The 62,635-nt window shown below is 35.6% G+C and overlaps 2 protein-coding genes across 5 annotated transcripts; one reads left to right on the top strand and one right to left on the bottom strand.

The window, feature by feature from the left end:
• The first annotated feature begins 13,461 nt into the window (after positions 1-13,461).
• On the top strand, positions 13,462-19,199 carry LOC149957510 (tubulin beta chain-like). The gene is made up of 8 exons (XM_090165579.1): positions 13,462-13,621; positions 16,007-16,115; positions 17,009-17,119; positions 17,441-17,685; positions 17,751-18,104; positions 18,216-18,355; positions 18,449-18,591; positions 18,946-19,199. Exons 1-8 carry the CDS (start codon positions 13,565-13,567, stop codon positions 19,128-19,130), a joined length of 1,344 nt encoding a protein of 447 aa, XP_090021705.1. The 5' UTR covers positions 13,462-13,564; the 3' UTR covers positions 19,131-19,199.
• Positions 19,200-20,745: 1,546 nt separating this feature from the next.
• On the bottom strand, positions 20,746-44,532 carry LOC149957509 (uncharacterized). Of its 4 annotated transcripts, none has more exons than XM_090164826.1 (3): positions 31,626-31,713; positions 28,630-28,683; positions 20,746-23,023 (listed from the first exon to the last, which is right to left on the bottom strand). In XM_090164826.1, exons 1-3 carry the CDS (start codon positions 31,675-31,677, stop codon positions 21,426-21,428), a joined length of 1,704 nt encoding a protein of 567 aa, XP_090020952.1. In that variant the 5' UTR covers positions 31,678-31,713; the 3' UTR covers positions 20,746-21,425. The 4 variants fall into 4 exon arrangements, with proteins under 4 accessions (XP_090020952.1, XP_090020953.1, XP_090020954.1 ...); XM_090164827.1 differs by having other exon boundaries at positions 31,655-31,678; XM_090164828.1 differs by lacking the exons at positions 28,630-28,683; positions 31,626-31,713 and adding an exon at positions 44,470-44,532.
• Between the last annotated feature and the right edge of the window lie 18,103 nt (positions 44,533-62,635).

The following is a 62,635-nucleotide window of genomic DNA, read 5'->3' as shown; positions in this document are numbered from 1 at the left end:
CACAGGGAGAAAATTACTCAACCAAAAAACAAAAAAACAAACGCGCTTAAAGAGAAACACATCAGATTGTACGACGGGTTTTAGAAAGAGAGACGCCTCTACTATTCATGTCCGAAACGAGTCTAGGTGGCGTAACGGCGCCAGCTTATCCAATGTAGCTAGTGTCGGTTACAGACAAATTAAATAATCATAAGAACGTTTTTTGTTAAATAAACTTAACAAAATATAAGCAATAGATGCAAAAATTATATTACAACGCAAGTATCATTATTTATTAAGTCGATTTTACGAATAACGGTGAGGAAAAACTAATAGCGTCTGCTTTAGCCCCTACCTATCTAAGTTACAATGGCGAACCAAAGGGGGCGTAGCGATAGTTTTCGGTCACGAATACTCTCTGCTTTAATGCTGATAACTCACGCTTATTTGAATCCGAACATCAAATTGACTATTAAAAACATTCCCTTCGTAACTGGAGATTCTTATTTGGAAATTTAGGATTAAAATTCATTTGTATTTATCACCATCAACGCAACCTGGTAGTCATTCTGCTAATGAAGAAGATAAACTACTAGGCTGCTTTCAGTAGCTGAAGGCCTATAAATTTTAGGCCATAAAATTTGCCGACATCTACACTATTTGCTCGCTATTAATGAATAACGATCAATATAGTTAATTATCTAAATCATATTATTGCATCGATATATATAGCGAGGGGCTGATTACTCCGTGTAATCGGTGTACAGAGCCGTACCTTTGACTGTACTAATGGGATTACACGTAGTCTTTGAAGTCCCTGCCTTTGGCAGTGCTAATCGAAGCGTAATCCGGTGTACAGACTTTCTAAGAGTGGTTAGCCCCTCGATATATAGTTAACTATTGAAATTATATTATTGCATTGATCTGTATAGTTATCTATTGAAATTATATTGCATCGATCGATATAGTTATCTATTGAAATTTTATTGCATCGATCGATATAGTTATCTACTGAAATTATATTGCATCGATCGATATCATTATCTATTGAAATTATATTGCGTCGATTGATATAGTTATCTATTGAAATTATATTGCGTCGATTGATATAGTTATCTATTGAAATTATATTGCGTCGATTGATATAGTTATCTATTGAAATTATATTGCATCGATAGATATACTCTTAAACGCGCCTTCCCAATCGACCGCCATTACCTTAGAGTCTACGGGGAGGGTGATGAAAAAAAACCGGTTTGGGGGGCATGAAATTTCTGCGGTGGAGGGCTTGCTCGTTGGTTGTCTGTACGATAATGGCGGCGCCCAGGAAACGTTTCTAAAAAGAGTGCATAGTTAACTATTGAAATTATATTACATCGATCGTTATAGTTATCTATTTAAATTATATTTCATCGATCGATATAGTTATCTATTTAAATTATATTACATCGATCGATATAGTTATCTATTGAAAATATATTTCATCGATCGATATAGTTATCTATTGAAAATATATTTCATCCATCGATATAGTTATCTATTGAAAATATATTTCATCGATCGACATAGTTAACTATAGAAATTATATTACATCGATCGATATAGCTATCTTTAGAAATTATATTGCATCGATCGATATAGGTAACTATTGAAATTATATTGCGTCGATCGATATAGTTAACTATTGAAATTATGTTGCATCGATAGATATTGCTAACTATTGAAATTATGTTATTGCATCGATCGATATAGTTATCTATTGAAATGATATTGCATCGATCGATATAGTTATCTATTGAAATTATCGTATTGCATCGATTGATATAGTTATCTATTGAAATTATCGTATTGCATCGATTGATATAGTTATCTATTGAAATTATCGTATTGCATCGATTGATATAGTTATCTATTAAAATTATATCATTACATCGTTTAAACATACCTTTCAACAAGATAGTATAATCTACGTGAGAAGTAAATGTTTCGAAGGGGTGAAAGACCTTTAATGATGCCGACTCGTAACGCGCGTTATCGATTTCTCTGCTGTTTCAAAACTCATTTGTAGCTCCGTCAAATATTGACTAGTGTATTTCTTTTGCAGTACGCTTTGAGTGGGAAACCGGAAATTCGCCCGTTTGAGCCGCAGTTGACAGGAAATCAAAAATATCCCATAACGGAATATCAGCCTGTCTACTTCTTGGCGGAAAGCTTCGCTGACGCCCAACAGAAAATGATGTACCTACGGTGCTGCCAAAATTCGATGATAATTTGTATAGATTGAAGATTGTCATCGTCGTCGCAACTTGTCGACCCATACGATAATTATCGTTTTGTACGATAATTTGAACCTTGGTACCGCTGAGGGGTAGTCACTGTCGGATGACCTGTATACCGAGTTCGCGTACTTAGTACTGTTAAAGGTACGGATTCTAAAGAGTTCACGAACACTTAGTAGGGCTTTTCCCTTATTTTCGGCGCTCCGCTGCCGATAGTTGATTTTTTCGGCACGCCACGCCGCCGCCGACGTTTCTTCGGCGCGACGCCGTACTATTTTCCTATTTTCTAAAAAAATCCAAGGGCTCTTACTCTAGTCATTATAAATATTGTACAATGAATGATTTCTAGCAGAAATTCTGTATTTCTTTTCAAATATAGAAATATATTTTAGTTTCTGGTCTCTCTTGGTGTATTTACCGTATTATATTTTTTTACATTGTTTGTGGGCCTTTTTAATGATTTCGCTGCAGTGGTTGATACAGAAAAACTCAAAGGGGCTCTAAATGACATTTTGAGATATGAGTGTAATAACATAAAATCAAATCACATGCAAATCTTATACGTCAATTATCTATTTATTATTATTATTTAAAACATTTTGTAATAGAAAAGTGTAAGTTAATTAGCTATTAGCTGTCTGCAGTATCTGGAAGGAATAATTTTTTTCTTTAACGTTGCACTTCCAACTATGAACTATTTCAAATTTTGCGCGAAAAAAACCAAATTTAACGAATGGCTGACCATCGGAACCAAATTTTCATCTATTATTTTAAGGGAATATAACCTTAACGTCGGGAGGCGAACAATTTCAGGGATTGCCTAAACTAAACAGTGCTGAAAATATCAAAAGGCATAGAGGGAGCCACGAACCTTTTGAAGAAAACAGATATACTAGAGGTTAACGGTAATAGTTAGTGTAGGGAGCTGTTGGCTCGATCTCGTGGCATGCAGGGCTTGCCACCACCCTCCTACGCATTGTAACCTGAATTAATGGCTTCAAAAGTCGCTTGATGACTTAGGCCTAAGGTGGTGCCTTGGGTATTATCGTAGCTGATTATTATTAAGTCATATTCCCTTTAAAATAGTATTAGTAAAATTAGTTTAAATTATAATCATACGTTATAATTAATTTACTTTAGCACCTAAACTCTATTAAGCACTAAAGAAAAATGTATACTCTACATGATGCGACCAGAGACAAAGGTCATGGTACCCTTTCCCCTTAATGACATTTTGAACCTGGCGACACATAGGACGCCTTATTGAATTGACCATTCCGTCTTCTAGTCTAGACAATGCGGCGTAAAATAGCAGCCATTTTATTTGGGAATGACATGAAAGCGTTAACAACGCTTTGTTAACGATCGATAACATTAATCCATAATTGCATTGCGCCAGGTTTTATTTAGGACGCTACAATGTAGAAGCAGCGGCGTCCACTGCCACTACATTTTATGAAACTTTCCATGAATCACGAACTAAAACTTGGAAACATTTTTTCGCCATAAAAATAATCTATAATTATATATGGAAACTGGGAAATATTTTTCTTTCCATAAAAATCTATAGATTAAATTGGAAATATTTTTCTTGCCATAAAAAATTTATAGATAAAATTAGAAATAATTTACTTTCTTTAAAATCTATAGATAAAATTGGAAATAATTTTCTTTCTATAAAAAATCTATAGATAAAATTGGAAATATCTTTCTTGCCATAAAAGACTATAGATAAAATTAGAAATAATTTTCTTTCTTTAAAATCTATAGATAAAATTTGAAATATTTTTCTTTCTTTAAAAAATCTATAGATAAAATTGGAAATATCTTTCTTGCCATAAAAGACTATAGATAAAATAAGAAATAATTTTCTTTCTTTAAAATCTATAGATAAAATTTGAAATATTTTTCTTTCTTTAAAAAATCTATAGATAAAATTGGAAATATTTTTCTTGCCATAAAAGACTATAGATAAAATTAGAAATAATTTTCTTTCTTTAAAATCTATAGATAAAATTTGAAATATTTTTCTTTCTTTAAAAAATCTATAGATAAAATTGGAAATATTTTTCTTTCTATAAAAAATCTATAGATAAAATTGGAAATATCTTTCTTGCCATAAAAGACTATAGATAAAATTAGAAATAATTTTCTTTCTTTAAAATCTATAGATAAAATTTGAAATATTTTTCTTTCTTTAAAAAATCTATAGATAAAATTGGAAATATTTTTATTCCAATAAAAATCTATAGGTAAAATTGGAAATATTTTTATTCCAATAAAAATTTATAGGTAAAATTGGAAATATTTTTATTCCAATACAAATCTATAGATAAAATTGGAAATATTATTATTCCAATACCAGCGGCGGCGATCGGAAAATATTTCTGTGGGGGCACGGGCCATAATTTTTCATCCAAAAATTCATATACTTAAAACTTAAGGACGACAATGTACAGCTCTAAATTTTTATTACTATACATATTTTTTTAAAGCGTTTTTTTAATATCTAATCCATCAATGAATACATTGATAATATCGAAATTAATTTCACGGTTATATCTTAACGCTACTCGCATCTGCAATCTCAAAATAGCTTCTGTAAAAAGACTGAATTCGGACCCAAATAAAGGCAGTGAGATAATAAATATTTCCCTGGTTGCTATTTTTCCTCAATTTTATTTCTGTGGGGGCTCAGCCCTCGTTGGTTTTTCCCTGTGGGGGCTCGAGCCCCAGAGCCCCCACGGGATCGCCGTCACTGTCCAATACAAATCTATAGATAAAATTGGAATTTTTTTTATTCCAATAAAAATCTATAGATAAAATTTGAAATATTTTTCTTTCTTTAAAAAATCTATAGATAAAATTTGAAATATTTTTCTTTCTTTAAAAAATCTATAGATAAAATTTGAAATATTTTTCTTTCTTTAAAAAATCTATAGATAAAATTTGAAATATTTTTCTTTCATTAAAAAATCTATAGATAAAATTTGAAATATTTTTCTTTCTTTAAAAAATCTATAGATAAAATTTGAAATATTTTTCTTTCTTTAAAAAATCTATAGATAAAATTGGAAAAAAACTAAAACAATGTATATAATTTTTTCAGAGAATATACTCTGAAAATTCCGAGACAATTTACCGTTCTTTACACATCCTACCATCATGCAATATTCGACCATTTTGTAACACAAAATTGCCAATTTAGAATTCAATAGGTGAAATGTAACTTAATTGTCTTGGATGTGCTCTGCAAAGTTCTTTAAAGATTCAAGATTTTTGTTAGTTTTTTTTTCTTGCACAATTTATAATTACGAATTACATCTCGAATTTGATTTGTTCCGTATATTGTACCAACGTTTTTTAACTTCTAAACCTTTTCATAAATATACTTAAATAAAAAGTAAAAATTTAAGCGAGAGATTCCAACAGTAGACCGGTTTCGCCGTTTGGGGCTCATCAGTGCTGTGTAGGAAGTCTTGCAGATTTACGAGAAAGGCCAGAGTTCCTCCATAGTACTGATGAACCCCAAACGGCGAAACCGGTCTACTCTGCCTAAAATTTTGACTTTTGATATAACTATCTTAACGTTGGATCAAGGAAGATCTAGGAGATCTTCCTTGGTTGGATACGAGGGGCAGGTCACTTCCATTTTGGGTGCGTCTTAATCATAGTAAAATGATGAAATCAGGGAAATCGTGATTAAATCAGGGTAAGCAAGATTAAAAAATCTAATCACCATTTAATCAATCTAATCGCGATTTAAACGAGATTTAATCATTTCAATCACGATTTTATCAATATAATCGGTTGAATCGAGATTTTATATTTAAAATCAAAACTAAGGTACGATAATTTAATATTAATCTGATATTAATTATTAATATTGATGGATCTATCGCAATTGTGTTTAATTGAAATGATTAGAAATAACTTGTCACATTTTATTTAAAACATCCGAAAAACTCTACAGCTTTGTAACACGAGTTATCACAGCAGTAATTAAGGTAACATTACTAATAGGTACTACTTTTTTTTTATATAAAATTATTCTAATCCGCTCGTTCTAATCACGCACAATTATAATCACTCTAATCACCAATATAATCATTCTGATTCTCGTTCTAATTTCTAATCGCGATTTAATCATACTAATCACGATTTAATCGTTTCAATCAGGATTTAATCATTTAATCTTTAATAAATCAGATTTGAACATTGTAATCATGATTAAACGTGATTTAATCACCATAATCGTGATTAAATTGAATTTAATCAAAATAATCACGAGTAAATCGGATTTAATCTTTCGAGGGGTGCGTCGTTAATCAAGAAAGTGACCTGCCCTCGGTTGGATATCAACGGAAGCCCGTCTGCTGTATAGTGACCGCCATGCAATAATTGGTGACGAATTACACTGTAAATTGCAATGGACTGCTCACATATAGGGCACCCTGATTGTATTAATGTACTTAAACTGGTATTCTTTTTATTTTTAACATTATGAACGTTGCTATCATTAAGAAAGTTAATTTTAATTTGTAGAGTTTGATTTTAATAAAGTTATTTTCTCCATAACATTTCTTGAACTAAATAACTATGTTGGTAAAATATACCAGAGATTTCAATTTCCTATACTGGAAATTTTAATCATAGCAGACAAAAATTGGAAATTACAATAAGCTCCCTCTCCAGTTTGCTTGCTGAAGCACTATTTAGCAGACGACATTTTCTAGAATACCGAGAGCTTTGCCAATGAAACATTTGCCTCGCGCTAGTCGCCATTACAGGATGTCCCTTTATACGATAAAGAATAACCATAAATCTATAATAAGCCTATTCCTATAGTCAGTGGGATAAAATTTGTTTCCCTATCTTGTGAAGACTCACTTCCCCTAGTCATTCCTCGCGCTTTTCTGGTTTTGAAAATCCATATTTTAGCTCGTGACTCGAGATCAACAGATTTTGTTTCCATGGTAACCTTTTCAATAGCACAAGGAATATCAGAATTTAACATTAACGGTTTTCTCGGTGGGAAAACAAGGTCTCATTGAATTGTTTTCTATTGAAATGTTATACAGAGGCATACCATAAGTAACATAATTACAATAAGTATGACATTTCCAATTTTGATAATGCTAATTTTTTTTTCGGTACAGACACTTTCGCCCAGCTTCGACTCGAATCAGCAACCGACCCGAGTAGAATGTTATCGCCCTTGGTAGTAGCATATTTCGGCTTGGGCATATTAAGACACTGGGGGACTCTGTGCTTAATTAAATCATGATTGCTCCATAACCCTAAAAATCAGTTAGGTACTAAATTTTTCTAATTGTCATACTAACAAGGAGACTACGGTTGCCTATGGAGACATTTCCCTTCGGGGTTTTTCAAGTTACATGAAGGTCTACCAAACCCCCGAGTTTGATCAAAATCGGTGTGTTACACCTCGGGTAGTCTCCTGTAAGTGTTATTATGTTACTTATGGGCATTCTTATGAGTAATTATGTTACATATGATATAAACTTATAGAATAAACGCCTTGAAAATAAGTTCCTTGAATGGGCAAAATTATTAACTCCATTGTCAAGTTCAGTCGCCGCTCAAGCGATACTTCCGCCTTTCGTTGGGTTTGCATCATTGCACAAATGAAGCAGATCGTAGTAGCGCCAAGTGGGGGAAATCGCTTAAATACACGTATTTGAGGCTAGAAGAACTCTGTGATTATAAACAAGTTGTGTTCATACTTGGAAGTAATTGAACGGAAACACCATTTAGCGTTGACAGCTCGAGTTTTCCCGTCGAATATGAAGCCAACCTTCTAAACCTATCTGGTAAAGCACTTTTTTTTTAATATTTCATGCGGTTAAATTGAAAGTTTGAGAGTAAGTCGAACCACAGGCCACGAAAAACGGCATTTTTTTCCCTGTAATAGGTTCTGCTAGAAATAAAATTCCAAAGTTTAATAACCCGTCAAGTGGCCCAGAACTCGCCCTGTTTGAAAACCATTTTCGAATTCTTGGTACAAAAACGTACTCTTAAAAGCGAGAGAACCAAATTTAAGGTTTGACACATTGCATTTAAATAATGTTTGTTTATTTATTTATTGGCAAATGTACAGACTACTAAGGTTAGCAAAACTTTTATGTAATCATAAAGGTCACAAAAGAGTATCACACGTATGAGAAAATATTGCTAAAAATTATTTTTTTCAGTAGATGAGGTGCACTAGATTGGAAGGGGAAAATGATTAGAACCAATAGATGTAAATTATTATAAAACGTAGTTAGAATAATATTATTTACATATTCACGTGTATATCCAATATTTTTTGCACGTAAAAATGTCACAACCCAAAAATTACATCTTTATAAGATTAAAGAATAATGCTATGTATAAACGTTTTCTATTGGTTTGCGCACGAAACTACTCGCAACAAATCGAACAAAATCCTGTTCTCAATTATCATAAGTAACATCAGAAATTTATAGTAATCCCCTTTCAGGGAAGTGGTTATAATAAATTTCAAAGAATCCAATTTTTAATTAGTTTAAAATTTAGTTTAAGTTCTATCAAGAATGTATTTATTTATACTCAGGGAGAATGGATATGTCGAGACCATCGACGGACACGTTGAGGCCCTAACCCCGTCCCGCTAGGGGGGGGGGGGAGGAGGCGGTCTTATTTTTTGCGTCCTCGCAGCAGCGTTAATCGCGTCGAAAAACGTAATTTTTAAGAATCAATGAGATTGCAGTATTCTTTGATTTTATTAAAGCGGAGGAGCATACTGGGGGCCCCAACGGTTGGAATTGAAAAAACGCTAAAAATAATCCGGACATATTCATTCTCCCTGAGTATAAATAAATACATTCTTGATAGAACTTAAACTCAATTTTAAATTAATTAAAAATTGGATTCTTTGAAATTTATTATAACCCCTTCTCTGAAAGGGAATTACTATAAATTTCTGATGTTACTTATGAGAATTGAGAACAGGATTTGGTTCGATTTGTACGGTAAATCACCGAATTCAGATTTCTGCCGACAGGTTTTAACAGAAGGTAGCGCTAATGGACGCTTCAATAAAAGATACTCGGTTTTTACTCCCCTCTCTAAATTCATCTGGGAAGGAACTATTTCCGGTCGGTTGGTTAAACGGTTAAAATGGTTAGCCAAAAAGTAATATTTAAGCCAATTGGAGACGCGTTTTTGCCCTCATGAGAATGCGTCGGCTCACATACGAATGTTAATTTTCGATAATATATTTTAAGGTAAAATATATAATGTTACTAAAACTAAGTATAAGAAGATAATATTATTATTATCATCCTCGTATGGTATAAATAATTAAAATTATACGGAATATTTTTATATTACCGGGCAATTTTAAGGCTTCTCATGGAGCAAAGATAATTTAAACTCGTACCCTAGATTCGAAATCACTCTCTCGCGCATTGCCGATAGTGTTTACCCACTTCCCGCCGGAACTCAGAAAAAAATCGCTCCATGGTTTGCGCCTTACCGCAACCGATGGAGCCTGATTTTTCTGAGGTCACGTGCCGGAAAAGGGTAAACACTTCGTTACAAAACCGTCAATTGGAAAGCTCTCGGTATTCGAATCTAGGGTACGAGTTTAAATTATCTTTGCATGGAGCCAGAGTTAATTCATTTCGTATATAATTATCTTTCGGAAAAAGATGAAAACTAATTCCTTTAGAACTAAACGTATTACTTTTGCAGTAAGGTATGCAACAAGTGTTTCCTTTTAACCAGGTAACTTTTTTGGCATGTTAAGGCTTAGAAAAAAACCGATGTTATGTTCGAGATAAGTTTCCAGCTTTCTAATATTTCAACAAGCACTATATAAATAGTAACTTATGAGTAGTGGCTGTCGGAAATATTACTTCTTGGCAATTTCTGGGAAGATGTTTTATTTAAGCGCCTATTACGTTAAAACAAAAAGTCTCGTCTTTTTAGGAAAATATTTTTCGGTATAATTTCTATTTCTTTTAATCGTTTAAAAATAGTGAACGTGATTATGGTACTTATGATAAATATATAAATCCATAGAAATTAAATTGTGTTACTGTAACCAGTACATTATCCGTTTAATTCTAGAATAATTCTTCAATATTTCATTCTAATTTATGAGCCTTCACGCGAGAACAGAAGATACACGTGGGCGTTTTGCGAGTTTCGCCCTAATTTTTCCGCCTCTTCAATTCTTTTCACTTTTGATTTTAATATTTGGAGAGCGCTTCGAGGGCTTCGTGACGTCACCTTTTCATTCCCTTTTAAATACCTCTCTGGCAATGCCCACACTCTGAGCGAGACGATCTTTAAACGCCAAATAAGGATTTTCACGGAGGAGGCAAACGTACTTTCCTTAAAAGCGGAGGTCGACTGATCTCTCTTTGTGACGTACTACTATTTTATTGTCAAAAGCCACCAAGTAGAACGAGACGGTACTATCTCCATCTGGCCTTGTCTCGCATCGTACGCCCTGCGCCTACGACTCTTGTTCGAAATATAAAAGTTGAACCACGAAACGAAGATCGCGTGAACCAGAATTTTACGCGCTTAAAAGGAAACATTATAATTTTAACAAACAATGGTATAAGTGCCCCAATTCCAAGGACGGCGTGTTGGAGCATCATAATTATTTCACACACGCTTTCATATTCCGACGCTCTAATAAAATAAGAACCGTAATTTTCAACAATTAAATTTTTTAAGAAAGCTAATTTTGGTAATTGCTAAACTAGCTCATTTTGTAGCTTCATAAGTTAGTATTTATTTTGTAAATTGAAATCCTTTTTTTTTTCAAAAGCGCCAAAGCTTTACTTTTTCTAAAAGTGTATTTCCTTCAAAATTAAATTAGGTTCATTTCGAAAGTCAGTGGTTGAATATTTCTTCCCCTCTGAACCCTCTCTGATGAATGTTCATTTTCTCTACGTCATCTTTCCCACTTTAGAAATTTTCAAGCGCTATTTCCGAAATGCAAACGATTCTGTGGCCATTTAAGATAAAACAACGTAGGGGAAGAACGTCTTCGCAAGACAGTAGAAGTCCGACGCCGCCGCCGTTCACCCCGCCACGACGGCTTTTTTCCTCATTTTCGGCGTGCCACGCTGCCGCCGCCGCGGTTTCTTCAGCGCGACGCCGTGCTATTTCCAAAAAACATCAAAGCCAGACAATGTCACAATTATAGTATTCCAAAGCTTATCTCAGGTTACATTTATTTCTAGTATGGTTTTTGTTCCTACTTTCAATTTTTTATATTCTTTGATGCCGCTGAACAGAAATAACCGTACGCCGCTACCGAAACTAGTTGGTCGCCGCTGAACGCTCTGAAAATGAGTAACGCCGCTGCCGACAATTTTACATCGGCGTCGGGCTCTACAAGATAGGACAGCGAGGGGCTAGCCACTTCCTTAAATTCTGTACACCGATTACAGCGAGTACAGCCTTTGGTAGTGCTAAATCTACAATCAATTACGTAATCACTTTAGTAGAGTCAAAGCTACAGGCTTGTACACCGATTACGGATTGTGATCAGCCCCTCGTAGGACAGGGACATTTTCACCCACTGATTTTGTGGAATGAGCGTAGTTAAAACGTCGACCAAGAATCTCTTATAAGAAGACCCACTGCTCTTGCATGTGTTAATGCTGGTTGGAACCATGTGAAATATTTTTTATAATTTTTAATACTATTAATCGATGGATATACTTTGTTTGGTGGAATTAGGAAGCGTAAGGTTACCAATGCCAAATATAGCAATATAAAAAAATGCCCAGTCAATAAAAATATCCTTCCCAGCAAATACGGTAAAATCCACTTATTATTTTTTATATAAAGATTTCTTTTGCATATTGTTTAGGGTTATGTCCGAGCAGAGTATACAAGTTATCCCCTAAAAACATGCCTAAAAATTACCCAGCGTTAATAACTCTAGTTTTTTTACAATAATTTTAAATTTTCAGTTCGCAAGAGGTCTTTGGACAATAAAAGTTTCAATGACCTTGAACCATATGTTCGAGGTCATTCAAAATTTATCTTGTAAACCGTTCCAGAAAAAAAATTAAAAGTCTCCTCTGTGCAAGGTGGAGGCTGACAGTGCCCCTGCGGAGTGTGGTGCCCTATGGCTGTAACCGTAAAAACAGTGGTGGATTAACCAATGCTGAAAGGGGCTCCAAAGTTCGGTGGCAAAAGAAAAGAAAATTGAGCATGCTTTTTCCTTCCCCCAACCCCTCACTCGGCCTTGGCAGAGGCGGGCTGAGTTAACCGTAAATTTCGCACTTTACTGACTTTACACACATTTGGCCACCGAACTTTGGAGCCCCTTTAACATTATCTAAAAGGTATGGGCCTAGCTCGAATGTCAAAGGGGCCATAATAAAGCTCAACCCTGGGGTCCCGGGTTGTTGTTAACCGGCCACTGCGTATCAGCCTTAAGGATTAAGGAGGCCCTGCCACAAGCCTCGAAAACCCAATTACGTGGTGTCCCCCACCCATATTTTAATTCAATTCTACGTTGCTAGGTCATGCAGAGATGCAAAGTAGTCCAGTCAGTCCCCTAAGATTCTTTCAGGCTCGTTTTGAAAATACGTAAATCAACTCCGTAATGCTGCATTTTTTAGTTTTTACAAGATTTTAATAAGGAAAATGCACCCCATATTTCTGGGATATTTATGTAAAGGTGATTCATTTACTTCTGCTGAAGTCCTAGAACAATTTTCAAAGCTCGAGCGAACGTTGGAACTTGATAGAAACTCGAGCTAGCCTATTACGTATTATACCTTTGACGTTGAAACCAATGCAGAAAATAAGTAAAATTTTACATGCTATTAAAATTAGTATGGGGGTGAACCAATCGCAGTATCTCAGTGTTCCCACACGGCCAAACACAATCAAAACGGCGGAACCAGCAGAACCCTTTCCTTGCCCACCATATTTAATCCACTGTCAATGGCAAGTGCGTTTAGTTCCCACGCGATAACAAAATAAGTTTAGTTTTTATTTAATTTTTATTTTTTTCCTACGAAAATACCCTTGAAATGGAAGTTCTGCACAGAATAGTCCTAAAAACCCTTACATCAGACTGTCCCACTTACCCCATGACGTCATAAAGTTCGTTGCGGCAAATTTTCGCGCCTGCGCAGATAAAAGCGAAGAGTGAAGGACCGCGCCCGATCTCATTTGAAAATCATTGACGGTTGAAGTTTGGTAACGACAAGTTCGTTTTCTCGTTGCGTGCTAGATATATCTGTGTTATTTTAAATACACAAAACTTTTAAGTTAAAATGAGGGAAATTGTGCACATTCAAGCCGGACAATGCGGAAATCAAATTGGTGCCAAAGTAAGAATTAATTTTTGACATCTTTCAGTTTTAGTAAATTTAATTTCCTTTACATAATGTAAATTTGGGAATCAAGAATTAACACTGATTTTAAAACTAGGAGGTACCGATTACCGAGTGATAGCTCTTCTGTATAATATTATTTATCAATACTCGTTTGTCTGGAGTTACCCTAAATGAATAAAAGAATAATAGATTGTATATGCAGTAAACCATTTCTTAGTGTTTTTAAACTTTACTGTTATGATTTAAATTCGCTTGTGTTAAGTTTTTACTATGGTTTATTAGCTCTAAAGAATGCTTGAAACCCTTTTAATTTATTTCTGATTTAAACGCATTTTTATCATTGCGCAATACGAACTGCACAAAAATCTGAATAAAATAACCAACACAAATTAACTATGAGTGCAATAATCTGACTCAGTTATTTAAAATGGTATGACACCTCTTCATACTTAACCCAAGGCCAAAAAAAAAATAAAGTAGACCCAGATTCATACAATGTTTTTGTTCAATCTGTTGTTACTGGGGTGTGGCCCAAAGGGCTTTTGTAATTTGGGACGGATTTTGAAACGTAATTTCCTATTGGAATTACTAAAATAGTAGTATTGGCCAATCTAGTTATTTTCGTTTAACCCAGGGTTATTCTGTGACAAAATTTCACGTCAAGGAACCAGTCACCCGTATTAAGAAGCTATTGACTTGATTAATGTTTTAAGGGTTGCACAAGGGAACTATAGTTTTGCTAATCCATGAAAATTCATTTAAATGTATTTTTTTCTAATACACTGGCTTAAACATCAGTTAGAAAAATCCTGGTGGTTTTAAAAGTTTTTGGGAAGTAAGAGCCGCTTGCCATGAATAACTGATTTATTTTATTTTCTATTTATATTTTGTACGGGTTCATATCATTATGTACCGATGCTTAAACATAAGCCGTGTTAGGGCTTTTTGAGCAGCTCTCTTGCAAGAAATAAATAAAATTGCACTGTGACATTGCCAGGATGTCACCCATACTTTAGATAAAGTTTACGCCCTAAATGGCGGCCATGGCTAAAGCTATGGAATGGAACTACTCTATAGTTATCAAATGATTACTTAGATTAAAATGATTGTATGGTATATTATCTGATTTCCACCTTCTCTCCCCCTTGGGTGTTTCTAACTATTTTCATGCATACCTTAATTGACAGACCACCTAACTTACTGCCATGGCGGCCATTGGCAGTAATGTTTCCTGTTGAAAAAGGGATTGTTTTAATCTGGCAATTGTTGGTTTCCTGTTTTTAAAATAGAGGGATACACAATAATTAGAGTGAGGTGCTAGAGGAGGTGGGTTCGATCCCAGCTTGTGGCACTGGGTTAAAACTGAAAAACACTTTCTGCGTAATTTTACTGGTTAAAGGAGTTTTCCCCGAGTTCTACGGTTTATCCTTTCTTTTAAAACTTGTTGAGGTTAAAGATAATAAGAGTGATTATTTCTAAGCAATTTTACGCCGTCCACCTGAATTAAAGGCATTAAAAGTCGATAGAAGACTTGGTTTTCGTAGCTTGCTTGTAGCGTCGTAGGCATACGTTGTAGCTTAGCCCCGCCTTGAAACGGCCGCCATGACAAATTTCAAGTCACAGATCACGACGCGAAACACCACATGATCCCGCGAAATAATCACGTAACCGCCATGGGCGCCCTATTGTCATGGCTGACCTATACGCGTTACCATGGCAGCGAACACAGGCCACACCCACGAGCAAGCTACGAATTAGCCTAGCCGATATTATTCCTTAAGGTGCTAATGGGGTTATTAGATCTTTGTTGGCGTAAATTTTAAAGAAAAAATAAGGAAATTGGAAACTAGGACTTATATTTTTCTGTAACATCCTAATTAAGGAAATTTATCACCTTTACTCTGCTAAAAGCATATTGATACTTTAGTATTTCATATTATTAACTGACCAAAAGTCTTATGTAGTCTTAAATGTTATCTAAATAGGAATATTATTAAATATTTAAGTTTTAGCATGCTCTTTAATTTGTGTAAATAAAATTAAATTTAAGCCATGTTTAATTTTTTAGAACATCTTATGTATTTGTAGAGACATCTAAATACTTACTTTTTAAATAAAAGTGAAATTCATTAAGCATAATTTTTTTGAACCCTGTTCATGAGCCGCTTTGTTTATAATGAGTGGCCAATAAAAACTTTTAAAACCTTCATATTCCCTTTAAGTCCAGCAAAAGTCAGATCCATCACATCGAGACGGCTAAAACAAGTTCTTTCCCCAAATTAATAATTTATAAATTATATAATAACAAAAACCTGAATACACACAAAACAGTTGTGATATACTGATATAAAAATATTAATCCTTTTCTTTTTGCTGTAGTTCTGGGAAGTAATCTCTGATGAACACGGAATTGACCCAACCGGTTCTTATCATGGTGATTCAGATTTGCAACTAGAGAGGATAAATGTATACTACAATGAAGCTTCTGGTATGTAAGCATTCGAATAGCCAATAGTAATATTTATGTAAATGGCATTAAGATAAATTAAACAGTTTGCCGAAAAAATAGCACAGAAAATAATTGTCCATGAATTATTGATGCTGATTTAAATTAGAAAACTTAAAAGACGCTGTTTTTTTTCCCAGTACATATAATATTGATTTATGGATTGAGCTCCTCTGCCCTTTAGATTTTCTGTTTAAATCAATGAATAAAGAGCCACTAGCAGAATATCTTCTGAAAACCTGTCCTATTAAATTTCCCTACCACAAAAATGTTACAAGACTGAGAAGTGGTTGGTTAAATAGAATATAATTTAATTGTAATACAGTAATAATAATAAAAATAAAAAATTGAGGTCAATTTACGTATTCAAGAACTTCAACAGTATGGTAAATTTAGTTGCACGAAATTGATACAATTAATTTGAAGTTATATTTGAAACAAACAAACTTGAAGACGCTTTCTGTAAAGTAAAATGGTTTCATATTTTTGAGATCTTAGTACTTTTAAGTAACTGATTATTCTCCTATAAACATTTATGAAGACTAATATCTAAAATACGATTTCTGGTTATAGGAGATTTTGGATGTGATTTTTTTTTAATTTATTTTATGAAAAAGTTAACGTTTTATCTGTTGCTTAAATTAATGGGTTAAAATCATTTAAAATTTTTTCGTCTGTTTGGTTTAAAGGAAAAGACAGGTGCCCTTTTTTATGATAAGTTAGTTAATGTAAATTAGTATCCGATTTTATACATTAAAAGGTATTCAATTAAAATTTTCACCTTCTGCCATTGAAGGTACTAGTTAAATTTTTTTAACCATGGAAATTATCTGCATAATATAATATTCAGTGTTTATAAGCAAATTCCATTTTAGGTGGAAAATACGTTCCTCGTGCCATTCTTGTGGACCTTGAACCTGGTACCATGGATTCAGTGCGATCTGGGCCATTTGGGCAGCTCTTCAGGCCAGACAATTTTATTTTTGGTAAGAAAGTTACTTTGTTAGTTCTTAAAATTCTAAGCTTCAGTTGATATAAATATATCAAAACTTACCTAATTTGTGGTTTTAATGTAGTTTTTCCACTCAGCTTAGCTAGGCTAATCAGGCGCAAGTCATAGAGCGACTTTAGTGACATTCACTTTTTGATTGTCACTTCTGTTGGAATGTGATGGTAGTGATAGGCAAAAGTTTTTAACTTACTTGCACTGGATTTCATGCATTAGAAAATTGGCCATATTTTTGGACATATAATTTTTTTCCATACTTTCCTAAATTGCACGCCTACAATTGACTTTGACTTTTCAGGTCAAAGTGGTGCTGGCAATAATTGGGCTAAAGGCCATTATACTGAAGGAGCAGAATTGGTAGACAGTGTTATGGATGTTATTCGAAAGGAGTCAGAGAGCTGTGACTGTTTACAAGGATTCCAACTCACACATTCATTGGGTGGAGGAACTGGTTCGGGAATGGGAACACTTCTGATCTCAAAAATTAGAGAAGAGTACCCAGATCGTATCATGACCACTTTCTCTGTTGTTCCATCGCCAAAGGTGTGTATTTCCCAACTCTTTATTGTAATACTAATAATTTAATGGGATCTTATCTTTCATTTTAGGTATCTGATACTGTCGTAGAGCCCTACAACGCGACATTATCAGTTCATCAATTAGTTGAAAACACAGACGAAACATTCTGCATTGACAATGAAGCCCTATACGATATTTGTTTCCGTACCCTGAAACTCACAAGTCCATCATATGGTGACTTAAACCACTTGGTTTCAGCTACAATGTCTGGAGTTACAACATGTTTGAGATTCCCTGGTCAATTGAACGCTGATCTTAGAAAACTAGCTGTAAATATGGTTCCATTCCCACGTCTGCATTTCTTCATGCCTGGATTTGCCCCATTAACATCAAGAGGCAGCCAACAATATAGAGCACTTTCTGTTCCAGAATTAACTCAACAGGTAACAAATATATCATTTATTTTGTATTTTATGACTTGCAAATGCATGACTAACTGTTTTTACTATGAATATTTGTTTATTAATGCTATTGCAACAATTGTGACTTTTCAGATGTTTGATGCTAAAAACATGATGACAGCTTGTGATCCCAGGCATGGAAGATATCTCACTGTAGCAGCTATGTTCAGAGGACGCATGAGTATGAGAGAAGTTGATGAACAAATGCTCAATGTACAGAACAAAAATAGCAGGTATGTTTTGAACTTTCCTTTCATTAGCTATTTGTTTTAGAACTGGCAAGGTTTTAATAGTGGTGATACTAAACTGAATGACTTTTAATATAGTTACTTTGTGGAATGGATTCCAAACAATGTCAAGGTAGCCGTTTGTGATATTGCGCCAAAAGGACTTAAAATGTCTGCAACCTTCGTTGGTAACTCTACAGCCATCCAAGAAATTTTCAAACGAATCTCAGAGCAGTTCACTGGTATGAACTTATTTTATATTTGTTATTTTTAACCTCATTTAGGTGTTTAAAAAAATCTTTAATAAAAATTACTTATGGGGCTTGTCCCCAGTATTGAAAATTCTGGCTATATGCACAAATGTTTTATACCTTTTTTAGTTTGTTATGTACCCCCACCCCAAGTAAAAGCTATGCCACTGTAATAAACAAGACATTAGATATTAAGCCCAGAAATGAGTATAGAGAATGTGTAGCTTGTGCACAATAAAGTTATCTCCTCTCTTACAGATTATCCCTGCTTGTTTGTTAATCGTGGCATAGTGGTTCCATTTGATAATTTTTTTATAAACATGAAGTTTCCATGTTCCCTTTCAGCTATGTTCCGCAGAAAGGCTTTCTTGCATTGGTATACTGGTGAGGGTATGGATGAAATGGAGTTTACTGAGGCCGAATCCAACATGAATGATCTCATTTCTGAATACCAACAATATCAAGAAGCCACAGCTGATGAGGATGGCGAATTTGATAATGAGGAAGAGGCAGATCAAGAAGGAATTTAAATTCTGTCAGATAAATGACTTGTAAAGTCTTACCTTGAAATATTAAAGGACCAACATTGTTTCAGATTATCTTGTTGTGGTTATTTTCAACATGGGCAATCCTACAAATCTAGGTTGCGGGTGAAATGCGTTACGACCTTTACCTTCAGTTTCAAGTTTAAGTGCCACATGTTTATTGTGGTATAGTAAAAACTAATTTTCACGTAGAGAGTAAAAATAGTGCTTAAATAGGTTTTGACAATTTTAAACCCTTAGTAAGGCAACTTCCCTATTAGCTAAATAAGCTAAATTTAATAAATATAATCAGTAGGGATGCACTGATATGGGTACAGCCGATACATCAGCTATTTATTGCTGATACTAACAAAGTTATAATAATCAGTTAGGCTAATACCAAAGGCACCACCTTAGGCTACAAGCAACTTGGCTGGGTTACAGTAGTGTATATGATAAAATCATTGTAAAAGATGGTTCAGTAGACTGTCATACCATTTTATTCTAATTTTTCATGAAAAACGTTTGCAAGAGCATATTCCAATTTTTTTTTATTTTACGTGATACATATTTTCTATCACAAATCGAATATCATTGTTCTTCTATTTGTTTACACTCAAAACCAAGTATGATCTAGCTTCTGAAGTTTGGCGTATGTGGTATGGCTGATCAAATGAAATATAAATTAATCGAGAATTTTCTTATTGTTAAATGTTCTGAAAATCCATAGCAACTTTAATTGCGGTTAATTGAGGTGGCTGGATTACAATGCTGCGTAGGAGGGTGGTAGCTAACCCTTTATGCCACACAAGCCAATAGTTCCCTATACTTACTATTACCGCTAACCTCTACAAGTTTTGCATAAAACTAGTCTTGACGAATGACAGTGCCACACTCAGGATAAGTAGACTGGTAGACTGTAGTCTACATAAAAATTCTAGGAAGAGGGCGGTAAAGAGATTGGCAAAAATTAACTGTAGGCATCAATTTGCATTTTAGTTGGATCACCAATATAAGCAATACTTTTTTCCTCATATAAATGCTACTTTTTCTCGTTTAAAGATATATTTTATTAAATTAATTAATATAACTTGCTAAGTGTTATTTTGTTAATTGGTTTTCAGCCATTCATGAGGGAAAGACCCATTTTAATTCACCTACAATGAAAAATATTCTGGCGCTACAACTGGTCTTAACACCGACATCATTATTTAATAAAAGATTTAACCTGTTTATGTTAAATGTGTAATTTTTCAATAATACTTTTCATCATAGATGAAAATTGTAGAAATGCTACATCTTCAATAGGTTTTCACAAAAGGAGGGGATGATAATTTACACATTTTTCTGATGTTTGATGTTAAATTGCTTTTTGCAGTATCTTTTCCACTTTTTTATCATGCAAATTGTGTAAATGGTTTATTTGGTATTTTGTGTTCAAAATTGAAATTGAATAAAAGCTATGGGTTTAATGGCTCGAGTAGTGTGGTGCTAAAGGACAATAACCAACAAGATTATTTAAGAACTATCTTAAACATTATGGTTGGCTGTTAAAGAATCTTATCCGGTTTACTTGAAAATTAGAAAGAAAATGATGATTGCATTCTTAATATCAGTTAAATTCAAATTTTAATTAAAGCTCAGAAAAACAAACCTTGGCAATTTAAGTGAATTTCAACAATATTTTTGTTTGCTAACAAACTGATGCATTAAGTCCCATTTTCTTCATACATTTTATAAGGGGCTTGATGGTAACTTGCTGACATACGAAAATGGGGATCAAATCCTGGTAACTATAAAAAACATTTTCAATACTTATTTTTTTTTTGTAAAACTTGTTTCTTTGTGTTATAAAATTTGTATAGTTATGTAACACTTTTTAAAAGAGATGCGATTTTCTCGCTACTCATAAAGAGGAGGGAGGCCAGAGGTGGATGTTGATGTGGATGGGTCCATCAGTTTTACTTAGTTTTTTTCCTCTACCTCCAGTTCATTTTGTGTAGGTTACTAAATAAATACTTTCATTTACTTTGCTTGTGAGGGTGACAAATCAGTTTGTCATTATATTGTCAAAGTTCTGGTAGCATACTTGCCCAAGGGGGAAACAGTTGAGATAATTTTTTGGAAAGAAGTATTTAGCAGCTTAAAATCTGAAGATTCAAACAAATCGAATTTATTTGCACTAATACCTTTCTAAAGATGTTTACATGGAGAAGCAACAACAATTTTTAAAAGGGAATTTTTTATAAAAGTTAGCATTATACGCCTGACATTCTTTTCTGACTTTAATTTGTAAAAGTCCTAGTTACACTGTTCTTTCTTTAATGGACAGTTTATTTCTTTTTTAGGTTCAGTTTTTAATGAATTGAGATATTTTTCAATTTTGCGTGCATTTTTTAAAATTAAAGTATCTCCAAGCTGTTTCTCAGGGCCTACAGGATTTAGAATGGACGTGTAAAAGGCAGCTAAATAGTTATATTGAATCTTTTGATTTCCTGTTTTCTTGTTCATTTTAATTCTGATATCCTTTATGTTTCTGTTGAAACACTTATCTTTCTTGTGGTTTTTCAATTTAATATAGTATAAGCTTAGTTTATTCTTCAGTTGCCAATTGGTTTTACTAATACAACGATTTCTTAATGATGCAAGATATTTTTCCATTTTATGTGCATTTTTGGAAATTAGAGATTCTTCAAAGTTTTCTTTACTTCCTGTAAGAATTTGAATTGAATCTTTTTCCCAGTTTGTTTCCTTGTTAATTTGGTTTTGCGCATCTCCTTTATTTTCTTCCTCAAATTTGTTGTAATTTTTAATTTTGTCAAGTTGATCTTCTTTGTGATTTTGCATATTGTTAAAAAGGATTTCCAAAGCTTCATGTTTATCATTCGAATAATTTTTATCTGTCTTTAGTATTTCATTTTCCTTAAGATTTGAATGAATTATTTTCATTTCTTTATGTACATCTTTCTCAGATTTAAGTATTATAATTTCTTCATCTTTGCCATTAGGTTTATTCTTATTTATTTCCAATTTTTCCTTTTTCATAGAGGTTAACTTAATCATGTTCATTGTTTTGCCTTTTTCAGATTTTCCTTTCTCAGGTTTTTCCTTTCTCATATGAGCAGATTTAATTATTGATACTTTTTCATGTTTGTTGATATAACTTTTATTTTCCCCCATATTCTTATTCTGATCTTTCTGAGGTTTTTTCCCATTTTTTCTAGAAATAAGCTTAGTCATTTTCATTAGTTTGACTTTTTCTTCATGTTTACTCTTATTTTTCCTCGGTTTTTCCTTTTTTATTAGATTGCCTTTAGATTTACTTTTTTTGGATATTTCCTCTTTCACATGAATAGTTTTAATCTCCTTCGACATTAGTTTTAAATTATTCTTTTTCTTCTTAATAAGTTTTCCTTTTCTTTTACGACCAGAATTAACTATCGCAAATTCTTCACCTTTGTATTTTGTTTTAGGTTTCATTTTCTCGAGTTTAACCTTTTTCATAGTGTTTACCTTCATAATTTTCATTACTTTGCCCTTTGATTTAACTCTCTTCGATTTTCCCATTATCTCCTGACCTGAATTTATGTTTGTAACTAATTTATAATTGGATTTACTATCATATTTTTCTGGTTTTCCCCTGTTATAGAGATGCTTTGAGGTTTTCATAGTTTTATAATTATAATCATCTTCATAAATAGGTTGATTTTCATAAAACGTTTTACCCTTTGTGTATATTGCAGGTTCGAAATATTCATAGTAAATAGGTTTCAGTCTTTTTATATATTTTCTTCTTTTCTTATAAATATAATTTGGGGCAGGATAATCTTCATATTCATAAAAATATTCATTCTCATAATCCTTGTCATCAGATGTTTTCGCTTGCCTTTTCATTATTCCTAGCACCAATAAATATTTCAATTATTACTTGTTAACACAAGTTGTGTTATGATTCCAAATTTGTCTAATCTGCTTTTAAGTTTGGGAAAAATGAAAATGGTCTTAAAAATTAAGATAACTAAATACTGTGTGACCAAGTGACCACCTATACTTCATAATTTTTGTGCTATTTTTAATGTTGTCTTATAATTAGACTAGTACTATTCCTGTTTTTTTTAACTTTTTGATATTCCTCCCTTTGCACGTTATTAAAAGAATTTAAAATCATATTACAAAGTTGGAAAATATAATAATGGTATGTGCAAACCCATTTTTTTTTAAATTTCCTGTAAAACTGAATTACATCAGTTTTAACTTCATAAATATGAAAGCCTATATTTGCTTAAAATTTCTAGAGCAATTAACCCATATTTTTTAATAAAATTGCTTTTGAAATCCTGTAAATCAATTGTAAATCGGTGGTGTAGCTAGAGCTTATTTTGCTGCCCCTCTCTCTCCAAACTATTTCCAGGGAAGATCTCTATGAATGAAAATAGTGATGGAAACTTGGAAGGTATTTAAATCTGATAAATATAATAAAACTAGGTGGATTTTCCACTGAATGATACACAACTAAACAATAGATAGGAAAAATTTCGAATTTACAACTTGAGTACTTTTTGAGAAAGAGGCTTATGCACAAGTTCTTTCACTTTCTAAAATTTTGCGGACAGAGTTTTGGTAATATTTGTGATAATTAGGGGTACGACCTTTCTACAAATTAAATCAGCAATTTCATTCGGGTGATTATTATTCAAATCACATTGGATGTAAGGGCATAGAGCAATTTTTGGCCACAAGTGGATTTCAATGTTTTTTAAAATTGCAGGTGAATCCCAAAGATAGGGTACAGCTCTCTCTAGAATGTTGTTACTATATCCAATATTAGCCATTAACATGATAAAGCTTTGCTGGGGATACCTAAGGTTTCCTCTGTCGGATAATTTAAATGGTGAGTCAGAATTAGGCACAATTCGCAAAAATGTTTTTCTTCTAGGATTTGCTAGCCGTCCAAAGCATCAGTAACTTCAGATGGTAATGTAACTTCATTGCCGTTAAAAATAGTGGAAAATTCATCGAGTCTAGTATCAATCATGGCTGATAGATCTGTGAAGCTGTCTTGGGGAACGTTAGATGTTTTAGGTTTTTGACTAAATTATTTTTCCCATAGTTTCATTACCGATTGGAATGCTTTGCCATCAAATATTGTGACACAATCTAATTATCACAAATTCCGCTATTTATTATCTGAACATTTATCTGCCTGGTCATGATCTCGTAATTATTTTTTACTCGTTTGTTCATTGTTTTCTTAATGTTGGCTTTGCTTTTTGCTTTTAATTATTTGTATATATCTCATTATTATTACTATTATTATTTTTTTTGCTTACTTTTATACAATTTTTTATATTCTGTTCATTTTTAATCCTGCGATTCTGTAAGTCTACACATAAGTTGGCCTATGCGGCTTTGTAGATAACCTCTAAATAAATAAATAATGATATAGTGCATCTCTTAAGGATGGATTCTTGTCAAGACAAACTGGAAACCAGATTTAAGGAGGTATGACACGCAAGATATTGTAGACAATGAAGTTATTCTAATAGATTCATATGTTTCCTTTGTCAATATTTTCTTCTCGCAGTCGGTTTGAACTTTTTCTAGATATTGAGGAAAATAATTTTCTAGCAAAGAATGGACACTTGTTCTGATTTTAAAACTAAAGTTTGAGAAATGTGAACTTAATTTAAAGAATAATAAAGCTATTTATTAAATAATATGAATAATATTTTGGTTATTTATTTAAAATTCTGATAAAATAAATGTGAATACTGGTTTGAAAACTTAAAAACTTGAAACCTGTGAAAAACAAAATAAACTTTGGTTAGGCTTAGCAATTAACTAATATAACTCAATATAAGCATATTACTTTAATTAAATAAATGTTTTAAATGAAAACTTATTAGATAAAGATCAAATCATAAGTTGTATATCCCAAACTTTCCAGAAGTTTTTGAAAAACAATGCAAAAATGATTAACTAGTTGAATTTACCGCCATAGAAAACTATTAAATATCCCGCTGATTTTTTACATTTAAGGGGGGGGCTCGGACAGCGCTCCTAGTGTTAAAAAAAGGTATTCGCGGAAATACATAGGAGAGGAAATCTTTGCCTGGGCCGCTATGAGCGCGAAGCAGATCTCGAGACGGCCGTGGGTGGGCAGAGTCAACCGTAAATTTCGCACTTTACTGACTTTACACACATTTTGCCACCGAACTTTGGAGCCCCTTTAATATCAACTAAAAACCATCAAATTTTTTGGTAAGGGATTGCAACTAAATGGAGTAGTATGTTATCATTTTTGGGAGTGGTATATTTTGCATTGGGCATTTAGGCACTAGGGGGATCTGTGCAAAAGTGGGCATTTTTGAATTGAATAATAAATTTTAAAAAAATAATATTTTACCATTATTTTATCCATAGTTTGCCTGGTTACGCTTAGCAAAAAATAAGTTGGATTTCAGTTTATATTTAGTTTTTATACACATTATTAGTTGATATTAACTTGGTATTAAGTAGGCTCAAGTTGTCAGCATATTTCAAGTTACTAGTTGAAGGGTTAATAAGTTGTTATTCAGTTGGTAGGAAAATACTTATTTTTCTAAGTTTGTAATTAGTTGGTTTTAAGTAGTCAGGAAGTTACATATTATTTTTAAGTTGCTTTTAAGTAGTTAAATGTAAATGTTGATTCTGGTTTAGTTGGAAATAAGTTGACTAATAAAGACGATTTAAGTTATTTTTTAGTAGGCATTTGTCCCAAATACAAACTGAAAACCAAGTTGAAATACAAGTTGTCGTAAGTGGTTTTTAGCCAACTTATATTTTGGTAAGGGATAATTACAATCCAAAGTTGCACGAGTTGTGTATTTAACATGGAATGACTGAGTTGTACCAATTCCAAAAAGAAACTTCACCATCTCTATGCAGGGTACCCGTGTAACACAACGTAGTAATTTAAATGTCAAATTGTGGTCCAAAAGTTGGTTTGACGTCCACAACCAAAAGCCTACTCAAAGAACCCAGGCCCGTAGCCAGGGGGGGGGGGGGCAGTACGAGCGCCGCCCGTACTGGGATATTTTTCGCCCGACCTGGCGTTCCTCAAACTAAATCTATAAAGACAGAACTGAATACTACTCGCCCTTCTTAAATTATGGTTCGCCCGGTCTACATCTATAGCCTGGCTACGGCCCTGAAAGAACCTAAAATACATTCAAGTTGTCGCGGCTATTTTGAGTCAGAATGCTAACCCTTGACTTTGAATAGTGTTTTTTAGATTACTGATCTGAAGCCGATTTAAAAGTCATAAAATGTTTAAACATTTTATGACTTTTAAATCGGCTTCAGATCAGTAATCTAAAAAACACTATTCAAAGTCAAGGGTTAGCATTCTGACTCAAAATAGCCGCGACAACTTGAATGTATTTTAGGTTCTTTCATAAGGTCTGCGTCCATACTTAAAATAGTCGGAATAACATAATTATGTTATTCCGACTATTTTAAGTATGGACGCAGACCTTATATTACCTTGAACGTTTCTCACTTGAAAAATTAATTTATAATTTTCAATCAGACCAAATGTTATGTGTCAAGGAATTCTCATGAAGTTTGAAATTTTGTATGTTTTCCTGAGATAACTGTTTGTTACAGCGGCGCAATAACAATTTTAAGTCTCGTAGTGGGTAATTTCGACTTCCATTCAGATCCAAGCGTCTTAATCAAGATTTACAGGCAAGATATCTCCATTATCATAATTATTTATTCATTTGAACTGGAGAGGTCCCCCCCCCCCCCAAAAAAAAAATTGAGTTAACCAACCCTTATCCACCTCAAAGTGTGGTTTCAACACTACACTAGCATATCTGTGTAAAGGATGAACTTAAAGGGGCTCCAAAGTTCAATGGCAAAAAAAAAGGAAAATTGAGCATGCTTTTCTCCCCCCCCCCCCCACCCCTCACTCGGCCTTGGTAGAGGCAGGCAGAGTCAACCGTAAATTTCGCACTTTACTCACTTTACACACATTTTACCACCGAACTTTGGAGCCCCTTTAACAGCTAGCACCAGGAAGGTTGGGGTATATGGTTATTCCTCTTCCTAAAACTGTTCATAGGCATGAGGCTCTGTATCTCAGCATTTGAGAGAGAGGCACACTTAGGTTTTTAAACAGATGCGATTGAATTACCAGCATGAAAAGGCTTACCACTAAAAGACTATAGGGCCGTACAATGGGCCTCTGGTCAAAGTGCTAGGTTGGGCTGGACCCAACCCCTACTAATAATAATAATAGCACTAACTCTAGTAATGTAAATAATTACAATTTGATAATAGTAGTACATATGGTATTCCAGCTTGTCCTCCAGAAATCGTGAACTTAGATTGGTATTTCATAGGTAGGGTATTATGTGTCCTGTATTGTGAAGAATAATCTGCTTACTCTAGCTATTTTTTATTTCTATTAATTTAATAATGTGGGATTTTGCAATAATTTTTCAAAAATGTGGGATTTGCTATTTATTTATTTTCCATTCTCCAACTGGAGGTTTAAGCTGCCAATTAACTTTCTACGTACTCCCGTATATTTGCTCCATTAGTACAACAAAAATTAGTGGTTGCCCTTACCAAAAAATAAGTTGGTTTTTAGTTGGTATTTAGTTGGTTTTCACATTTAAGTTGGTTTTTAGTTGGTATTTAGTAGGTTTTCACATTTAAGATGGTTTAAGTTGGTTTTAAGTAGGTTCAAGTTGCCAGCATATTTTAATAAACTATTTAAAGAGGTAATAAGTTGTTTTTAAGTTGGCTGGAAAATACTCATTTTTTGAAGTTGGTTTTAAGTTGGTTTTTAGTGGTCAGATAATTACTTATAATTTTTAAGTAGGTTATAAGTTGGCTTTAAGTGGTCTTTATTAAGAGGTCTTTTTAAGTAAGTTTTAAGTTGGTTTTAAGTGGTCTTTATTAAGAAAGCTTTTAGTTGGTTTTAAGTTGGTGTAAAGTGGTTTTTAAGTAGGTTTTTAGTTGGTATTTAGTTGGCATTTGTTCCAAATACCAACTTAAAACCAACTTAAAAAGTTACAAGACCACTTATTTTTTGGTAAGGGTGCCCTGCAGTCAATTTTGCCGACCTGTCTACAATATCCCCTTACCAAAAAATAAGTAGGATTTTAGTTGGTATTTAGTTGGTAGACACATTTTAGTTGACATTAAGTTGGTTTTAAGTAGGCTCAAGTGGTCAGAATATTTCAATACACTAGTTGTTATTAAGTTGATGGGAAAATACTTTTTTCTTTAAGTTGGTTTTTAGTGGTCAGAAAATTACATATTATTTGTAAGTTGGTTTTAAGTAGGTTTTGAGTTGGTAATTAGTTGGTTTTGAGTTGGTAATTAGTTGGTTTTAAGTTGGTATTTGTTCCAAATACCAACTTAAAGTATTTCCTAGACCACTAATTTTTTGGTAAGGGTATCAGCTTATATTGTAGTTTATCAACCATCACTATGGCAATAAAATACATACCAACATTATGAATAGATTGAATTTTGTTCGAACCTATCTGTTGAGGCAGAAATCCTATAAAAGTTTAAAATATCATACAGTTTATAATCAAATATTTTATGGATACACTTTTATAATTTTATTTTAATTTATTACATTACAAGCATTTTGATGACCTGACTAACGTAGTCATTAAAGAGCAACACAACTTGACTGTCGGTAATGATGCACCATGAGTTGTTTATCTACTCCCTTCCCTCTTTAATACACAGAAAGCAGTTGCAATAATTGCATCTGCATATTCTCAGTTAATTCTTAGTGAAATATATCAGATTCTACCTTTCTATAAGTGGCACAATGAACCTCGAGTCAAAGTGCTCCCTTACCAAAAAATAAGTTGGCTAAAAACCACTTACGACAACTTGTATTTCAACTTGGTTTTCAGTTTGTATTTGGGACAAATGCCTACTAAAAAATAACTTAAATCGTCTTTATTAATCAACTTATTTCCAACTAAACCAGAATCAACTTTTACATTTAACTACTTAAAAGCAACTTAAAAATAATATGTAACTTCCTGACTACTAAAAACCAACTAATTACAAACTTAGCAAAAGAAGTATTTTCCTACCAACTGATTAACAACTTATTACCCTTACCAAAAAATAAGTTGGTTTTTAGTTGGTTTTCACATTTAAGTTGGTTTTAAGTTGGTTTTTAGTTGGTATTTAGTAGGTTTTCACATTTAAGTTGGTTTTAAGTAGGTTCAAGTTGCCAGCATATTTTAATAAACTATTTAAAGAGGTAATAAGTTGTTTTTAAGTTGTTTTTAAGTTGGCTGGAAAATACTCATTTTTTGAAGTTGGTTTTAAGTTGGTTTTTAGTAGTCAGATAATTGCTTATAATTTTTAAGTAGGTTATAAGTTGGCTTTAAGTGGTCTTTATTAAGAGGTCTTTTTAAGTAAGTTTTAAGTTGGTTTTAAGTGTTCTTTATTAAGAAAGCTTTTAGTTGGTTTTAAGTTGGTGTAAAGTGGTTTTTAAGTAGGTTTTTAGTTGGTATTTAGTTTACATTTGTTCCAAATACCAACTTAAAACCAACTTAAAAAGTTACAAGACCACTTATTTTTTGGTAAGGGTAGCCCTTCAACTAGTAACTTGAAATATGCTGACAACTTGAGCTTATTTAATACCAAGTTAATATCAACTAATAATGTGTATACAAACTAAATACAAACTGAAATCCAACTTATTTTTTGGTAAGGGCTTCGTCAGCCCTTCCTAAAACTATTTCAGATAAGAAACTATGATTTATGAATAAGTAAATATCTCTGAACAATGTAATTTTTACATTTTGCATTGGTAGAATAATGAATACATACAATACATTTTGAGCCATTATACAGTGAAATAATAACGCTTTTTAATATTATTAATTATTATTGTATGCTTCTGCGATGAAATGAAATCTTATTTTAATTAAATTACTATTTAATAACTTAGTTTTAATTTCTCAGATTTGGAATAGACTATAATAAATCGGGATGGAATTTTTAACTGTCGCTATCTAGGGAGGGTTGGTATTTAAGCATACGGAGCGACAATTTTTTGTCCATTGCCGAGACACAAATATCTATGAGAATGTGGCGCTATCTAAGCAAAAATAAAGACTGACAAAATGCTTGTTTCACTATAAATTTGGCTTTTAACAGTGAACTCATTGAATTAACCCTTACCAAAAAATAAGTTGGTTTTTAGTTGGCTTTTAGTTGGTTTACACATTTTAGTTGATATTAAGTTGGTTTTAAGTAGGCTCAAGTTGCCAGCATATTTCAAGAAACTAGTTAAAGGGGTAATAAGTTGGTTTTAAGTAGGCTGGAAAATTCTTATTTTTTCTAAGTTGGTAATTAGTTGGTTTTAAGTGGTCGGAAAATTTCATATTATTTTTAAGTTGGTTTTAAGTTGGCTTTAAGTTTGTGCTTGTATCGCGAGAAGGTTTAAAATGTTTTGACGAATATTTTTGTACTAAATAACTACGCTCGTCCAAATATGCAAAGAACGTATTTATATTTCTAAGAACCTACGAGGGTACTTTGTAACGATCCGTCCAAGGGTCACTCTTTAACAGAATATTTCGGGCACATTTCATGCTTGTGACTAGTGTTGTTCCAGCAGAGGCGTAGCGAGAGAAAATGGCGCCCGGGGTATTTAGCCGCTTTTGCGCCCCCCTTAATATATAGTTTTAAAGGGAGTATGTATATGTATATTTTAGTAGTTGTTAAGTGGTTTAAAGGCCTAGGTTTGCTTCTGTCAGTCCGCCTTTATATTGACTTGCCTGCAGTGCAAATACCCTGGTGGTAGGCCACCCACTAAACATGTTGTTGTCTTTACTAAGTAAGTTTCAAGTTGGCTTTAAGTTGTCTTTATTAAGTAAGTTTTAAGTAGTCTTTATTAAGCAAGTTTCAAGTTGGTTTTAAGTTGGTTTTAAGTTGCCTCCATTAAGCAAAATCAGAGTTGGTTTTAAGTCTACTTCTAGTTGGTTTTAAGTAGGTTTTAAGTTGGTATGTCTCAAATACCAACTTAAAACCTACTTAAAACCAAGTTTAAATATTTTTTAGCCAACTTATTTTTTGGTAAGGGAAAACAAAAATTATAAATTGAATGTACCATAATAGACGTAAAAAACTGTATTACTTACCAATGTAGAAACTAAACTACATTTACTAATTTATAAACCATACTTTTTCGGTACAATAGTTCTATTGTACTTTGGAAACGCAGAAAGAACCTGCGAAACATACATGTTTCACGATAATATAACACTAGCATTAAAAGTCGCTAGCTGACTTGGGCCTAAGGTGGTGCCTTGGATATTAGCCTATATTATTATTATTATTATTATTATTATTATTATTATTATTATTATTATTATAAGATGGATACTTCTCTTTTAGAAATATATTTTATACTTATTATCTAATTACATCTATATATAAATTGTTTTTACATATTAAACTTACCAAATGATATTAATATAAGCCATAAATACTTAATTAAGTCAGCAAATTCCATTACAATAACATGAACACCGAAACTCAAAAAAACATCACTGAGAATTCCAAAAATATATTAAGCAGGAGGAACTTCTTTAAATTAATGGTTATCAAAAATATTTTTAATTTTAAAGATTTGTACCAACAATCATCCATCTGTGAACACTTATAACTAGGCTTTTTTAACAAAGACAAAACACAATGGTCTTTTAGGAAATTTGATAGTACTTGAAATTTAGACTTAACAGTTATTATGATCGTTTTTAATTTAAATAAAACAAACTAAATTTCAAAAAGTTTCCAATATTAAATTTCAACCACTTGTAATAGGATTTTAATAATGTCCTTTAAATACATTGTTTTACGCGATTAAGATATCTAATCCAGTAATTTAAATTATCTTGGCACTTTTATTGGCAAACATGATACCTGGGAGTCTTTTATAACAAATGTTGGTTACAATATACATTTCTAAGAATTAAAGATATTATTTCTATATACTTATAACAAGACTCCTCTTAATATCATATAAATATTTTGTATGTTGCAAAGATATCTAATCCAGTCATTTAAATTATCATGGCAAAATTATTGATACACATGATACTTTTAATTCTTTTAAAATAATTAACTTTAGGTCTTTTAGCTCCAGACTATTGTCAAGTTATTTTTATAGAAATTTACCTCAATAGTCTTAATTAGAATTTACAAGAGAATATCCACTACCAAAACTTTGACTAATATAGATAGGTGTTTTCAGTGATACTGACTCACACAGATATACACAAACACTCATTCCCAAAAAAAATGTCAGTGTGCTGAAAATGCAACGCAACTTTAAATAACCCCGAAGAGATTATTTTCACGTTTCATGTACTACCATTAAATCTGAAGAAAATTGGGAAGTCGTAAACAAAATTGGAAATGTCATACCCTTACCAAAAAATAAGTTGGTTTTTAGTTGGTATTCACATTTAAGTTGATATTAAGTTGGTTTTAGGTGGTCAGCATATTTCAGTAATCTAGTTAAGTTGGTAATAAGTTGGTTTTAAGTTGGTGGGAAAATGCCTTTTTCTTTAAGTTGGTATTTAGTTGGTTTTTAGTGGTCAGAAAATAACATATTATTTTTTAAGTTGGCTTTAAGTGGTCTTTATTAAGTAACATTTTAAGTAAGTTTTAAGTTGGCTTTAAGTGGTCTTTATTAAGTAAGATTTTAAGTAAGTTTTTAGTTGGTGTTAAGTGGTTTTTAAGTAGGTTTTTAGTTGGTATTTGTCTCAAATACAAACTTAAAACCAACTTAAATAGTTCTTAGACCACTTATTTTTTGGTAAGGGTATGAATGTAAAAAAACTACTAAACGCCAATGACACAATTGAGAATCCAAAGGAAGACAAATTTCAATAATTAACGCAAAATGTAAGCCTAATTCTTAATAAAGTGGTTACATTAGATGAAATTCAAACCAAGGTGAACAAAATTACAATAATAGAGACCAAATTAGACAAAATAGATGTCATCGGGGCGTCAATCCAGTTTTGCTCAGACAAAATAGACGACTTTTTGAAGGCCTTGAACACAGTTCGAGATGATGTAAATTTAATCAAAAAAGATAGTGAAGATTTAAAATTAAAAATAAACAATTAGAAATGAAATTAATAGACATTGACCAAAAATTCAACGAATTAAAACAAGAGAATCTCTCATTCAATTTAGAGCTAGTTGGCATTGAGGAAACAAAAAGAGAACAAATTTTTGATATACTGAAAGGCGTAGTGAAGAAAATAGGTATAATATTTGATACCACTGATATAACTGTTTCCTATAGGCTACCTAAGGGGGCAAAAAATATGTCTGTCATAAGAATTTACTTTGTTAACCAAAAATCGCGCGATTCTTGGTTTAAAGGGTTTAAAAGCAAATGATATTTATAAGACACTTAAAAATTCTAAAATATATATTAAAGGCACTATATCACCGAAAAAAAATCGGTATTGACCTCACTTGTTTTCTAAAAAGTGATTCCATATTTACGCTCTGCATAGTGGCGACCTCGTATTTTTGCGGGAGTTTTCAAAATTACTTTCAAGGTTAGGCAGGGGGGGGAGATTGGCCGGTTTTGAAAAGGGGACAGCATGTCTTGAAGATACAGGAACCGAGATATCGAGAAGTGTTCCATCCAAAGGGGGATGAACTGCTGGAGGGTAGAAACGAAAATTCGGCTATGAAAGTTTACGACGGTCGGGCAGACCCGAGCGAAGAGGGGCCCCTAGAGAGATAATCCTTTTTTTAGTTCCCTGGACCGAACAAAGAGCAACTCAAGTCTCTTCCCTCGTCTAAATTCATTTCGAGGAATTTTTAAAACTAGCTTATCACCTATAGAGTAAGAACAGAAATACATGAACTGGTAAGAATGCTTCCGCAAATGCGAGATTGATAAATACATTTCGTTTACTGTATATAAAACATAGGTGAAATCCAAGGTTCTTACAAGCGGCAAATCCTCAGTGTTGATTTTATTTTATAAAAATTTAAAAAATAGAATTGCGTTTTCAATGGAGTAAATAAGGCTTACATTGGTAAAATAATAATTAATTTTATTGAAAAATAACACTTCCCTAAGTTCCCTTACCAAAAAATAAGTTGGATTTCAGTTTATATTTAGTTTGTATACACATTATTAGTTGATATTAAGTAGGCTCAAGTTGTCAGCATATTTCAAGTTACTAGTTGAAGGGTTAATAAGTTGTTATTCAGTTGGTAGGAAAATACTTCTTTTTCTAAGTTTGTAATTAGTTGGTTTTTAGTAGTCAGGAAGTTACATATTATTTTTAAGTTGCTTTTAAGTAGTTAAATGTAAATGTTGATTCTGGTTTAGTTGGAAATAAGTTGATTAATAAAGACGATTTAAGTTATTTTTTAGTAGGCATTTGTCCCAAATACAAACTGAAAACCAAGTTGAAATACAAGTTGTCGTAAGTGGTTTTTAGCCAACTTATATTTTGGTAAGGGTTTACACTTGTTTACAAAGCGAAAGGGGAAGCCACTGGAAGAAAGGCGTTCAATAAAAATAACTTTTATAGACACTCGCTACATGGCCCCGAAACTGGTCCTGGTAAGTGAATAAAATAGTACTCCAATCAAGAAATAAAAATTTAATTTAAAAAAATTTGAAAATAAACCTCAAAACAACAACTATCAATAGTAAAATATTTCATTGAAAAACCAATTCAAAAATATTCCCTAGGAAACCTCAATATCCTAAGAAAGCTCATCAGAAATATAAATTGAATTTCATAAAAATACAAATTAAAAATAAAAATGTTATAGAAATACGAATAAAAAATTAAGACAAATCCAAAAACAATATTACAACGTAAATAACTTATTTAATCAATCTACTAAAACTATAAAAACAAAACTACCTGTTTCAAATGAAGTAAGCTATAACCGTACTTCCACGGATAACAACCAAAAACAATATTACACAGCCTCAAGCGCATACTCCACCAAGCTCGCGCCTTTATGAACACATCGAGGTAATCCTATCACCAACACCCGTTTCAGAGGGAAATTATAATTCCGTTTCCCCCTCTTAGGGGCAACGAAATAAAAAAGACAGGAAGTAGTGAGGGGTGCGAACCTTTCACTACGGAGGGCCTGTAAAAAGGGAATTGCCTGGGATTGGGAAATTCCAAATGTTTCCACTTGAGTTCATACCAAAGACTATATATACGCTTCGCTTACTAGACAGGCGTGTTCTATGGCTAACCCCGACTATTAAAAAGTTATTATATGAAACAAAACAATTGGCGAAATCTAAAAATTATAAATATGTATGGGTATACCCTTACCAAAAAATAAGTTGGATTTCAGTTTATATTTAGTTTGTATACACATTATTAGTTGATATTAACTTGGTATTAAGTAGGCTCAAGTTGTCAGCATATTTCAAGTTACTAGTTGAAGGGTTAATAAGTTGTTATTCAGTTGGTAGGAAAATACTTCTTTTTCTAAGTTTGTAATTAGTTGGTTTTTAGTAGTCGGGAAGTTTCATATTATTTTTAAGTTGGTTTTAATTAGTCAGGAAGTTACATATAATTTTTAAGTTGCTTTTAAGTAGTTAAATGTAAATGTTGATTCTGGTTTAGTTGGAAATAAGTTGATTAATAAAGATGATTTAAGTTATTTTTTAGTAGGCATTTGTCCCAAATACAAACTGAAAACCAAGTTGAAATACAAGTTGTCGTAAGTTGTTTTTAGCCAACTTATATTTTGGTAAGGGTAAGCAATGGCAACATTTTTCTACGTGAAGATGACAATTTAAAAGTTACTAGGATTAAGTTATTAACTAATAATAATAATAGATTTTTATTGGATCATCTTATAAGTCCAGTTACAATTAAATTAAATGAGTAAAGTTCTACGAGTGATTTATATAAAAGTAAATGACATAATAGTAATCACCAGAGTGACGAGTTAATATGAGTCAAATAATGGGTGGTAATTATTTTTTTAAAGAGGTTAATACTCTCAACGTCTTTTAACGGATTCGGAAGTTTATTCCAGTTTTGAGAACCTGCTATTTTAACACTTTTCGGAGTCCTTGTCCCAAATGTTTTAACACATTTTCCAATGTAAAAATTATCTTTAGCACCTCTCGTATTAATATTAGGGGGGGAAGGCGGGAATTTATCTAAGATGTATTGAGGGGCTCGTTTATTTTTGATTTTATACATGAAAATTAAAAGGTTATACCAGTATGTAAAATAAATGGAATTAACACGTGCAATATGTTTAGCCTCAGTCAAGGAGAAAAATTTTGGGAAGCCAGCAATTAATTTTGAAGCTGTAATTAGTACTTTCTGGATGTTTGTAAGGTCAGATTTAGTAGCAGACGCATAAAAAATTATGCCATAATCGATAATCGGTTTAATGAAGGTATTAAAAATTAATCTAAGTGAGTCGGTTGAGATATGACTTTGAAGAGGTTTCATCAGCCATAGCCTGCTATTGACTTTGCTAAGAATATACTGTATATGAGGATGCCAGCAGTCTAAAGATTCTTCAAAGTATACACCGAGGTACTTAAAGGTAGTCGTTCTAGCGATAGTACCATTATAAATAGAGGAGATGGCGTTTGCAGCTGCAGCCTTTTTGCGGTTATGGGAGAAAAGCATCATTTTAGTTTTTACTTTGTTAAGGCATAGGCCTTTATTGGTCAAGGCCTGTTCAAGTGAAAATAAATCACTTTCGCCATTAGAAATTAGTGTAGTTAGGTCAGCATTGGCCAATGAGACTGCATTATCGTCAGCGTATTCATTAGCTACAGAATGAATAAGGCTCTTATGAAGGTCCATGGAATATACATTAAACATGAGGGGACCCAGGACGCTGCCCTGAGGCACCCCATGTTTTATTTGTTGGGTTGTTGAAGTATGGTTATTATGATATACAATCTGTTGACGATAAGTGAGATATGACTGTAGCCATTTGTGGGCAGTACCATCAATTCCAATCTTACTGAGAGATTGTAATAATGGTTTATGTTGTATGGTGTCGAACACTTTGGTAAGATCGATGAAGATAACTAGCACATACAGTCCATTTTCTAGGTGTTGAATGATAGTTTCGAGAAGATTAAATATAAGTCTGAGTCGAGTGACCAGGTCGAAAACCAGACTGATTCCAGTATAAGGACTTATTATCTTCAAGATAGGAATTTATATTTTTGTTGGACAGTCTTTCACAGCAGATTGAGGGTGCATCTAGGACTGAAAGAGGTCTATAGCTAGCCGGGTCGTCTTTGTCGCCTTTTTTATAGGCTGGGATAACCTTTGCAATCTTCCAGATGTCGGGGAAGATACCCGTTGAAAAGGACATATTAATGAGGTCTGCAATAAACTAAGAGATAATAGCGGCAAGGTTTCTTAAGATAACTGGGGAAATGTTATCCGGGCCACTAGCCTTATTGTGCTTTATAGACTTCAAGACTTTGAAGACTTGATCCTCCGTCACCGAATCGAGGGTGGTTAACTTGTTGATTAGGGAGAGCTGGTTATTGTCCATAGTATAAGATCGTTGGTTATCACTTTGGTTTTGGGTTGATAGTTGGTGATCATTGATCAGTTCCGCAGCAGCATCAACAAAATACATATTGAGGTAGTCCACCACACCTTGAGGGTCCTCAGTAGAGTTGTCTTAATATTTTATCTTGGTAATAACCTGTTTTTAGAGTTTCCCTTAAGAAAGGGGTTCATTGTTTTCCAGAAATGGCGTGGTTTATGGTCTTTAGATAGGTTCTCTTTGAAGTAGTTAGTTTTAGTATTACGAATTAAGTTAACAACTTTGTTTCTTTGCTCCCTGTAGGCCTCAAGAAACTTATCTCGAAGCATTGGGTTTCTGGTTTTTGTTTTCAACTTATATATATTTCAAATTATATATATAATTTAGTTACTTTTATTGTATATTGTAATTTTTTATTTCTACAATCAATGGCTTGTCAATCTAATTATCCTTTTTTGTTTAATAATAACACTCAGTCTTTAACTATTTATGAATATTCAAACTAAGCTTCAGTAGATACTCATCTCAAATTATTCCAACAAATCAAAATGTCTATATTCCTACTGCGAACTTATCTTTAGTATGTAGAAATATTATATTTCAAGGACCAAAGCTATTCAATGAGTTAAATACTGAGGTAAAATCAGCGTTGTTGATGAATTCTTTTAAAGCTAAATTGAAGTCTTTTTTTAAAATCTAACTTGAAATTCGGAGAGTGACGTCTTAAATATAATAAATAACTGTATTAAAAAATGTTAAATAATTATCCATGTAAATTACCCCCCTAAACACAAGCACTGCTTAACTAAGGGGGAATTTTGTCCGTAAGAAAAACCCAATTGAGGATTAAGTTAAAAAAAATGTGAATTTATTTTTTGGACAAATAAAGAAATAATAATAATAATGGTCTTAAATAATCACATATTGCTTAAATCCAACTCATGTGCTGTCTGTGAGCAACAGGTTGAGCGAATCCTTAAAAGACTTATCACGACCCGAACATTTTTTCCTGCCTAAATTCCATTTTTTTTTCTCTATGCCCAGAAAAATAACGCAACTGTCTAAACATGGCCAACTTCGCGCTCTCACTACGCTCGCACCAAGCGGCCTACCCAAAAGATAAAAAATTTCAAAATTCGCTCTTTGCCGCTACGGAGGCGCTGGGGCCACCTCCGGACCTAACTATTAGCATTGAATTGAATGGAACGATTATGGTTTTTCATTACTTTAAGCAAATTATTGAAAGCTATTCGTTATATTCGTCGATGTCAGAGGTAGAATAAACCTTTTTGCATGATTTATAACTCTTTTCAAAATTTTCTAATTGATTTTTCCAGCGGAGATCGACTATTTTCAAAAGTGCCACCGCTGAGGCGCCAGTGAAAATCACGTGCTTATAGAATGGAATGTAAACAAACCAACATGTGGAATTTTTCATCAGACGTTTATTGTTGGATTTAAAACTATTTGATGGCAAGTAGTTAAACTGATATTTAAAGTGATGCAACTAAAATTTTAGTGTAACGAACATAAAATTTGAATGAACTCTTATGAAAAAAACAATATAAACCAATTCGTTTCAAATTGTGACCAATGGGTCTCTCATTTGACTCAATTGAAATATGATTTCTCTAATTGGGCATCAATTGGAAATACAAAACCAAACTTGGAAAAATCATATACCAATTGGAACTTACTGGTAATTATTGATTTTCCAATTGGAACCAATGCATCCTCCATTAAGTCCAATTAATCCCCGGTTGGGATGGTGGAATACCAATTGGTACCAATATATCCTTCAGAAAAAACAATACACACCAATTGGTTTCAAATTGTGGCCAATGGGTCTCTCATTTGGCTCAATTGGAATATTATGGCTCTAATTGGAGATTAATTGGAAATACAAAACCCAACTTGGAAAAATCAAATACCAATTGGAACTCACTGGTAATTATTGATTTTCCAATTGGAACCAATGCATCCTCCATTGAGTTCAATTAATCCCCGGTTGGGATGGTGGAATACCAATTGGTACCAATATATCCTTCAGAAAAAACAATATACACCAATTGGTTTCAAATTGTGGCCAATGGGTCTCTCATTTGGCTCAATTGGAATATGATGGCTCTAATTGGAGATTAATTGGAAATACAATACCCAACTTGGAAAAATCATATCCCAATTGGAACAAATGCATCCTCCACTGACAAGGAGACGACCCGAGGTGTAACGCACCGATTTGGTTAAAACTCGGGGGTTTGGTAGACCTTCATGTTTCTTGAAAAACCCTAAAGGGAAATGTCTCCATAGGCAACCGTTTTGCCATGTCAATCAAAAATGTTTTTGACAATACAAAATGGAAATTTTCCTATTGAATATAACATGGGAATCAGACCAAATGTAAGGGTACCCCTGTAAAGATTTTAATCAACTTCGAACTTTTTCATTATTTTCTAATTTATATTTTCTATTTTTAGCATTTTCAAAAATTTAAATTTTTTACAGGGGGTTGCCTATGGAGACATTTCCCTTTAAGGTGTTTCAAGTTACATGAAGGTCTACCAAACCCCCGAGTTTGAACAAAATCGGTGTGTTACACCTCGGGTCGTCTCCTTGTGAGTTCAATTAATACCCAGTGGGAATGGTGGAATACCAATTGGCATTAATATATCCTAATTTAGACCACTAGATGTCCAACTGTGATCAGTAAAGCCAGTATTGGGACCAATAGATCTCCAATTTATCTCCAATCGAAAATGAAAGATCCCAATTCAGACAAATAGATCCGAATTTTTTACCAATCTCATAGAGATCAATAAACCCAAATTTTAGGCCAATCGATCTCCAAATGAAACCTATAATTCAAATATTGAGACTAATAGAGCTCAATTTATACCACCATATCTCTAATTTGGATATATTTATCCCTAATTGATCTTGCTTATTCCTTACTATGATAGGCTTTGGCATTCCCTTACAAAAAAATCAATAGAAACCATTTGTTTTTTACACATTGGTAACAATTAGTTGGTTCCACTTATATTTTTGGACCATTCCCATTTGTTTCCTGATTGGTATTGTTGATGGATTAAATTGGTTTATTATGGGTTCTAAAAGGGATATTTTTTTTCCCAATTGTAGAATTTATTTCTTCCAATTGGTTTTGTTTATTGTATTTAAATGGGATATTTTGTTTTCCCAATTGTAGAATATTTTTTTTTCCAATTGGTTTTGTTTATTGTATTTAAATGGGATATTTTAATTTTCCAATTGTAGAGTTTATTAGTTTTGCTTATTGGTTCTAAATGGGATATTTCATTATTCCAATTGTAGAATTTTTTTTCCAATTGTGTGTGTTTTTTTTTAAATGGGATATTTAGATTTTCCAATAGCAGTGTAGGGGTTTATAGTGGTTCAATTGGAGGTTTATAGTGGTTCCAATTGGAGGTTTATAGTGGTTCCAATTGGAGGTTTATAGTGGTTCCAATTGCATTTTTACAGTGGTTAAATTTGGTGTTATATCAACAAACCAGTTTGTTAACACAATTACGCTAATTGTCCATGTGTCGTGACACCCCAGTTTAAGAAAAAAAAACATTTTTTCATATTACATCGTTTTGGTACTCACACTGGAATTAAACATTACATAGTGTAATGGATAAATCACAATTATAATGATTACATCATAGTTAAGTAGTTATTGAACTGAGTCACACTTTGCAGATAACATTATATTTTTACAGTTTACAGTAATGAATATGACTGTTACAATTCAAGAAATGTAATTAGGGAGACCATTCAATTGGTTACTGTTTGCATTTACCTTTAAGACGGATGTATTTGCATGGAAATATTAAAGATAAATTTTATCTAATTTTATTACAGTCAGTTTAGTTGGATGATAAAGCAATTCTGAGGAGACTATAATAGAAAAAAAAAACAAGTTTGGTATTTGTTGGATAAATTAATTTTACTCGCAGCAATTATGTCTGAAAAAGTATGGCAGTGGGCTATCATTAACCCAGGGCTGTAGCTAGAATTTTCACTAAATTGACATTTAAAAATAATAGGTGATTTAAATCAATGATTAGAGCCCATTAGGTTTCCAAATGGTACCCTAAAGAAAACCCAGTCACAGTCGGAGCCCATTGAGTTCCAATTGAAACCATTAGAACAAACAAACTTTAACTGATACCATTCGCAGTCTGGAAACTTCCATCAGAAACCATTCTGAGCCTCAAAACTTCCATCAGGAACCATTCGGAGCCTGTTGACTTCCATCAAGAACCATTGGAGTCCATTTGATTTCCAAATGGTACCAACAGTGCCCATTAGAACACCATATAGACCCCATTGAATTAACAGTTGTCCCATATCAACCCCATTAGATACCACCAGGAAACCAAATGGAACCACTAGGTAATGTAATGGTACCACCTAATTTTTTCGTAAAGGTTTGGATCCAACCTCCGGGTTGTTGGTCTCAATTGGGATACCATTTGAGGCAAAAGTATGAAATGGTTTAAATGAGTCTAGTGGTCATTATCACTCCAATTGGGGACCTTTTCATATCTAATTAGTTCCAATTGTGTTGCGCATACTCCAATTGGAATTTTCATTATAACAAGTTGGTTTCAATTAAGGTCAGATTGGTACCAATTGTAAATTTCATCTCCAAGTGTTCCCTAATTGGCCTCTAACATATCCGAATTGGTGCAAATAAGGTCCCAATTTGAATTTGATTGGTTTCGAATGTTTTTTCGTAAGGGTTTACTATAATAGGTTACTTAACAATTAAGTCAAGGAGTTGAAAAAAATATATATATATTTGAGAAAATAGAACAATTGAATAAGCAATCACATGATACCTTTGATTTCCACCAAATTTGGCAGATGGCAAACATATTTAATGTTTTTACTGAATGTTATAAAAATGCATTTTTCTACCACCAATGACATTTTAAATGCGCAGACATCTTTTGTTCTAACAATTTTTTTCATATATTTGGAGGAAATTAACATCATACCATTGTAATAAAATAATAGGTTCTTCAGCCACATTTTCACAGTTTAATCTAATGAAATGCAAAATTTGTCCATAAATGGGTTTACCAAAATTTTGTAAAAAGACAAATGAATTATTTTTTTTCTTGGCTCTTGTGTAATTTGAGCTATGGTAATTTATTTATTTATTTATATAATTGCTCAATAAGCCTCAGGTGGGCTTTTGTTTGAGCATCGCTACAGAAAGACGCAAAACCAAAAAAAAAAAAAAATTAAATAAAGGGAGAGACGAAAACAAATTAGTAAATTTGAAACTATTGGTTAAAAATCAAGTAACGCGAGAGGTATCTTTAAAATGAAAAAAGGCAGAGACATGGCGGCGAAAAGTGTGGCGATTGGGGATAGAAACAATCTCTTGGGGAAGGGAATTCCAATCATTAATCACGCTACAGGAAAAATGATTTAGACGCTGAGCGGTACGAACTCGGGGCTTGGAGAGTTTGAGTGAGTGACCCCGAGTTTGGGAGGAACTAAGAGAGAAGAAATCGTCAAAATTTAGATTTAAGTTATTATAAAAAAAATCGTGAAGCAAACAGAGATCATTAACACGGTGTCGAAGATGTACCGGGTCGATGCGAAGGTACTGCAAGCGAGAGGCGGCAGGGAGAGACGAAATTTTGTGGGGAAGCTTAGCGAAGGCATTTTGAGAGCAAGGATATCCGATTGGAGACGAGGGCGCCAGATTGTGGAACAGAAATCCAAGTGGCGGAGAATTAGGGAATTATATAGGGTACGAATTAGCCTAGGAGAGCGGAAGAAAATATTGCGACGGACAACACCAGTAATAGAGCGAATTTTCTTAGAAATTTTATTAGTGTGACTCGAGAATTTCAGAAAAGGATCCATAATAATGCCTAAATCGCGTTCAGAGAGAGTGGTGTTAATTTAGGCATCCCTAATAAAATATGTGTGATTGGGGTTATTCCTTGCTAAGTGTAAGACGGAGCATTTGTCGCTGTTAAAAGATAACCCCTTAGAGTCGGCCCAGAGAACAACAGCGTTAAGGTTAGATTGAAGACACAGACAATCAGGAGAGGATTTTATACAATGAAATAATTTAGTGTCATCCGCAAAGAGCTCAATGAACGCATCACGGACAACATCAGGGAGGGAGTTAATTAAGACGTTAAACAGAAGGGGACCAAGGACAGAACCCTGGGGGACACCACAATGGACATCAGCCTAATCAGAGACTTCACCGTGAATCACAACACGCTGTTTACGAGAAGAAAGGTAATCCGCGAGCCAAGCAAGCGCATCACCACAAACACCGGCGTCTTGAAGGGCGGAAAGAATAGCGGCGTGGGGGAGGGAGTCGAACGCCTTTCTAAAATCCAGAAGAATTACGTCAACGGTGAAGCCCTGATCAAGCCAACTTGACCAACGATTAGAAGCAGACAGGAGGCTAGAGAGACAGGATCGTTTGGGTAGAAAGCCATGCTGGGCATAACTGAAAAATTTTGAGGAAGAGAGGAAGCTAAGCAGCTGTTCAAAAGCCAAGGTTTCAGACAATTTAGGAACCTGGTTTAAAACGCAAATGGGGCGAAAGTTAGATGGAAGATCGCGGGGACCCTTTTTGTGAATCGGTAATTAATTCCTTGATATTTTATTCCTTTGTAAATTGTGTATTAATATTTAAAGTTTAATAAATTAAAAGTAATATAAAAATAAAGTAATCAGTTACATGGTCAGATCTCAAGAGCGTCTGCTGAATTGTCGTCGTCTGCTGTATATATCAGACTTGGAATTAGCGGGAGTCTTGGGGCCAATGGCTCTTAATAAAAATAAGTGGGCTCTTAAAATAAATCATTCGAACGGGGGTTGCGGGCCACCGGGGCTCTCAATTTAATTAAAAAATATTTATTAAACATTTTACGGAAATGTCTGGAACATGATTTGTACCCTATACGAGAGCGGGATCTAGCGTTACAAATGACTATGTGTGATATTATAATATACTTGCTGGTTTTATAGTTAATAAATGTTATGTAAGTAACGTAACCAATTTTTATTTTTCAATTTTCCCTATCTAATTTAAAAAAAATTCCCCTAATCCCCCCCCCGCTTGGGCCAGTGGCTCTCAATAAAAACAAACTTAAGGGGGGTCGGGAGCCCGCAGGGCCCCCGTAAAAAATATCACTATTTCCAAGTCTGGTATATATATATGTCTCCGTGCTGCCAGGCACCATTCCCCTTTCATAGGCCCTGACATAACCCCAAACAGTTATCAACTACGGGTGGTATTATTTTGTCACAGATAAATTTGGCAGATATTGAGGCATGAGTGACAATAAGCTTGCACTGCAAAATTGGACACCTGGAAAGTTTCGGCAACACGTGAGCTTTTATATTTTCACTAATTCTTGGTGATTCTCGTAAATAAGGAACTGCTGCCTCAATGAAGCTCAACACTACAGAAAGAACCATTACAAAATCCATATTTGGGTAACTAAGGGCCCCCTCTGTCGGATGTTTTAATCTAGGAGCAACATACACAAGGAGAACGCAGCTAGCCTTTAAACACGCTAACGAAGGGTTGTGTACGAATTTCATTGGATGAGTGTCACGAGCCTTTACGATGAACGTTTTACGGGTGGGGAGGGGGAGACAATTTCCGAATTTTCCCCTTCCGACGGCAGCAGGCGCTAAAGCGTCTACCCAATGAAAAACGTACGCAAGAAAATCCACGACTTTTGACGAGTTGCGTTCTCCTTGTGTGGGGTGTTGTGTTTGTTGCTCCTAGTTTTAATTAAGTCTAAAAGTGGTGAATTTGAGCAGGGTCCGGAAATGCACTCAAGACACAAGCTACAAAATTCAGCTTGCTCCATTTTCTGTACCACAAAACCAGCTTGCATAAGCCACAATTGCCAATTTTAAAGTGGTTCGTTGCCAGTAACTATAACTGGTAGTACAACGTTCTCAGGCATGATTCTTTCTTCCTCATCTAGTTGGCCAAAATTATGAGCGTCCATCCCAGTGAAACTCTCAGTCTGGTGTAACCATAGAAATCTCATAGGTAACTAGAATGCTGACGCCTACGGCGGAGCCTGACGCCAGTTCGTCTTGAACCTTCAGCCAATGAGAGGCCGTAGAGTGGTTCCGCCAAGGAGGATAATAATCCTCCTTGGTTCCGTTACTATAGCGGGAGATAGGTGACGTCATTCTCTCCGGTGACATTAAATTCTTGGCAGAACCGCGATTGAGCTCTGATTGGCTGAGATCTGGCGTCGTCTGCCACGGCGTTTGGGCCATTTGCCAGTTACACGGCAGCATTCTAGTTACCTATGAGATTTCTATGGGTGTAACATTTGCGGATGCTTTTTTTTTAAACTTCAGAGTTCCCTTGTGTAAAATTTTTTCTATATTGAAAATTGAAGTTCTCGCATCCAACATATCGTTTCCTCCAGCATTCTGACGAAGTATGCTAAAAAACATTTCAATAGCGTCACTTGTAAGGCATTTTGTCAGTACGTATGCCAAATCTGTGGTTGATTTGGAGGTAAGAGACAGCATGGAATGTCTCCGTAGTGAAAAAGCATGGTTGTTTATTGTATTGTATGTCCTCTATGTAGTTTGCAGCGGTTCAGGCGACCTCCACCAGATGTCATATTATTAATCCAAGGTCTGCCTAACCAAACGCCCCGCGAAAATCGAAGCGAAAAGGGTAATTCCAATTCGCGTAGCGGAAAACACAATCAAAAATCGTCTACGGGAGCGATAGCTCCAAGTCAAAACGACGTATCTTCCAAAACGTAACCACGAGGTAATAACTTGAAGGTCCGATGTTATAATTGCCAGGGCATCGGACACATTTCACCTAATTGTCTGTCGCCATCAAACGAAAACGGGGAGCGAAAAAACGAGTATCACGCCCCCGACAAAAAACAAACAAACCCGAAAAGAAATTAGGCGCTTTTCAGAAGAAATCGGTTGACCCCCTATAGCGATTAAGGTTGATTTTTTACACGGTTCTCGCATTGCTCGCCTAGATTCAGGGGCGGACGCCTCGTTTATGAGTTTAGAGCAATGGTGAGAACTTCAAGAAAAATTAGGCAATAAAATATATTTTCCCACTCAGGATGAGGTCGAATGTATCATATTAGGAGATGGTAAATATACGTTTACTAAAGGTTCGGCAGTAGTGTCGTTTTCCATAAAAGGAAGACACTACGAATATGAATTTTTACTCGTACCATCCCTTCTATGTGATTTTATCCTGGGTCGTGATTTTTTACAAACAGTCTCCGTGGTTATAGATTTCGGTCGAGGTACGTGTACCCTCGGAAATCAGGAGATTGTTTTTGAAAAGAATAAAGTGCAAAAGGGTCCGCCGCCTCTAGTTATAGAGGATATTAAAAAAGCAGTCAACCAAAGTCATCTGCCATACTCTCGTCGTATGGATTTAAAAGCCCTATTATTACGATTTCCCGAAGTATTTTCTCGAAAAGAAGGAAAAACGAGTCTGGTCTATCATGAAATACACACAGAAGACGCACCACCCGTCGCTAGTCGACCATACAGGGTTAGTGAAGAAAAACGGCGTGAAATTAAAAAGCAAATTCAACAAATGTTGAAAGCCCTCGACTAGCCCCTGGGCGTCTCCCGTCGTGTTAGCATATCAGAAAATCGGTAAAATTCGATTTTGTGTCGATTACCGCAAATTGAATAAAATAACGAGAAAAGACCCGTATCCCCTTCCGCGAATCTAAGAAATGCTTTGTCGAATGAAAAAAGCAAAGTTTATAACTGCATTAGATTTACGATCCGGTTATTGGAAAATCGAAATGCATCCCGATAGCGCACCTAAAACGGCTTTTATCACGGAGTCCGGTAAATACCAATTCAACGTAATGGCGTTTGGGCTCACAAATGCGCCATCGTCATTCCAGCGGTTGGTGGACGAACTATTCCGTGATGGCGCTCAGTTTGATATATGTGTCTATCTGAATGACATTCTCGTAGTTTCCGATGACTGGGATCAACATCTAATTAATCTAGAATATGTGTTAGCACAATTAAGAAATGTCGGTTTAACTTTAAAGATTGAAAAATGCGATTTCGCAAGAACCGAAGCTAAAATACTGGGACATATAGTTAACGAGACGGGAGTTCATATTGACAAATCTAGATTCGACTCTATCGAACAATTTCCCGCGCCTCGTAACGTAAAACAAGTCCAGCGTTTTCTCGGTCTTACGGGCTGGCATTCACGTTTTATTCCGAATTACTCGATTTTAGCCGAACCACTGAATAGGCTAAAACGAAAAAATATTCCTTTCCAATGGGGACCCGAACAGCAACGCTCGTTTGAATCGTTAAAAGACGCGATATATCGCGCTGGCCCACTCTCGACTTATAGGTCAGGAAGTCCGTGCATATTGACTACGGACGCTTCTGACCTGGGAGTGGCCGCGATGCTAAGTCAGATTCAAGACGACGTTGAGGTTCCGTTGGCATACGCGAGCAGACTGTTAAGCGCTGCCGAAACGCGTTACACAACAATGGAAAAGGAATGTTTAGCCATTCATTGGGGCGTCAAAACATTTCGATGTTTTTTGGAAAGTTTACCATTTACTGTAGTGACGGATCACAAGTCGCTGCAGTGGTTATATAACGTAAAAGACCCGAACGCACGCCTAGTAAGATGGGTTATGTTTTTGCAGTCCTTTCAATTCAAAATAGTTTATAAAAAGGGAGTTGAAAACGTAGTAGCGGACGCGCGCCTCTCGGTCTGGCAGCAATGGAGCTTCGAAATGTCAATCTCAACAATCAGGGGGACAATGTGATATTGCCTCCCCCTCCCCACGCTATGTTCAATGTATTTGACTTATCCGACATAAAACCCGCTCAATTTGAGGAAGCGGAAACTAGGGAAATTATGGATAAGTTAGCAGAGGGAAATGAGAAATTGGGAAGACTTTTCGAAGTAGGAAATGGCGTGCTATACCGTAGGCCGTGGGGAACGTTACCCCGAAAAATTTAGCTACCGCTGCGTTTTCGAAAAGAAACTCTCCGGTTATTACATGACCACCCAACATCCGCACATAGAGGACGGGATAAGACTTTAGCCAGGGTACGCTTTAGATATTTCTGGCGTTTGAATCGCGTAATTGATGAAATGATTTCAATGTATGTCGGAAACGAACATCGAAAATGGGATCAGTCCTTGGAATTCTTGCAATTCGCCATCAATTCGGCACCGCAGGACACGACAGGCCGTTCACCATATTATTTAAATATGGGCCGTGAACCACGCTTTCCCTGGAACTCCCTGGACAGCGATAACAATCCCCCGGAAATCATTCACCACGAACGTTCTTTCAAGCAACTTCACGATGACCTCGAAAGAACCAAGATGTACATGAGAAGAGCACAGGAACATCAAAAGAAGTACTACGATCAACGACGTGAGGACATGGAGCTTCCAGTGGGCACACTCGTGTGGCTGGAGACAAACGATCTTTCCCAGGGCGTGACATATCATGCCGCGAAATTAAGTCTGAAATGGGTAGGGCCATTTTGTGTCATCCGACAAGTCACCCCACTCGTGTACGAATTGGAAGACGACTTGACCAACGTCAGCCGAGGTTTAAAGCACATCAGTCAATTGAAACTATATTGGATAAATTTCGATGTAATAATTCCTGATGAGGCAGACATCGCCGTTGCAGATCCACAACCTTCTGGTTCCGCTCAATCCACTCACGAACCCAGAATACAAGAGGACACATTCGAGGTTGAAGAGCCGACGACTGAACAGGATTACACCTGGGAACCGCCTTCCACGCTCGAGGTCCCAACGATTCCAGAGGAATCGGACATCAACGACGTTGCGGCAAGATCTTCAGTTTCTTCGGACAGTGATTCTGACTCAGAGTCAAGGTCATCTTTGCCCGGAGACCCGGATGACCAATAACCAGAGGTCGACACTCCGCAGGGCGATGAAAGATGGTTAAAACCCCTGACTCTGGGTTGGATTCGGGAACTGTGTTACCGTAAGACAGTAACCAAGGAAGGGCCGGTATTAGACATATATTACTTTCCACCCTTACACCTGACTTGCCGCCTGCGATCACTAGCAGACGTCGAACGATATTTAAAAACTAATAAAATACTAAATTTATTGAAGTCTAATTTTTCCTTCACCCGGGAGGCCGTATCGAAACCTCCTTGGGAGCGGATACGACAGGCCGGAATAAAAAACTAACACTTCCTCATTCTCTTGCAGGGAGTTGCAACCACCCACGAAGTATTGGCGTTTTGCCATGAGTCCTCAGAAGAAGTATCAGTAATAGTCCCCGCTCTTTTGGACCTCAGTTACCCTTTCGAGGCAATCACGCACACTCTGGCGGCAGAATTGGGCTACGAAGTTTACATGCCCACCCACGACGATCATATAGAAAATTTTAAGAAACGAGCGCCCACCTTCCCGATGACGCTCCTTTTAGGACGCATCGAACACCTACAAATTGAGATCTCCTCCAAGGTCATCACGCTGAACAACCTTTTGGTTATTCGGGATAGGCGCTCTGTCTTATTACTAGGACCTTGGGCAATGAGACCAGCCCAGCTGCAATACTGCCCTTGTTCAATCTGCCTCTACGGCAACGGTGGATTTCGCCACTACCCGGCACTTGGATCAGGTGCGCCGCACGCAACAAAATGCTGGCTCTCCACCCATGGTGGACCCGTAGCAATAGATGGCGACCAGTTGTCGTCCTTCAACTCCGATGACGAAGAAGACATTCGAAACGTTGGACTCCTTTCCCCTCCTGGTTTGCCGGACACGCTTCTCCTGGAGCTCGGACTCCAACAAATAGATGACATCAGTGCTCCATTCTTGGAAGACGTTCCATAAGGAACACCCCCAACAGTGCCGGAAATATCCGACATACCCGTTCGGAACAAAACCAAGAGGTCGGTAATTGACCAGTTAAAAGCCTCCCTAAAAAAGGACCTTCCTCCCCGACCAAATACCGAGCTAGCGCAACCTCCAATGATGACACCAAACCACGATAATGACCTCCCGATTTTGACAACACTAACTCCGCCAATCAATCAAACCTCCAGTGCCGCTCCACATCAATGTGGCGCCTGCAATTGCCAAACGTTCTCCAACCTTCCGAGGAACGCTCCTTCCATCCCGGTACCAGTGATGGCAGTGACCAGGAAGCAGCCACCACCTACCAGTCCATATATTCCGGGCGATGAAACCTAAATGACCTGTTACAAATGCCGACAGAAGAGACATCGCGTCCGCAATTGCCCAATGGGCAATAAAAAGAAACGTCACATCTAAACCTCCGTGCACCATCATTCCGCTCCCACGCGAAGTTTTTTTTCCGGGGGGGATGCAGCGGTTCAGGCGACCTCCACCAGATGTTGCCTGCTCCGCTGCAGTTTTCTCGCCCCGAGTTTAATTTTTTGGTTTATGACGTCACGCGGACAGAATATAAAGGTTTGTTCCCCATGTGAGAAGGAGAAAAGAGAAAGCACGGAGTCAGGACTTAGATAGGAGTTCGGGCGAAAAAAAAATTAAATTAGAATAATCTTCAATTAAAGAAATGTATAGTCGAAGTCTGTATGACAAGTTAGAAATCGACGGACTCGATTACATTGTAAGTGTGAATAATTTTTGTTAATAGATATTGTAAATAAAAGATTTATTTATTGTAACTCGTTCGTATTAATCAATTACGATAAGCCTAGACAAGTATTCGAGAGCCGTAAAACTATATGTAACGAGCGCTATCGGTTGTTTCGATTATTTTCTTGAAAATAGAAACAGGTAGCCGGTTACAAGTTAACAAAATCGTTTGGAGCCAGTCTAGACGTTCATCATCCATGGATAGAAAGGATGCTTTGTACAAGTTGCGAGATTGTATGCTGTGCTGACGATTACACATATTATGTACGTCAAACCACTTTTTGACAGCTTTCAAATATTCAATTGTTGGTCCTGCATTTCTGAATAAATATGCCTTCAGATGACTGCCACTATGTTTCTTAAGGTGTTCAAGCGTTACAATTACAGGTGCTGAAAAAATAACCATAGCTCTCTCCACATTCTGCTTCTGAATATTAGTCGGATAAACGCATTTTCTGTTAAGATTTCGGACTGCCTTGATATTTTCATCCGTCTGGAGTTCATATAAGTTTTTAACGTATTTCCCAGAAATATCGTCAGAATCCTCCGGACTTTTGGCATCTAATAATTTGTTACGCAAGTTTTTTAAGGCGTGGCTTGGGTCAAAACTTAGCAACAGTATACAGTAGTCTTTGATCATCGAGTGGGTGTGGAATTTCATGGCTAATATCGACACTTCCGCATGTTCCACATAACCTTCTCATCATGGCAACATTTGTTTTGTGGTTGTCAGTAACTACCCGCAAAATGAAAAATTAACATTGTTCTACGTCTCAAATTACCAAAAGGGTTAGGTCGTAAAGGTCTTTCCCCATTAACTGTTTGGAAAAGAAGAAAGTCGCTAATGTGGTGAAAGATTTTGAAATACCACTTATCAAGAAGGTCCAGTGGCGTCGCCAGGATTTCAAAATTGGTGGCGCTTAAAGGGACTTACAAGGGAGGTGTGGGAGGTCGAAAGTCGATTCAAAAATCGTCACTGAAACGTATTCATAGTGTAACTTTGTAAATTGGACGAGCGGCGACCGAATGACGTATTTTAAATGGACTCCAACCCCCCACAGCTCTGCCTTAAAAGTCACTTTAAGCCATAAGCCCTGGTCAGGGTCGTCCCATTGAGGGAGATGGGGTAGCAGGGAAGCCCCCCTCCCAAAAAGATGAGGAAAGTTGAAGTATCGAGGCCGAATAAATGAAGTTTTTGGTGCCCTTTTTAAAAAAGCAATTTTTTTAAATCGAAGAAATTTTTGCCAAGTGAAAAATTCGGAAATTTTAGAAGGCACTTTCAGAAAATTTTAGGTGGCGCTTCAGAAATGTTTCAGTTGGCTCAAGCGCCTCCTTAAACAGCCTAGCGACGCCACTGAGAAGGTCAAAAGCTGATTGGCTACTTCCGGATCTTTGGGTGTTGCTGTTGGTGGCTCGGAATTGCTGGTATTAGGGTTGTTCGTGTCTTGTTGTATCTTTGAAGCCAAATATATGATCCAGTCTTCTGTCAAAAATGAGCTGAGTTTTGATTGACATCTCATCAATAATTAAGGATACAATCCTGTGCTTTGGAACTAATTTATTGGCTTCAGTGGTCAGCCTCTGTTTAATTAACGCCGTAACACCAGTTTCACCATTGATTCCGCCTAAATATCGCTTGAGAGTGCTCTTTACGGGTAATCTTAAGTAGCCAGCTGTCCGAGGGTGTATGTAGCCCTTTGGTGAAGTGATAAACCACAGTGTACACAGCCTGCCTGTGTTGGTGTTCCAAGCTGGTCTCTTTTTCTTATAGTTGCAGAACTAAGTCCTTGTCATAAACATTACAAAAACGTAATACACCTAACCGTCACGACGGTGAGCGAAAAAACACCATCCAAACCAAACCGCAAATGCATCCGTTAACGCTCACCGTCACACGGTGGTTTTGCCAACCCTTTGAGAAACTGCGTACGCAGTGATTACACTTTGCACCGAAAATGCGAACGCGTTCGCAGGCCTGACAGACCCACAGACCCACAGACAGACACGCTGGTTGTATAACCCCTCCTAGGGGAAAAAATTAAATAATAATTACTAATAATTTTTATATAAAAAATATGAATAGTAATTTTCAAGCACTTGCATCTAGCGTTAGAGAAATAGAAGTCTGATATTTTCGGTTTATGAATTTCTGGAAGTAGTGCTTTTTCAAAAATTCAGGCCAAAAATCCCCCAAATCAATGATTTTCGCTTAAAAATCCCTTTACCCCACACAGCCCAAAAAATCGCCAAAAATCCCACAATGTGGGATTTATCCCACACATTGGCAACACTGCTTGGGGGAGAAGAGGGTGAGAAGGAAATTCGTGGCAGACGACCACCCCCCAGTTTTCTCCCCCCTCGCTCTCTCTTGAACCCGTTCCGGTTGTCCCTCTTCGTTTTCGCCCTCCCGCAGCCGCTAATTATTCTCGGGCCAACAAATATTTTTTACCGTATTATTTTTCCGTATTCTTTCGCGTATTGAAAGTAAGCGAGTTTTGATTTTCGCCCGTATTCTTTACCCTATTATTTTTCGGTATTCTTTCGCGCATTGAAAGTTAGCGAGTTTTGCTTTTCGCCCGTATTCTTTACCGTATTATTTTTCGGTATTCTTTCGCGCATTGAAAGTTAGCGAGTTTTGCTTTTCGCCCGTATTCTTTACCGTATTATTTTTCGGTATTCTTTCGCGCATTGAAAGTAAGCGAGTTTTGCTTTTCGCCCGTATTCTTTACCGTATTATTTTTCGGTATTCTTTCGCGCATTGAAAGTTAGCGAGTTTTGCTTTTCGCCCGTATTCTTTACCGTATTATTATTCGGTATTCTTTCGCGCATTGAAAGTTAGCGAGTTTTGCTTTTCGCCCGTATTCTTTACCATATTATTTTTCGGTATTCTTTCGCGCATTGAAAGTTAGCGAGTTTTGCTTTTCGTCCGTATTCTTTACCGTATTATTTTTCGGTATTCTTTCGCGCATTGAAAGTTAGCGAGTTTTGCTTTTCGCCCGTATTCTTTACCGTATTATTTTTCGGTATTCTTTCGCGCATTGAAAGTTAGCGAGTTTTGCTTTTCGCCCGTATTCTTTACCGTATTATTTTTCGGTATTCTTTCGCGCATTGAAAGTTAGCGAGTTTTGCTTTTCGCCCGTATTCTTTACCGTATTATTTTTCGGTATTCTTTCGCGCATTGAAAGTTAGCGAGTTTTGCTTTTCGCCCGTATTCTTTACCTTATTATTTTTCGGTATTCTTTCGCGCATTGAAAGTTAGCGAGTTTTGCTTTTCGCCCGTATTCTTTACCGTATTATTTTTCGGTATTCTTTCGCGCATTGAAAGTTAGCGAGTTTTGCTTTTCGCCCGTTTTCTTTACCGTATTATTTTTCGGTATTCTTTCGCGCATTGAAAGTTAGCGAGTTTTGCTTTTCACCCGTATTCTTTACCGTATTATTTTTCGGTATTCTTTCGCGCATTGAAAGTTAGCGAGTTTTGCTTTTCGCCCGTATTCTTTACCGTATTATTTTTCGGTATTCTTTCGCGCATTGAAAGTTAGCGAGTTTTGCTTTTCGCCCGTATTCTTAACCGTATTATTTTTCGGTATTCTTTCGCGCATTGAAAGTTAGCGAGTTTTGCTTTTCGTCCGTATTCTTTACCATATTATTTTTCAGTATTCTTTCGCGCATTGAAAGTTAGCGAGTTTTGCTTTTCGCCCGTATTCTTTACCGTATTATTTTTCGGTATTCTTTCGCGCATTGAAAGTTAGCGAGTTTTGCTTTTCGACCGTATTCTTTACCGTATTATTTTTCGGTATTCTTTCGCGCATTGCGTTTTGCTTTTCGCCCGTATTCTTTACCGTATTATTTTTCGGTATTCTTTCGCGCATTGAAAGTTAGCGAGTTTTGCTTTTCGCCCGTATTCTTTACCGTATTATTTTTCGGTATTCTTTCGCGTATTGAAAGTGAGCGAGTTTTGCTTTTCGCCCGTATTCTTTACCGTATTATTTTTCGGTATTCTTTCGCGTATTGAAAGTGAGCGAGTTTTGCTTTTCGTCCGTATTCTTTACCGTATTATTTTTCGGTATTCTTTCGCGCATTGAAAGTTAGCGAGTTTTGCTTTTCGCCCGTATTCTTTACCGTATTATTTTTCGGTATTCTTTCGCGCATTGAAAGTTAGCGAGTTTTGCTTTTCGCCCGTATTCTTTGCCGTATTATTTTTCGGTATTCTTTCGCGCATTGAAAGTTAGCGAGTTTTGCTTTTCGCCCGTATTCTTTACCGTATTATTTTTCGGTATTCTTTCGCGCATTGAAAGTTAGCGAGTTTTGCTTTTCGCCCGTATTCTTTACCGTATTATTTTTCGGTATTCTTTCGCGCATTGAAAGTTAGCGAGTTTTGCTTTTCGCCCGTATTCTTTACCGTATTAATTTTCGGTATTCTTTCGCGCATTGAAAGTTAGCGAGTTTTGCTTTTCGCCCGTATTCTTTACCGTATTATTTTTCGGTATTCTTTCGCGTATTGAAAGTGAGCGAGTTTTGCTTTTCGCCCGTATTCTTTACCGTATTATTTTTCGGTATTCTTTCGCGTATTGAAAGTGAGCGAGTTTTGCTTTTCGCCCGTATTCTTTACCGTACTATTTCTCGGTATTCTTTCGCGCATTGAAAGTTAGCGAGTTTTGCTTTTCGCCCGTATTCTTTACCGTATTATTTTTCGGTATTCTTTCGCGCATTGAAAGTTAGCGAGTTTTGCTTTTCGCCCGTATTCTTTACCGTATTATTTTTCGGTATTCTTTCGCGCATTGAAAGTTAGCGAGTTTTGCTTTTCGCCCGTATTCTTTACCGTATTATTTTTCGGTATTCTTTCGCGCATTGAAAGTTAGCGAGTTTTGCTTTTCGCCCGTATTCTTTACCGTATTATTTTTCGGTATTCTTTCGCGCATTGAAAGTTAGCGAGTTTTGCTTTTCGCCCGTATTCTTTACCGTATTATTTTTCGGTATTCTTTCGCGCATTGAAAGTTAGCGAGTTTTGCTTTTCGCCCGTATTCTTTACCGTATTATTTTTCGGTATTCTTTCGCGCATTGAAAGTTAGCGAGTTTTGCTTTTCGCCCGTATTCTTTACCGTATTATTTTTCGGTATTCTTTCGCGTATTGAAAGTGAGCGAGTTTTGCTTTTCGCCCGTATTCTTTACCGTATTATTTTTCGGTATTCTTTCGCGTATTGAAAGTGAGCGAGTTTTGCTTTTCGCCCGTATTCTTTACCGTACTATTTCTCGGTATTCTTTCGCGCATTGAAAGTTAGCGAGTTTTGCTTTTCGCCCGTATTCTTTACCGTATTATTTTTCGGTATTCTTTCGCGCATTGAAAGTTAGCGAGTTTTGCTTTTCGCCCGTATTCTTTACCGTATTATTTTTCGGTATTCTTTCGCGCATTGAAAGTTAGCGAGTTTTGCTTTTCGCCCGTATTCTTTACCGTATTATTTTTCGGTATTCTTTCGCGCATTGAAAGTTAGCGAGTTTTGCTTTTCGCCCGTATTCTTTACCGTATTATTTTTCGGTATTCTTTCGCGCATTGAAAGTTAGCGAGTTTTGCTTTTCGCCCGTATTCTTTACCGTATTATTTTTCGGTATTCTTTCGCGCATTGAAAGTTAGCGAGTTTTGCTTTTCGCCCGTATTCTTTACCGTATTATTTTTCGGTATTCTTTCGCGCATTGAAAGTTAGCGAGTTTTGCTTTTCGCCCGTATTCTTTACCGTATTATTTTTCGGTATTCTTTCGCGCATTGAAAGTTAGCGAGTTTTGCTTTTCGCCCGTATTCTTTACCGTATTATTTTTCGGTATTCTTTCGCGCATTGAAAGTGAGCGAGTTTTGCTTTTCGCCCGTATTCTTTACCGTATTATTTTTCGGTATTCTTTCGCGTATTGAAAGTGAGCGAGTTTTGCTTTTCGCCCGTATTCTTTACCGTACTATTTCTCGGTATTCTTTCGCGCATTGAAAGTTAGCGAGTTTTGCTTTTCGCCCGTATTCTTTACCGTATTATTTTTCGGTATTCTTTCGCGCATTGAAAGTTAGCGAGTTTTGCTTTTCGCCCGTATTCTTTACCGTATTATTTTTCGGTATTCTTTCGCGCATTGAAAGTTAGCGAGTTTTGCTTTTCGCCCGTATTCTTTACCGTATTATTTTTCGGTATTCTTTCGCGCATTGAAAGTTAGCGAGTTTTGCTTTTCGCCCGTATTCTTTACCGTATTATTTTTCGGTATTCTTTCGCGCATTGAAAGTTAGCGAGTTTTGCTTTTCGCCCGTATTCTTTACCGTATTATTTTTCGGTATTCTTTCGCGCATTGAAAGTTAGCGAGTTTTGCTTTTCGCCCGTATTCTTTACCGTATTATTTTTCGGTATTCTTTCGCGCATTGAAAGTTAGCGAGTTTTGCTTTTCGCCCGTATTCTTTGCCGTATTATTTTTCGGTATTCTTTCGCGCATTGAAAGTTAGCGAGTTTTGCTTTTCGCCCGTATTCTTTACCGTATTATTTTTCGGTATTCTTTCGCGCATTGAAAGTTAGCGAGTTTTGCTTTTCGCCCGTATTCTTTACCGTATTATTTTTCGGTATTCTTTCGCGCATTGAAAGTTAGCGAGTTTTGCTTTTCGCCCGTATTCTTTACCGTATTATTTTTCGGTATTCTTTCGCGCATTGAAAGTTAGCGAGTTTTGCTTTTCGCCCGTATTCTTTACCGTATTATTTTTCGGTATTCTTTCGAACATTGAAAGTTAGCGAGTTTTGCTTTTCGCCCGTATTCTTTACCGTATTATTTTTCGGTATTCTTTCGCGCATTGAAAGTTAGCGAGTTTTGCTTTTCGCCCGTATTCTTTACCGTATTATTTTTCGGTATTCTTTCGCGCATTGAAAGTTAGCGAGTTTTGCTTTTCGCCCGTATTCTTTACCGTATTATTTTTCGGTATTCTTTCGCGCATTGAAAGTTAGCGAGTTTTGCTTTTCGCCCGTATTCTTTACCGTATTATTTTTCGGTATTCTTTCGAACATTGAAAGTTAGCGAGTTTTGCTTTTCGCCCGTATTCTTTACCGTATTATTTTTCGGTATTCTTTCGCGCATTGAAAGTTAGCGAGTTTTGCTTTTCGCCCGTATTCTTTACCGTATTATTTTTCGGTATTCTTTCGCGCATTGAAAGTTAGCGAGTTTTGCGTTTCGCCCGTATTCTTTACCGTATTATTTTTCGGTATTCTTTCGCGCATTGAAAGTTAGCGAGTTTTGCTTTTCGCCCGTATTCTTTACCATATTATTTTTCGGTATTCTTTCGCGCATTGAAAGTTAGCGAGTTTTGCTTTTCGCCCGTATTCTTTCGCGCATTGAAAGTTAGCGAGTTTTGCTTTTCGCCCGTATTCTTTACCGTATTATTTTTCGGTATTCTTTCGCGCATTGAAAGTTAGCGAGTTTTGCTTTTCGCCCGTATTCTTTCGCGCATTGAAAGTTAGCGAGTTTTGCTTTTCGCCCGTATTCTTTACCGTATTATTTTTCGGTATTCTTTCGCGCATTGAAAGTTAGCGAGTTTTGCTTTTCGCCCGTATTCTTTACCGTATTATTTTTCGGTATTCTTTCGCGCATTGAAAGTTAGCGAGTTTTGCTTTTCGCCCGTATTCTTTACCGTATTATTTTTCGGTATTCTTTCGCGCATTGAAAGTTAGCGAGTTTTGCTTTTCGCCCGTATTCTTTACCGTATTATTTTTCGGTATTCTTTCGCGCATTGAAAGTTAGCGAGTTTTGCTTTTCGCCCGTATTCTTTACCGTATTATTTTTCGGTATTCTTTCGCGCATTGAAAGTTAGCGAGTTTTGCTTTTCGCCCGTATTCTTTACCGTATTATTTTTCGGTTTTCTTTCGCTTATTGAAAGTGAGCGAGTTTTGCTTTTCGCCCGTATTCTTTACCGTATTATTTTTCGGTATTCTTTCGCGTATTGAAAGTGAGCGAGTTTTGCTTTTCGTCCGTATTCTTTACCGTATTATTTTTCGGTTTTCTTTCGCGTATTGAAAGTGAGCGAGTTTTGCTTTTCGCCCGTATTCTTTACCGTATTATTTTTCGGTATTCTTTCGCGTATTGAAAGTGAGCGAGTTTTGCTTTTCGTCCGTATTCTTTACCGTATTATTTTTCGGTATTCTTTCGCGCATTGAAAGTTAGCGAGTTTTGCTTTTCGCCCGTATTCTTTACCGTATTATTTTTCGGTATTCTTTCGCGCATTGAAAGTTAGCGAGTTTTGCTTTTCGCCCGTATTCTTTACCGTATTATTTTTCGGTATTCTTTCGCGCATTGAAAGTTAGCGAGTTTTGCTTTTCGCCCGTATTCTTTACCGTATTATTTTTCGGTATTCTTTCGCGCATTGAAAGTTAGCGAGTTTTGCTTTTCGCCCGTATTCTTTACCGTATTATTTTTCGGTATTCTTTCGCGCATTGAAAGTTAGCGAGTTTTGCTTTTTGCCCGTATTCTTTACCGTATTATTTTTCGGTATTCTTTCGCGCATTGAAAGTTAGCGAGTTTTGCTTTTCGCCCGTATTCTTTACCGTATTATTTTTCGGTATTCTTTCGCGTATTGAAAGTGAGCGAGTTTTGCTTTTCGCCCGTATTCTTTACCGTATTATTTTTCGGTATTCTTTCGCGTATTGAAAGTGAGCGAGTTTTGCTTTTCGTCCGTATTCTTTACCGTATTATTTTTCGGTATTCTTTCGCGCATTGAAAGTTAGCGAGTTTTGCTTTTCGCCCGTATTCTTTACCGTATTATTTTTCGGTATTCTTTCGCGTATTGAAAGTGAGCGAGTTTTGCTTTTCGTCCGTATTCTTTACCGTATTATTTTTCGGTATTCTTTCGCGCATTGAAAGTTAGCGAGTTTTGCTTTTCGCCCGTATTCTTTACCGTATTATTTTTCGGTATTCTTTCGCGCATTGAAAGTTAGCGAGTTTTGCTTTTCGCCCGTATTCTTTACCGTATTATTTTTCGGTATTCTTTCGCGCATTGAAAGTTAGCGAGTTTTGCTTTTCGCCCGTATTCTTTACCGTATTATTTTTCGGTATTCTTTCGCGCATTGAAAGTTAGCGAGTTTTGCTTTTCGCCCGTATTCTTTACCGTATTATTTTTCGGTATTCTTTCGCGCATTGAAAGTTAGCGAGTTTTGCTTTTCGCCCGTATTCTTTACCGTATTATTTTTCGGTATTCTTACGCGCATTGAAAGTTAGCGAGTTTTGCTTTTCGCCCGTATTCTTTACCGTATTATTTTTCGGTATTCTTTCGCGCATTGAAAGTTAGCGAGTTTTGCTTTTCGCCCGTATTCTTTACCGTATTATTTTTCGGTATTCTTTCGCGCATTGAAAGTTAGCGAGTTTTGCTTTTCGCCCGTATTCTTTACCGTATTATTTTTCGGTATTCTTTCGCGCATTGAAAGTTAGCGAGTTTTGCTTTTCGCCCGTATTCTTTACCGTATTATTTTTCGGTATTCTTTCGCGCATTGAAAGTTAGCGAGTTTTGCTTTTCGCCCGTATTCTTTACCGTATTATTTTTCGGTATTCTTTCGCGCATTGAAAGTTAGCGAGTTTTGCTTTTAGCCCGTATTCTTTACCGTATTATTTTTCGGTATTCTTTCGCGCATTGAAAGTTAGCGAGTTTTGCTTTTCGCCCGTATTCTTTACCGTATTATTTTTCGGTTTTCTTCCGCGTATTGAAAGTTAGCGAGTTTTGCTTTTCGCCCGTATTCTTTACCGTATTATTTTTCGGTATTCTTTCGCGCATTGAAAGTTAGTGAGTTTTGCTTTTCGCCCGTACTCTTTACCGTTTTATTTTTCTATTTTTTCCACTTTTAATAAAGAGTGGACTTATTATAAATTATAACTTCTTACTTAAATTTTATTAATGTTGAGCCCAAAAGTTGATGCGTCTAAGAGAAAATTGAATACACCTGCACTTCCCTTCTTTTCCGTTCACTGTTTTTATCCAGAGACCAATAAACCCTCTTAATATCTGCTTGCAAAATTTCGTGTGATCAAAAACGCTTATTTTTAGGCCTAATGGTGTAGAAATGATTTCAAAATAAATGTTTCCCATTTTTGGGAATTGAACGAAATGGAGAAGTGAAATAACAACTTCCATTAATTAAATAATTAAAAGAAATTAGATTGGCCAAATATGCATCTCATACAGCGCCCGAAACCGGGGGCGCTCTCAGTGTTTTTAAGAGGCGACAATGACCTTACCCTATATTTAAAAATAGTGCAGTTCTTAGGGTTGAGGGGGGGGGGCGCACTGTTGATTTGCGAATGATCAGCATTCTCCTACGCCCCGTTGGATACGGACCTGTACACCTATAACAAAATTTGAAATGCAACGGATTGTTGTCGTAATGAAAGGAATGTTTTTGTGGAGAGTGACGTCTCCATGCCTTCGCTCATTAAATCCACCATAAATGGCGCACGACAAATTTTTATATATCTATATAAAGTAGGCTTCTTTCAACTCCATTGACCAATACATTTTATGGCGACCTTTTCTCAAAAATGAAAATGGTCCTGAAAAGGACCGTTTTTTTGGTGTACTGCACACTACACCTCGTCTCATTTGACCTCACCTCACCTATAAAGGTAAGATAATCTTAATACGATGATAACACCTGATGTACTAAATTACCATCACTTACAGAAATTCACTCAAAAACGCCCCACTCCTTGAATAAAAGGAGGTACTCAACGTTGGACATCGAAATTCTATTTCTTCGGAAGCGGGTGATGGAACCCGCTACCGAGAACGTTCTTTCAACGTCGGCACTTGCCGCAGGAATACTCAACACCCTCTTAGCCAATTCTGATAGCACAGGGTACTTTTTTCGGTAAGTCTTCCAAAAAAAGAGCACTTGGCAATCCTCCGGCTGCAAGGGCTCCTCCAAATAATTAGTGATTTCACTCTTGAATGACTGCTGTTGCGTGGTGGCTGGCTGCTCTGAAGTACGGGCCGCTCAAACCCTGGACCAGAGTCCCCCTGATCTGTTAGGCTGCTCCTCCTGCTGCTGATGCTGTTCCTCGGGCATGATGCGAGCGGCAAACTCCGACAAATGACGAATCGCGTCGTTCTCTCCAAGTGACCGGAAAATGTTTGAACCATCGTCCATGGCATTCGATGCTGTAGAATTTTATCATTCATTTAGCTTCTGGGAGTGGGATAAAAATATGATTC

This window comes from Leiobunum rupestre, chromosome 2, assembly GCF_980474605.1.
Source record: "Leiobunum rupestre chromosome 2, qqLeiRupe1.1.hap1, whole genome shotgun sequence".
In the NCBI taxonomy this organism is placed as follows: Eukaryota; Metazoa; Arthropoda; class Arachnida; order Opiliones; family Sclerosomatidae; genus Leiobunum; species Leiobunum rupestre.
Note: the sequence above shows the minus strand (reverse complement) of the source record. Positions and strands in the feature narration are given on the sequence as shown.

Coding starts and splice junctions, on each gene's coding strand:
- LOC149957509 (XM_090164826.1), bottom strand. CDS start 31,677: ATGGAATTTGCTGACTTAATTAAGTATTTATGGCTTATATTAATATCA. Junction 28,684..31,625: donor GCTTATATTAATATCATTTG/GTAAGTTTAATA, acceptor AAACTTTTATAG/GATTTCTGCCTCAACAGATA. Junction 23,024..28,629: donor TCAATCTATTCATAATGTTG/GTATGTATTTTA, acceptor TATTGGTGCTAG/GAATAATGAAAAGGCAAGCG.
- LOC149957510 (XM_090165579.1), top strand. CDS start 13,565: ATGAGGGAAATTGTGCACATTCAAGCCGGACAATGCGGAAATCAAATT. Junction 13,622..16,006: donor GAAATCAAATTGGTGCCAAA/GTAAGAATTAAT, acceptor TTTTTGCTGTAG/TTCTGGGAAGTAATCTCTGA. Junction 18,105..18,215: donor TTCCAGAATTAACTCAACAG/GTAACAAATATA, acceptor GTGACTTTTCAG/ATGTTTGATGCTAAAAACAT.